Genomic DNA, 72,089 nt, shown 5'->3' on the forward strand with positions numbered 1-72,089 from the left:
TAACTATTAACTTTGCCGTCGTAACAAGACAGAAGTTTTTCAAATTCCAACAAGCTATTTTATGTGTAGGTATAGCTTACAGTATGGTTTTAGTTACGGCTTTTAAACTTTAAATACATGAAATAAGGTTATATAAGGAGGAGGATATAAGGAGTTTAAACAAAATGTGTCGAAAAAGAAGCCGCCCACAGGGCGCTCGCGTTTGATAACTGCCGCCACCGCGCTGGCTGGCCGCTTCTGTCATATCATTGTTGCACCATGATGGTCCAAGACGATGCTTTTAGCTGTCTCAGGGAGCGCCGCGACGCCCGTGTGCATTGCACACCCTGCACTATAGGTTAATTTGCCCCTGAGATTGAGGATATGAAAACCGAATCGAAGATCTTGAAGGTTCTATCTGAACAAGAACTATCCCGACTGTTTCGAAGACTGGTAAAACTGTTCGCAAAAGTACGTTTTATCGAACGGGGATTACTTTGAAGGCGATGAAATAGGACGTGATGCGATGAATAAACGGAAATTAGTATAAATAAGAATGACAAAAAATTGTAGAATGTAAGAAGAGGAATGATAGATCTTAAAAGGAATTATAGAAAATCATAAAAATAAAAATGGAGGAATAAATGCCCTGTCCCAAAACAAGATAGGAGTACGAGAGGGCCCCCATATCTTTTTTTTTAATGGCCCCCGCTATTGGGGGCCTCTCGTACCCCTATCTTTGGTGTGACAGGGACTTTATTGGCAATTTAATTTTTTCACATAATTTTTTATTTTCTCTCTCTTCTTTCATACTTTACTTTCTCTTTCGGTCTATTATCTATCTTTCATGCTACATTTCTGCTTTCTTTACCTTTTGCTCTGTTCATCTATCATTCTTTCCCTTTTTCTTTTTACATTTTTATAGGCCCCCATATTGGGGGCCATAAAAGGTGATGAAATTGATTTTCAAGAATAAATATATTTACATTTTATAAACAAATTCATTTCACAGTGATACCATCGGTGATATATGCTGATTTTATACCTCGATAATAGGTGACTTTTAAATACATTTAAGGTACATGCGGTAATTCTTTGCGGTTGTGTCATGCCTAGTACCTGCATTTGTATGGTTTGAAGCTAATCGATCTATGTCCGCAGTGGAAACACTGCTCTAGTAAAATTTACTGCTTGAATTACCTTATTTTCAGTAGACAACATTCACTGTATTACATGATACGTTTAATTTATCATTTCGGTCAACATTTCAGACGTAAGAGGCCCCCGCAATATAGGCCTGCGCCATGGTTGTCATGGCTGGAAGCCTTCATCGTCCACTCAATTCGAAGGTCAGCAATAGGAAGTGGTTTCGTGTTGCTGCGGTACACCGAGGATGTTGGGATGCACACCTTACTCCCGGGATGTGTTTTCGCAGAGTATTGGGGGATCCCACATAAACCTGTTCTTTTCCCAGGCAGGATATCTCATGTCTATACTGAATATTACTCAGCCCCGTTGCAAAGAAAAAGCCTCCGTTATAGATTTAATTCAAAGTGCCAAACATGTTACTTTCTAACTTACAGATATGTTTATGTGAAGGCTTTATGGAAAAGAGAAATGCGAATATGTTTCACTTAATTATAAGTGACTTATGTGATTATATATTGTAATAAATATATCCAAATCACTGTTATTTCTTTTCAACGTATGTTTCGTACGATTAATAGAGAGAGTAGTTTTATATTTTTTATTGCAATTTTTTTACTTTTACCTTCACTTTGGAACTTCTATTTAAAATGATGGGCTATCTATTTTTTTCTGATGATGTTTTCGCTGTTAAACCATGAGGCTTTTATAGCTTCATCGAACTGAGTTCATGGTTCGTGGACTTAATTTTGTTGGACTGGACTCAGACAGTTTAAGATTCCAGACGTCTGACGGCTCCCGGAGGAGCCTCGGCCCGGGCTTCATAGTCCTACTGTACCAGATTGGGAGGCTGATGTGCTGTTAAATTGCTTCTATGGATGCTCCATGGAGTGACTAAACTCAAGGGCCCCCTGGGGACCCCCGTAGGGACCTGGGCTAGGTCTGTCTTATCGATAACATGGACATTACATATATAACTGTATATGTATGTTATATATATATATATATACAGATTATGTAAAACTGTTCACCTCTGTAAATCACGTGCAAATAAGGTACCTAAATTACTACAACGGCTTCCTTAGCACTTCCGGTACTTGCAATTCCTCGAATGTTGCCATATAAATCGGCAATCGAAGCAGGAAATCGTTTATTGCAATCGATAGGAGCACAACGGCCGCAATTACTGGAAACCCCATTATAAATTGAACTGTTGTTCTGTTTATACAACATATTTATTTCTGTTACATTTATAGAAATTACATATGTATATAAATATATATATATATATATATGTAAAAATAGAGTAGTGGTATCCCAGTGATAGAAGACTAAATATTTAATGGAATCAGGCGTTACCTTGCGGGAGTCCATCCTAAGTAAAACAAAGTGAAGAGGTGAAACACGTGTTGAGTGAATTAACGGTGGCAGTTGTGTAATTCGCATTGTTTGCCGCATACGCATTTATCAGCGGGCTGGCGGGCGTTGCACTTTGTTGCACGACTACCACTGCATGTGCGGAAGTGGCTAAATATTGGTCCTTTTCTTACATAGAAAACTGACTTGCGATTGTAGGACGCGGTGTCTATGCCTACAATCTTATATAATTCATACTTCGTGCAAGGAATATATAGGATTGCCAATTCACATACAAGTTTCCAAAGGATGGACACCAGCGCCCTCTGAGTACCATGATCCCACACTGCGATGGTCAACCCACCTGACCAGCGTGATGAATATAGTATATCCCACTAAATAATATATATCTTTGGTGAAGACCTGCGCCTTGCAGTAAGCTTAATGTTGATTGTATTGTATTGTGTGTAAGAAGTTTCTGCTGTTAGCCTTAAGGCTTTTACAGCTTCGTTTTCTATTTTCGCTTTCTATTTGTTACTATACTTATTATTTTTCTACAGAGTAGGAGGAACTCTTCTTTGGTGTTTTTATTCTCTTATCAGGGAGGCTATTGATTCCTCCATGATTTTCACACCAGACCGGCTCTCGAAGTCGAACCGGAGCTGCTACTATCTCGCGGACACTACCTGTGTGACTTCCTCGTCTCCCCGCCGAGTACTGATGCGGATTCGGAAGCTCGAATCCGTGTTCACGGACCCCTCCGTTCTATCAGCTCGTTTCCGATGAAGCTGTAAAGCCGCAAGGCTAACAGCAAAAACTTCACATGAGACCATAGACAATAGTTGCGTGTCTGAAGCGACAGTATGTGGGGTGCATCGCTCGCAACTGATGGCCGTTGGAGCCGTCACAGCTCATGTCCCAGGAGTAGCTGGTTGAGACTATTTCAAATCAAAAGCTGTTTCAATGTCTAAAGTCGTAAGTCTGATGTTTCCTCTTACGTGCGATCACGTTTTTTCTACCCGGGTCGACATACCATAGGACTTTCAAAACTCACCGACTTAAACAAACTGCGGAAACTCATCAAGACATCTTTCCATCTCACACAACTACTAAGCGGGCACGGGTACTGCAAGCAGTACCTGCACCGTTTTAAAATAATCGATAATGAGACTGGCCCATGTGACGACTCCACAGTACAGACTTTACATCATTCACTCAGACACTGCTCCCGATTCAAAAAGACGTGACCACGTGACCTTATGTGAAAACCTTGATATACCTCCGTTCAACTTACCGGACCTTCTCAAGAAAAAATCTACAGCAGAATCTTTTGATAAGTTGGCCCGGCACATTGTCCTAAATCTCAAGGCATTTAACGGCCTGTAGCGCTTGGGCGGCGACTTGAAATAAAATAATGTAGCAACTAATATATAATTGAGTAAAACTTCCACATAGTATTGTTAATATGTGTAAATTTTAGCTGTATTTACCCATAAGAGAAAATTTTGTAAGAAAAATTGTAAATATTTATAAAACGCTGTCGTGCCTCGCAGCTGGGAGAAGAAAGATCCGTATCAAATAGCGGCAACCATCTCCCAACTGTCTGCGTTTAGTTTAAGCGAAAAACAAAATATTGTAAATAAAACACTAGCGATACAAATTAGAATTAATAAAAAATAGTATATTCTTTTTAATAATGTTATATATATTTGTACAATTATTTATACAGTAACTTTTAATTTATTTTTAACATATATACAGTACCCGACGATAAATATTGCATATCGACCTTTAGAAAGAGACAATCGACTAATTTCGGCTTCGTAGAGCGTTATATCTGTCGCACAAAATACAAACAGTCCGGTATCTATTAGGAGCTGTTACAACAAGTATCATTTGCTTCTTTCATCAGTTGGTGGGGTGTTATTTATGAAGGAGTGACTAATCCATACTTTGTGATGAAGGTATAAAAACATCGGCACAGGTATATCAAGATACAATTCTTGAGAAGGTAGTCAAGTCTTTTAATAACACTGTGTTCAATAACCAAGAATGGTCCTTTCAGCAAGACTTGGAGTCGGGTCATAAAGGTAGATCCACCTAATCTTGGTAAAAAAACATTCGTGTCGGACATCATCAGAGCTGGAGTCTGACTATCATCTAGTCCTGATCTTAATCCACTGGATTATGATTTATGATCAGTTTTAGACAGTAAAGCTTGCTTTAAACACCATCATAATTTGGAGTCTCTAAAACAATCAATAGGATTGACAGTGACGAATTTACCCATAGTGTGCGTGCTATTGTTAACTGGCACCAAAGTTTAAATGTCTGTATTGTAGCCAATGGTGGCAAATTCAAATAAGCTTTATATATTTATATATTTTTTAACATGTTACGTATAATATTTTTAGCAGGTAACAAGTTTAGACATAATAAATATAGTAAAAGATTTAAAAAGAATAATAAATAGAGAGATACAGGTATCATAGATAATAAAAATAAGGAACGTAGAATTTAAAAATTGAAGGCCTCATTTTTTTTAATTGTGCAACATCTCTTGTAATACCGATGGCCTGGTTGGAATGGTTCTCAGGTGTCGACCACGAGACGCGGCCACTGGTAGACGCGGTGTGGACAGGCTCCACTTTAGATGGGTGCAAGACATAATGTCGCTGGAAGCCTCTATCATCATTGTGATATTTAGGTTAGGTTAGAGGTGAGATTATGGTGCTCCCCTACCAAAAACGTGGCCTACGGAGTCGCGGGAGTTTAGGGTGGGGGCCCTAAACTCCCACTAGCTTCGGCGACTCTGAGGCGGACGATGGTTCGACGTAGTCTCTAACCATCGTGATAGCACCACGAGGATTTCGGGGGTAGCGTATACACGCACACCCCGGGACGGGCTATCTAAAATAGCACGGCGCGAGGGAAGACCGCGTGGCGATCCCTGACCGGGAGATACCGCGGTCCCCCTTTTAGCGCAGAGGGCGACTACCGGGGAGGGTTTTAGCGGGTAAGAATCCCACATACCCATGTCCTCCCCCCAGAGGCAGGGCATCTTGAATACCGGAAGATTCCCCCACCGAAACCAAAAAAAAAAAGGTCAGAGGTGAGATGTAAGGCTTACGACGATAAAAGTCACCGAAATTCACAGTCAAATATGATGATATGAATATGTCGTAATATCAGTGTAGTATTTTATTTATAATCTTATTAAAATAAATTTTAATACACTATGCCGATGTCAGATATGTAGAATAATCCCTTATTAAACTGATTATCTTGAGCTCTGTTTTTCAAACTGTTTTAATTCATGGCTTATATCAACGCTGGAGTATATCTCACATTATATCGTGGGATGTTCACTGTTGGACATAAACCTCGGCTGTATATTTCTAATAAGATCTATAGAAAGATTGCATCCTATGTTTACATTTCCAAGGTACCAAAAACATTAGCTCTCTGCAGCTATTTTTGCTGCGTGGCCTTCCTGTTGTCGACCTGACAATACCCTGGGCCAGTTCGGTTACCTATGTTCCTCTACGAATTTCCATATTTGATTCATATTTGAGCTTGTGAATAAGGCTCCAATTTAAATATCACGTTTAATTGCCTTATGTCATCACTGGAAACACATTGATCTTATACCTTCATATATAGGAATTGGACGAGATCTTTCATGTTTTGATAAACATGGGCCAACCGATTTTACTTATATCTATATGTAATATAATAGTGAAACACGAAATGTATTGCTAACTACGAATTTTTTTTCTTGTTTTGTTATAAAAAAGATTAGCAGAATAGCATAAAGAATTGTTAGCTTTTCCAATAGTAACCACAGAGGAAATAAAAACACACACAAAAAAATATATAAAGAAGTAATCAAACAAAAGATATAAATCGTTCTTCACTATTTATATACGAGGGTTCTAAACACATACGGAAAGAGACCACACAATACTCCCGCGGGTTTTTTTTTTTGTGATCACTTTTACAAGCATATTTTTATAAGAATTTTATTCAATAAGCTTTTCAAACTTATCTCACAGCCTACCAAACATCATGTAAAATCCTGATATATATAGGTTAACTTTCACTGATGACATCCATCTTTAAACTTGACAATAAGGCGGGAAAACAATCAACGAGTGTTGCCATCTATATAAACTCATTTTCTATTTTATTATTGTATATATAAATAAAAATTAATATATATTTTTCATCATCACGCCATAATTTGAGAACGACTTCACTTTTTTGTTATGTTTTCATATATTTTTCGCGTAATTTTTTATAAAAAATTTTATTATACTTTTGATTTTTGACAGACGCCATATATATTTTCGTTAAAAAATTGCGTCGGTAAATATTTAACGATGACTATATTATCATATTTATTTGACATTCAATAAATAAATAATCACCCTTAATTACTAGTTAAATTATTCATATAAGTGTAAAAAAAAAACAATCGGAAATAAATATTTATAACCTAAAAATACATGTTAAAAATATCCACAAAACTTTTTATATAATATTTACTATATATTATCATGTAAATAAAATTGCAATATCTTTCGTATAACATAGCGTTTCGAAATTAAGTTAAAAATAAAATATTCCACGGAATAATATTAGGCATTACATTCGTAAAACCATTCGGCGTCTAAGCGTACGTAAAAAAAAATATAAGCCGTAGTGATGTACCACTTACGTAAACTAATTAGATCAATTATCGACACGCTTTAATTATTTAGCACATTAATCTAGTTTAAATATATTTTTCAAGTAATAATTAATTAAAATAAAATATCATACCATTAATAATCCTCGTTCACACTACAGTAACATCGATACACTAATTTTTTCATGTCTTACAATGTAGTGTTTGCTTAGCATATTTCGTACATTAAACCATCACAATTTACAAATAAAATCGATTGTTTACCGCAAATCACACATACAAACACTCAATTCACATGATATAACACAATCTAACAGTTGTTTTAACTTACTAAATGTTATTTTAAACAATATTTAACTAAAATTTCACGCACCATACATCTCCGCATCCTAGAAGAAATCCTACTGATTATTTCATGGCGATATATAGACATGGTTATATAAAATTATATATATTTACAACATCCAAGCCATATCAAACTCTTTTGTCATGGTATAAGGTTTAAATTACAATAAACGTAATGTTGTGGGTGTAAACTTTCTTCGTATTCAACCCCCAATGCAAAAGGGATGTCCTTTGACTAAAATAGCTTTTACGTAATAACTGTACACAGTAGCTCTGCTAATAGCTATATAGTTACTCATACTCGGTTTTTAATTTATTGAATACATATACAGGGTGATTGGTAATCGATATAAAGTCATAGAGGGGTGAATTTATAACATTTTTTTCCAAAAACTTTAAAGCGTCTAGACCTATTTACAATCAAGGTTTATAAAGTGATCATTTATCGTTCTGAAATAATTAAAATTAATTTTGTTTCCTATTGGATTATGACAAGCCAATAATATGAGGCAGTATAAAGTCTGCATGGCTAGAAAGTAAATGATAATTAATTTTAACATGTATAAATTTAATTTTTGAACACACCTACAACCAATCGAACTGTATAAAACGTAATTTCTAATGCCAATTATTACCTATATTATTTATCAGTCATATTCTCTCTCTCTCTATAAATCTATATATATACTACATATATATATATATATATATATATATATATATGTGTGTGTGTGTATATATATATAAATAGATTTATATATCTATTTATATATATACATGTATACATAGATGTAGAAAAAGTTTGAAGTTTTGTGACTTGCGCAAAAGTGAGTTTTGAAATAACGAATTCGTCTTTATTCCAAATAAGCTATATAGCTGTAACGTTAAAGCTATTTCAGTAAACGCTATTAAAGTCGCATCACTAACACGTACAGTGTTGCCGTGCAATAAAACTGGTATTTAATTAAATTGAAGTAATTGTTTTTGTCTCGTATATTTATGTAGTTGTATGAGATGGGAGGTTAAATATAATGGGGTTAATATCAAGTCATTCCTGATGAGGGTTGGATTGACCGCATGCAAATGAGAAAGGGTTGAAGTGGCTTCATTAGAACGCCGCTGTGTGTAATAGCGATTTATAAAATAAACAATAGCTTTCCCCGCTTCGTCGAGAATTTGACAAAAGTTGAATTAATTTAGTATTTATGGGTTATGAAAATTAAAATTTATTTGACTTATACGCGAAATCTTTGTTAATACACACATCAGAATGTTTTATATAAAAAATTATGGTGTTTGAAAAATAAATCATGTACGATATCATATATGATCTCTATAGTTTGAAAGACAGTGATTTTTATCCAAATTCTCTAGTGGTCTCTTATCATTAGATCTTTTAATTACATTAATAATTGTTGAAACCAAAATACGTGTAAATGCCTACTCAACTAAAGATATTTGGAAGTTTTGAAGGCAGGTTCAAAAATAGAAATAATAATCGTGGAACGAAATCATCAACCTAGTCTTGCAGAGAACCAGGGGCGGCTCTAGCTCGTGTAGCGCCCGTGTGCTATGAAACCCCGGCGCCCCCTAAACCCCCCCCCCCTGCGGCTATAACTATTAACTTTGCCGTCGTAGCAAGAAAGTTTTTTATATTCCAACAAGCTATTTTATAAGTAGGTATAGCTTACAGTATGGTGTTAGATACGGCCTTTATTCTTATGACGGCAGAATAACACTCGTTGTTTTTATGCCTGTAGCACATCTCTGTTGCGAAACTAAGCGGCGAACCGCGATGGTTCATTTTTCGTCTTGTGTTTTAAGTTTTATGGACAGCGAAATGTATCGAATTTCTGTTCCTCCGTCTCAGGGGTGTGTATTGCACACCCTGCGCTATAGGTTAAACCGCCCCTGCATGTGACAGCTATATTTGAAGTCTATTCTCTTTAAACAACAGTTTTAGTTGACATGCGAATTTGAAATCGAAGTCGGGTCATGTATAACAGGGGTGGCCAACAATTTAATTCTAGATCAGAGTTCCCCAAACTTTTTTGTGTCGTAGACCCCTTGCCATGTTTTTCCGTGTTGGGTAGATCCCCTACTTGTCTGATATTGATTTCCTGTAAATTTATTTGTCCCACATTCGTATTTACAGAGTGACGAATTGAACAAGTCAGTGCAAGGTAGCGAAGCTCTGAGACTCTCAGGTTTTTACAAGTTCAAAATGAATGACCACAAAGCGAATACCAACATCCTACAACTTACACAATTTTATAAACATATATAAAATTTTTTACTTCATAGGTACTTTTATAAATAATGTAAATGTTTTGATATTATAAGATTGTATGATATAAGTAAATAGGTACTATCAGTGTATGCGTTGAGATCCACTATCGTGGACCCCCATTTTCATTGCATGGACCCCCAAATTTTTTTCGCTGACGTAGACCCCTTGCAGGTTGTCAAAGACCCGTAGGGGTCAACATAAACCACTTTGGGAATCACTGGTCTAGATAAAAACTTTGCTGAAGTTGCTTCCGCCATTTTCTCCAGCACTAAATATTTCCGAAGCGACATTAATGTTAACAGGTAGACACAGTGTTGGTACAGCTTCACTAGTTAAACCAACGATATAAATAAAGTCATCTTTGATGGTAGGCCTATGCTATAAGTCGTGTTTAGGCCCAAGTGAAAAACCTTCTATGTAAGAAAATGACCAATATTTAGCCACTTCCGCACATGCAGTGGTAGTCGTGCAACAAAGTGCACCGCCCGCCAGCCCGCCGATAAATGACACAACAGTGACTCTGTGTTTGGCACTAATCGGTGTAACATAACTCCTGAAGATGCCCCGTGGAGGGGTGAAGCACGTGTTGAGTGATTTAACGGTGGCAGTTGTGTAATTCGCAATGTTTGCCGCATACGCATTTATCAGCGGGCTGGCGGGCGGTGCACTTTGTTGTTGTAGACCGCGGAGGACTCCCGGTCAGGGATCGCCACGCTGTATTCGCGCCGTGCTATTTTAGATAGCCCGTCCCGGGTCCCATGTACCACACCTTTTTTAACTTTACTCTTTCAAAGATTGCTATATTTTTTATAGCGTTCAGCAATATTCCAGTAAGTAACATATACATAAATTAAATTATGTAAAATAAAATAAAAATAAATATTGTAAAACCTGTTGAATGAGGTGATGGATGAAAACCATCGAAAAAGAGGGAAATGGAATGAAAGGGTAAGACAGATGCAATGTAGGAAGTAAGTAAAAGAATAAAAGATCTTAAGACGTATGGTAGAAGAGCGCGAAAATAATATAATAGATGTGAAAAAATTAATTAAAAGAAAAATAGAAGTCCCTGTCCCAAACTAGTTGGGGATACGAAGAGGCCGCCAATAGCAGGGGCCATAAAAATATTCCAGGAAAGTCTGGCGACTTTCCTCTTCTTCCATCTACGAAGAGATATTTCTCTTCTCTATTCTCTCTTGCAGCCGAAACTGGATACGCTCAGCGCCTAATACGGGACTTCACAGGTTAAGGGTGGCAGGGCGAAGAGGGTTTCTATATTAAGACCTTTTACCCCAAACACCAAGATCTGCCTAAGAAGCGTTGAATCAGACCGATTTTCTCTTGAAGTAAGTACTGTAAATTATTGTACAGTACCCGGCGATAAATATTGCTCATCGACCTTTGGAAAGAGACAATCGACTAATTTCGGTTTCGATTAACGATTAATATAATAAATAAATAAGAATAGACAGCTTATGAGCTATACATTCGCCTATTTAAAGATTTTATATCTATAACTAACAAAACGTCATTATTTATTTGACAGTTTAACCAAAAGATGGAGCTTAACTCAAAATTCAATGTCTCATGACTTTTATGACACACAAAAATGATAAAATATTATAATTTCTACGATTAATATTATTTCTAATATTAAAATCCAACACCAACAGTAATTTAGATTATTTTATGATTACAACTTTAACAAAACATAGTTTTTTTGTGTAAATTAAGAATGTTCGTGTTATTTTTGTGATAAAAATATAATAAAAATATTAATGTTATAGAAGAAAATAAATCAATTAACTGAATACTAAAAAAAACTCTTTGTCCTGTATCAATAAAAACTATTGTCTTTTATGTTTTTCAAAATAGACGAGAAAAAAATCAAACGTCAAACCATATAACCAATAAAGTTAAGAGTTACGTATTGTTATTTTTACAATTTAAATATATTTAAGTAATCTGTTTAAAACTATTATAATAATTTAGTCTCTAACGGGCACTTTAAAGAAATATTTAATATATATAGAATGAATATTGCACGTAAAATTTGCACAATACCATACCGAAACATCAACAAAAGTTTTCACAGAAAATTTAGAGTATCTTCATCTAAGAATGAATCTTCCTCTCACACCCAGCCTCAGGTCCAGGAGGATAAGTTTGATTTTGAAGATATAAGAGTTTTAGAGCGAGTAGAGCGTCGAAAAGCGCAAATTCCGCCATTCATGAAAAATGTGTTCGTATCTATTTTCGACCGGAATTTACTGGAATATCCCGAGATATTAAATAAAGAGGAGTCAGAAGCGTTAGATAATAGAGTCGCTGCACTTGATCGAGTATTTTCTGATCCGAATAAAACAACAGAAGACAAAAAAAATGTCTTAAAATATACAAACATGTATGCGGCACCCGTTGCTCTTACACACAACGGTTTAGCTATTAACCATACAGAAAGCATCCGATATTTAGAGACTATTGGTACAGATTTGCACCTCGGACAGGAGATAAGTGATCATTGGGTCAGTTTAAATGCATTAAAAATTGGGTTATCGGAAGACCTATATCAAAAGGTGATTGGTGACTTAATAACAGGCAATAACACTCTATCATTGTGTATAAGAGAGAAGCTATCTGAAAGAATTACTCAAGCAGATTTCAGAACTTCAGCAGAAATTGATGAAAAAGGTATAGTGTTGCATTCATTCCTTATATTTGTAGCTTAAAATTATAAATAGCTTAAGTTTTAGTAGTACTTGAGGACCAAGATCACCAGTTTATCACAAAAGAAGTCGGTCTAAAGCGGCAGAAGTGACAACATAGTTAAGGTTGCAGGAAGTCACTACATGTGGGCAGTGTAAAGGTCATCTTGGCAAACTTTAAGGGAGCCCTATGCCTTGCAGAGAGTGTCAATCAGCTGAAAAGAAGTAGTACTTATTTAAACAATAGATCTGAATCATTTATTCAGATTGGCTCTAGCATGCCTGTTCAATCTTTATACTCTTTATTGTTCATCACTTATACAGGATGATTGGTTAAATACATTTATTCATCAGTTTAAAGCTACTTTAAAACTTTCACACCTATTTGCAATCACCCTGTAGGAATCACTCTGAAATATGTTATATTAATTTACTTTCTCTGTAACAATGGAAGGGTAACTTCTGTCAGTACAAAGTCAGCTCAGAAGGAGTGTAAACAATAATTGTTTTTAAATCTTTGCTCTCAACATGTTTCCGCACATTTCAAACTGAAACTGGAGATGTCTCATAACACTCATTATGACTTTACTACTTCCAATGTAAAATAATTCACACATAGACACACAAAACATTTATATTTATGTATTTAATGTATCTTTACATCTTTACGAATACAATTTCTTGAACATTATGGACAATTTATTATACAATTGCCGAGATGTATGCCCCAATTTTGTAACAAGTATCACAAGTCACAATTAAATATAAAGTATATATATTTCTATAGAGCAAATTTTCAGATTTCAAAAATAATAGTGGACTGTCAAGTTTGAACTGAAGCAATATCACTTAGTGCCTGGAGGCTAAAGTCCACAATTTTTGTGTTACCAGTGATGATGTCAGTCAAACTTGATCGCACATTTCTTATGAGCAAATCAGTTGCTTAACAAGTAGATTTGGACAAACCCAAGGACATAGCCTTGCAGATTATCAAGTAGAAATATCAGTGGGTAGGCTTCACAGTGTGCAACAGAGATGTCTGCTAGTGTTGTAAGGTTCTGGAGTAAATACCACAGATCAGCAAGTACAGATGACTTTATTAAGGTTATCAGATGCTGGATTCTGTTCATTTTTAGAAGTTATGTGCAACAGTGGACATCTCGCTGAGATAGGTTGTACTACTGTATGTAGCTTCATAAAGTTTTTTTTATAGTTTTAATATTGGTATTAAAAAAATTTCTTCCTTTTCTTTTTTATTATTAAAACTATGGCCCGTCATTTTCAGGTATATGGAGAATAAACGGTGAGAAAATATGTCTCAATGCTACCGGCTATTATCTGGTGCTATGCGTTGTGGACACCAACAGAATGAAGATGTTCCTGGTGCATCCCAATGCTGGCGGTGTTAGTCATGATGGTACATATATATCATTTACGAAAACACCAGGTATGGATCAAACTTTTTTTGTTATATTAACTTAACATAGTTTAGAGCAGGGGTGATCAACCTTTTTGATCAACCGGCCAATTTTAATTTTAATTAATTTTTTGTATATAATTATGTAACTTTAGATATGTACAAATTTTAAGGTAAAATAAAAAAAACGATATAAGGAAGAAAAAACGAATATACTTGAAAATTTTAATGAGAAATTTGGAACCGTTTTTTCGATACAAGCATATATATAATACACGTACAGCTTTCTAATATGATTATTATTAATTAGCATGTTTTGGTTCAGCACCATTTTATTAAAATTAATTTTATACCAGACTACCTATGTGACATTTTGTCAGTCATTGTATTTCGTGCGACAGAGATGTACGACCTACGAACTACGATGAACGCTCTACGAAGCCGAAATTAGCCCATTGTCTCTTTCCAAAGGTCGATGTGCAATATTTATCGCCTGGTACTGTATTTATAAGTTTGTGTAAATGTATAATAGAGATATTTAGAATTTTCTAATATTCTAAGGTACACCACTCGAAATGGCTTCGGAAGACAATCTGGCAAAGACCTTGGGTGTGTCAAGACTTCATACAGCAGTACTGTGCAGGTCAAGTCTGTTGAAGGCCTTACGAACCGTTATTGAGTTCATACTACCAAAGACATTTTCAGGTAAATTATTTTTTAACCAAGGGTGGTCAAGCTACTTGACCCTAGTTCGAGCCATTGTTCGAAATTTGAAAATTTTCGAGAAAATTCTCTAATACGCATTTAAAACACTCAAACGAATGTTTTTTTTACAAAAATTTCATTTGTTGAAATTATTTTAAAGTACAAAACATGTGAATTAAAGTTAGATATATGCACACGTATATGGCAGCACTCCTAATGATACTTAAGACGCCGGTTAGTTAATTACGATCGTTGTTTGTATTTCGCTAATGTTGTGGTGCAATAATAATTATTATTCACGACAGTAATTTGTTTCGATTTTCCAGCAGATGACATGGGTTATATAAATTTAAATATTGAAATAATTCGACAATCGATCGGAGACAAAAATAATCTTTCAAAGAGTCATTGTGTCTGTATGTTCGTGTGCGTGTGTGTGTCTATATATATAAAGTATAATAATAACAAAAATAATAATTCATTTTACGCATTTTATTACTATATTATCATTATGTTATTTATTATTTTGAGAATCCATTGATTTTATGATTACGTTATTCTTCTTTTGATTTTTTTACGATTTTAACTATGTCGTCGGTCTACCTGGGGGGGGGGGCTACACAAACCGCGTCTACCTGCTCGTGATCGCGTCTCGAAAACGATCATCAGTTTATGTTTCCTTGTATCATCCTGTATAACACGGAATAGTGTTTAATTATTAAATATCTTACCAGGTAAACCTTTATCGCAAGTAACGTCAATACGCGATGTGGTTGGTGAAGCAATAGTCCATCTGTACGCGTCTGAGAGTGCAGAGTATTTCACAGCTGGACTTCTCGACGGTTATATGGATCCAGATGTAGAGCTGGAGATGGCAATGTGCAGGTGGGAGTTTCTTCTATTTTAATATTGATATTATGATATAAAGTCAAAAAAATAGAGGATGAATTTTTATCTGTGCAGTAAAGGTATCGATAGGGGGGGAGGGGGGAGCATAGATTGTCCGACCACAGGGTAGACAGGCGACTATGTTAAAATTGGAACATTGAACGCAGATCTCTTTCAACCGATCCCATTGAAAAACTTCCTCACACCTCGCCAACAATACTCCATCTCTTGCAAAGACTCAAAGACCTGCTTTGAGTCAGGATTTTCCTACTCAAATCCCCTCATAGAAAGCTCATCAAGCTACTCTCCCCGCATAAACGAAGAATAAAACGAGTCCCAAAGACTTCCATGTCACTACCATTACAATGTTCCCACAAAAACATCACACACGCTGCAGACACAATACACCAAGCGCTACTCCCATGACATCAACAGCCCACACACTAGCACGATCTATATTAGTGGGCGCACTCCCACCCCCCCAAAATCCCGAACAGTATGGACCATCCGTAGGTGGATCAGGATCCTCGCTTAGATTGTCGACTGGTTCATGCTATCTCCCAAGTTGCATACACGAAAATTAAAAAAAATGTACCTAGCCACCTAAGAGTAAAAAGATGATGAAAGGAAGGCGTTGAAAGCAAGAAGGAATGAAAGAACAAAATGAAAGATATCGTGATGGAAATAAGGTAAGAATGAAAGAAACTGAGAAGAATGACAGTGAGTGAAGAATAAAGATGAAAGATCTGAAAAACTTAATTGTAAACGAAAACCCTGATCCCAACTAATTAGGGGTACGAGAGGCCTCCAATAGCGGGGGCCATTAAAAAAAAGCCGCATACACAATGCACTGGACACCTCTACATGGGTAGAGCTGGTACCTTCATGTAAACTTCATCTTACTACTGGAATGCCAGTAAATTTTTTTTAGAAGTTCAAGGACTCTTACGTTCCGTGAACCTAGTATCGATGAAGCTATAAAAGCACCCAGGCTAACTGCAATTCCTATGGGAGAGGCCTTCATCAAGCAGTATTTATGTACATATTGATTTCTTGATGACTTAGGTTGTAAAACCTGGTCTCCTACCAGGGACCTCATTGCCAAGGTCACAGTCACTAAACTATCCATATAATACTCGGGACTGAAATCCAGGAATGAGGAGATTAAAACGAAAGTAACCGGCATAGCGGATTGACGAATTGAGGTGGCAGTTGGTGGGTCAAATGGCGCGCAGAACATTTAGCCACAGGAGTCTCGAGGTCCTGGACTGGAAGTCAAGTCGAGGTTCGACCATCTTGGCCCTTCAGTGTAGTCACTCCATGGACCGCTTTAGCGATCTATGAGCTATGGTCTTCGAGGCTCCAGGCTCCTCTTCAGGAGCCCTCGATCTTTTTAACCTTAAAAAAGATCTAGGTGCCCTTATCTGCTACTAATCCGCAGAATAAATGCCATTTGGACAGTGTCAGTGCGGTCCAAAATAAATAAATTTTTTATAGAAATTACATCGCACAACGAGGACTCGAAACATTGTTGAAGTTGATCGCGATACCAAATATCGAGATGAAGAGGGAGACGGGAGAGCTGCTGAACAGCATGAGGTCTCTCACGTTGAGGGGCGAGACAGTTGACAGCGTCAACATGTTCATAGGTATGTTGTATTTACATTTTCCATAGGTACAGATGTTTACAATATTATCCCTTAACGAGGGTCATCATCAGGTCAGGTCAGATCCTCACAAGTCATAAGCCTTCTCCAGAGATGATAATCACCTGTTTTATCTCCTCATTAAAGAACTTCCAACAACATCAACTACGTTGTCGGTCCACCACCTCATGTGGGATTCCAGAACTTTTCCGGCCCAAATTCTTCGAGGTACATCATTGACCAATGTGCGGGTCTAATCATCTGTGATGATATTTCGCAGCGAAGCACCTAGCATAGGAGATATAGAAGAAAAAATAGACAAGTTGGTCGAGTCTTTCTCGAGTGTTTTGTGTTTATTTATTTACACATTTTTGTACATCATAAACAATGAATAGTGGAAAAAAGGGGGAAAAAAACATTCCATATGGTACAAGAGGCAATCTTATCGCTCGAGGCGATTTCTGCCATACAACCTTTGGATGGAAATGAGAGATTTGAAGGAGTGGGCAGTTTAGGCTGTAGGTACTTACAAATTCATAAATTACAATATAAATAAAAAATATACCTATATAAATATATATACATATACAAGAATTACGAATCAAGAATGGAAGGATACCTGGCTGAAAGTCCAGAAAATTGGCAAAAATTGACCAAGAAGAAAATAGAAGATGAAACGTCGACATAAGTGCCATTAAGGCGCAACCAATTGTTCCCTTTGCGCTTAAATCGGATATCCGTCCTATCTGTGATGATTCATGACCATGGCCCTCTTGAAACATGGACCAAGTGGCAGTGACCACTGGTATTTCAAGGTTTTTGAAAGGATTCCATCTACCAACAAGCGCAGACTATCGATTTACATGGTTTTATTGGAAATCTAAGGGGTAGGTGAACCAGTGAAGATGATGATCTGATATGATGATATATTTTCAGCTTTAAACGGAATACATCACGCCGGCAAGGTGATGGCGACGGAAATTAAACAGATAAGGAATCCACTCTTTAATCCCGTGTTCATAATGAAGAAGATACTCGCTGACCGGCATCAGGTGAGATATTGTAAACACAAACCTAACATCTTCTTACAAGTTCATAAATACAGTAATACCCCGCTTTACGCGACCCCGTTATACGCGGTTTCACTATAACGCGAATTGCAAATTTCGCGCTCAAATGCCTCGAATTACGCGAAAGAGTGCGTATAAATATAATGTAGTCATCAACTTCTCTATGGTGTCTTGACCATCTGTCAAACAATTAAAAACAGTGTTGGGTGTTATGAACGTATTTTACAGGAACTTAAACAAAACGTTACCCAAAAGACAATAGATGTATTTTTCCGTAAAAAATAAGAGTATGTATTGCATAAAGTGTTCCTAGAATTAAAGTGATTGATAAAAATGATTTGTATTTTTTTGTAATAATTTTTGACTATGTTTAATCATAAACCTCGTTATACGCGAATTTCAGTTAACGCGATTTTTTTTGGAACGTATCCCTCGCGTAAAGCGGGGTATTACTGTATAGTACTACTGTTTAAAAAAGTAAGGTGGAATTGTCAGTTAAAACTCCTGGGCATTAGGAAGGCCGATATTTTTGTTCCTGGATCTGTAGGACTGTCCACATTTGCCAAGCGCCTGTTTGTCGAAAGTTGGGATATCATCTTGAAGGATGTTTTGTGTCTCAAAGGCGTCAAGTTTCGGTTTCTTTTTTCTTTTTTTTATGACCCCCGCTATTGGGGGCCTCTCGTACCCCTATTTATGGTGGGATAGGGACTTTATTAGCATTTAATTTATTCACTTAATTATTTTATATTCATTCTCTTCTCTTTCATTCTTCACTTAATCTTTCATTCTGCTCTTTTATACCACAATTCTGCTTTCTTTCTCTTTTGCTCTGTTTAATCATTCTTTCATCCTCTTTTCATTTTACATTTTCTTAATTTCTAGTTTTGTTGTATCACATTTTTATCTTTATCTTTATCACAGTTTAATATTATTTATTTTTACATATCTTTTTTGTTTCAAGTTTCTATTTCATACGTACATTGGTTCTTTGCGACTTTTTTTGCCAAAAACTTGACTCATATACTTCCACAGCGCCGGCTTATATCTAAAGGTAAAGTTAAGTAAATTACTTTGTGAGGAAATCTATTTCGTTGTCAAGTTTTTTTAAAAAATGTTTATTTTATTTTATTTATTTATTTAATATTCTTTATTGTACACGATAAGATACATAATATACAGAAAAGTACAATGGGCGGTCTTATCACACAAGGCAATCTCTTACAGACAACCATAGTAAGGAAAAGATAATAGTACTTATAAAGGGTAGTTCACGTGTACAAAAAAAATACATATTCACAAACAAATGAACATAAACATACATAGACATACATACTTAAACATACATACATACGTATGTAACATATATACTTTGTATTGCTGCATGTAAACACATCTTTATTTTAACGCCCGCTACTATCATATGTCTTGTTCCTTAGATGTAATTGAGTTGTATTTTAAACGATGTGTGTTATACAGGAGAAAGATCAGCCGAAGCTGAACTTATATTTGGCTGAACACCTTCATCCGTCGCTGAGGATGCCAGCTGAACAATTGGAATACTGTGTGATGAGGATGAAATATGGCAGCGAAACGGTGATGGCTCGCCACGGTATGGAGGTCGTCAGCGCTCTCACGTGAGTCCCTTTCAGTTTAAACCCTTTTAAAGTATTAATGGTCAATAATGATCAGCTGTGTGATTTTTTTCGTACATTCGCCTGTCGTGTCTCAGGGACAATTTTTAAAATTATTTGTACCCTTTAAAATTTCATTTCCTCGCTCTTTTTTCGTCCTAAATTACTCTTTTCTCCCCCCCCCCCACACCTGATCTTTCATTCCTCTACCATTCTTACATCACTTCTTTTTCCTTCTACTAAGTTCAGTTAAACATACATAACTACGTGACTGAGCGTGTACGTACGTTTGTGACTGTTTGTATCTGGGCTCGTACATGTGTTTGTGGGTCTGTGTATTTTTGTGCGTGACTTGACGTGTATGTGTGTCTGTGCGTGTCTGTTTGTGCTGAAGTACGTATATGTGTTTGTGCATTACTGCGAATGTCTGTGAGTCTTAGCGCGTACTGGTGTTTGTGTGTGTTTGTATGTGACTGAGTGTATATGTGGGCCTGTGCGTATCCGATTGTGCCGAAGTGCGTGTATGTCTTTGTGCATTTCTGAGGATGGCTGTGTGTCTTAGCGCGTATAAGTGTCTATATGTGTTTGTGCCTGTGCGCATTTCTGGGCATATATGTGTTTCTGTGTCTGAGTTTGTGTATGTGCTAGTGCATTACTGCGTCAGTGTGTGTTCATGCTTTTATAAGTGTGTAAGCGTGTCTGTGCGTATCAGTCTGAGTTACTATCAAATTGTGGGGCTCTTTTAGTATTCTTCCCTTGATGATAAGATATCCTAATAATTATTTTTTTAAATTGGAATATGAATTAATAATAATTTTTTTAGAGAACTGAACAGGCTGTCGGATGCGGCGACGGAGATCTTGATGATGACGTCAGTGTTGGCCAGAGCTTCAAGGTAATTATTGAAAAATAAATTGTGTTAAGTTAAAGGCTTTCACCTAATTATAAGTGATACGATCTGTCCATGACAATATAATATGATATAATGCAAAACATATCTTATTAGTTGGTGATACTGAGATAAAGATGCGTTTATACGGAGATAAAATTTCTCTGCATCTGTGACTCGCACGGGGCATATGTATTTTTAAACGGTTTTATTTAGTTCGACCCGTACGGAATTTATTTGGATCAAAATTAGAAATTGAAATAAGCACCTTCCCGTTATCAGATTGATCTGAAATTACACACATTTAATTTAGATGACAATACAATATAATAAAATCAATAACATTATAAATCTAAGATGGGCGCCGATACAAAATGGCGGATTACGTATTTTTCCTTAACCCCCTCAATATGGGTATCAAATGAAAGGGCTACACTAGTAAAACACGATGATTATTTCAAAATTTAAAATTAAAGATGGACGCCGTTCCAATATGGCGGACTAGGGACATATTTTTCCACAACCACCACAATATGGGTATCAAAAAACCGTTTAACTTAAAAGTTTTTTAAATGTATTTTATATAATAATATTTGCTTTTCATAATATATTTTTTTACTTAATTAATGGAAATTTTACTGTCAATTAACTTTATTCACAATTGAAGAGGTAAGTAAATAAAATATATTTCATTGTGACCACTTTATTTATTGGATAAATGATTTAATTAATAAAAACAGATTATAAAATTGTTTCTATATATTGCCCACTGCGTGTAAGTATTATATTACTTGATTATATCTTAATAAGTCCTTTTTTTTCGTTTTTATTACCGTCAAATTTTTTACGAGAATCAATCTACATTTTGTTTACAATCAAATTTTTTCGTTTTTTTTTGATTCCAATAATACCTTTTCCACTTGAGATGTTAGAAATTCAAACCGACTTGATTTTCGAGTATTAGCAAAATACCATATAGAAAATATATATTTTTACATGATTTTTTTTATATTCACATATATAGGTAAGTATAAAATATGTACGAAACTGAAATATCTTTCCAAGCTTCATTGGCAAGTCAGTCGACAAGCCATAAATGAGGAGATACGTAGAGAAATGAAAGTAACTGATACAACCTTTCTGATGTGCAAGTTCAAGTGGCAGGGAAAGCCTGTAAAGCCTTCTGGGACTTTAAGGTTCTAAACTGAAAATCACGAACCTGCAAACAATGCGAACGATGTCCACTAATTACGTGGACAAACTGTCCACCAGTGGTCATCCTGCAGCTGAAATGATGATACATTTTCTTTTCATTTAGGGCATACTGCATAGGCCTAAGAAACGCAGAGGTGGAAATGAAACTAGCTGCATGCTTCGTAGAAAGCTCCAAGGATAGAGTGAAGAAGTTGATCAAGGAAGTTGATGATGGTGAATATCTCAACCTGGACCACTTCAAGGCCAAATTCGGACAGAAGGCGCTAGAAAACAATGCTGTCGTGGCGGAGAAGCCTACGGCGAGGGTTTTCTGGTGAAATTTATACACGTCAACGTATGGAAACCAAATCTGTCAAGATAAAGGTATATATATAAAACATAAACTTACAATATTTTATTTACATCTATATGTACTATACTGATATAAATGTTGCCAATAAAAAATAATTTCAAATGTGCATTTTTTTGTATTTTTAATCTGTGCGTTAATTTTTGTACGTTCCACAAATATATTTGTAATTGGCAACACTGCGGATGTGATTTTGTTGACATATGTGTATTTAGTTGTTAAATAAATGTTATAACTATATATTTGTATATTAATTTTTACTTGTTTTTTGTTATAACAATGTCCCGGTGATAATTGATTTGAATTGGTTTCTGTAGCTCTTGCATAGATAATAATATTGTCTTTGTACATGCCAGGGGTTACCAACCTGCGGGTCCAGCCACATGCGGTTCTTTGAAATATTGTCAGTGGCTCTCAATATTACGGTGTGAAGATGGGTGATGAGTGGCTGTGATGATTTGTCATTCCAGCCATCAGGGCTGCCAAACTTTACTAATTTTCAAATAATTAAATATTGATATAAATATATTTACCCAAACTGAGTAGCAATAAAGAGAACTAACAAATATATAATTTAAAATAAACTGTAACATATAAAATAGTTTCAGCATATAAACGCCCACTGAAAGGCACCACCCCCCGTCACAAATCGCCACGGTTGAAAGGTGGGTTTGCGATTGATGATGTTATGGTAAGTAAAGGAAGCTGTCCAAATTCTGAAAACTTCGCAGTAGCAATCCTATGCATAAAGTGTGAATTATGTTACATTACATCGAGAATTGAACACGCGATCAGCGATCGTAAATCTCAGTCATTAACCACTGCTCAATAGATAATTATTTATCAAATTTTTAATTGTTTTATATTGTTTACACTAGTTTGTTTACAATAAAAAAGTGATTTCTGTGAGAATATATTAAACCTAATTTTTTGCATAGTTGTATTTAAATGCGGTTCGTTTTGACTTGACGCGAGCAACATGTAACTAAAATTGGGCGCCAGGCAACCCTACCATTTTGCAGGATACGCCACAGTTACTAGTGTGACCGGAAAGTAACACTCTGTGTTGATGTGAGTGAAGATGCCCCGTGGAGGAGTGAAACACGTGTTGAGTGATTTGGCGGTGGCGGTTGTGTGATTCGCATTGTTTGCCGCATACGCATTTATCAGCGGGCTGGCGGGCGATGCACTTTGTTGCACGACTACCACTGCATGTGCGGAAATGGCTAAATATTGGTCCTTTTCTTACTTAGGATGGACTTCCGCGAGGTAACGCCTGATTCCATTAAATAGGAAAGTAATGTCGTTTCTGTCGACTTATTTTACAGAAAAACAGATTGATTTGTTACCGCTCCGGCATTGATTTTGTATACTCGACGGCAAAAGGTTGTTGATAACGAAGGTGCATATATTGTTGATTAGAAATAAAAACTTGTTAAAAATGCAGTCGTATGAATTTAACTTAAGAATGCGACATTACTTTCCGGTCACCCTAATGTTTGAATAATAGTTAAGAATAACACGATGGCAAGCTGTTCAAAATTAGGAAATACAGAAACACAAATTTTATGTATATATATAATGATTTATTTATTAGAGTACATATTACACGCATATAGTGATTTTAAATATACAAAACGTCGGTAAAATAGTACTGTCTATGAAGCTTGTTTACTAGCGCCATCTAGTAGATTTTTAGAGAAAATATGGTAAAATATTTCTACAGTACCCGACGATAAATATTCTACACCGACTTTTGGAAAGAGACAATCGGCTAATTTCGTAGAGCGTTATCTCTGTCGCACGAAATACAACGACTGACAAAACGTCACATAGGTAGTGTGGGACAGAGATAGTGCTCTACGAAGCCGACTAGCCAATTGTCTCTTTCTAAAGGTCGATGTCGAATATTTTTCGCCGAGTACTGTACGGTATTTAGTCATACAATACTTACCCACTGCAATGCTCTGTGATCTTGAAGTTTATTATCAGGACCAACGTAAATTACCACGTATCGGATCCTTATATCATCACCACTGAATTCGAATTATCATCATTACGCAAAGTGATTACTTATAAGTGTAAAAGCTATAAAGAAGTGAATGTAAATTTTATTTGCTGTCAATAACGACGTCGACCAGGGGTGGCCAAACTCCTAGATAGTTCGAGCCATTGTTCGAAATTTGAAATTTTTCAAGCTTATACGCATTTAAAAAACGCAAACGTATGTTTTTTTTACATTCATATTAAACGGTTTTATTTAGTTCGACCCGTACGGAATTTATTTGTTTATTTATTTGGGTCAAAATAAGAAATTGAAATTTAAGCACCATCCCGTTGTCAGATTGATCTGAAATTTGGTACACACATTTAATTCAGATGACAATACAATATAATAAAATCAATAACATTATAAATCTAAGATGGCCGCCGATACAAAAAAACGGATTACATATTTTTTCTAAACCCTCTCAATTTGGATATCAAATGAAAGGGCTACACTAGTAAAACACGATGATTATGTCAAAATTTAAAATTCAAGATGGACGCCGTTCCAATATGGCGGACTAGGTACATATTTTTCCACAACCACCACAATATGGGTATCAAATAAAACCGTTTAACTTAAAAGTTTTTTTACCGATTTTTATTCATAGAAATTATATGATAAAAGTACAAAATATGTGCATTGAAGTTAGATATATGCACACGTATATGACAGCACTCCTAACAATACTTAAGACGCCGGTTAGTTAATTACGATCGGTGTTTGTATTTCGCTAATGTTGTGGTGTAATAATAATAATTGTTCACACCAGTGATTTGTTTCGATTTCCCAGCAGCTGACGTGGGTTATATAAATTTAAATATTGAAATAATTCGACAATCAATCGGAGACAAAAATAATCGATGAAAAAGGCGAATGTGGCTCGCGAACCACAGTTTGACCACCCCTGGTATATACTATATATTAAAATTAGTTATTGAAAATTCCATTGCATTCAAAATACAGTTCCAGTGTGATCTCTATATACATGTTGATTGAAAACAGGTTTAAGATTTAAAGTTTTTTGCTCACAAATGAGCTACCGTACCTCTATTTTTGGGACAGGCACTTTTATTTTCTTTTAATAAGTTTGTCATATAATACTTTTATTTCATTCATCTTATGCTCTTTCGTACTTTTCCTTCCTTTCTACGTTTTTTCTACCTTTTCCTTTTATTTGATCCTTTCATTCCTCACCTCGTTCCTCAATTTTTTTTACATATTTCGTTCTATTTACATTTCTCTCTATTTTACTTTTTTTGCTATTTTAATATTTAAATTTACTTTTGAATTTCAACTTTTGTTTATATTTGTTACTTCTGCCGGTATTAACATGCATAATTGAAGGAATGTTTATATACAAACATCCTATATACTAATATTAATTTTGAAGTCATTATGTATATAAACGTGTGATTATTATTAATATTATTAATAAATATCATTATAAAATATAAATAAACATATAATTACGGTCTAAAATCGTTTTTAGGGTAAACACTGATAAAAGATACGCCACCCTTTCCAGCTGCAGGCTTAAAAGTGTCTCCAATAGTAACATTTCTACCGATATCTTTAACTTTATCTCTCTTCCTCAATATGGCAACACCGTGTGCCATTTTACTGGCCATCTGTTTAGGTGAAGCTTCGTTCTTGTGTTTAGCTGCTTCTATAGTCGCCTCTATCGCATGAATTTTATTTTTCTCCTTCCGCTTATAGTAAAATACTTCCCAAGCTAGCGTCACCATCGCTAAGCCCAATCCGAATAGCGTTGCTATGAATACACCACCTGTGGGACAATATTAGTAAAATTAAACCTTGAGGAAACTAATTTTTATGGTCCACGTCTTTGGGGACATAGACATTTATACTATCTTCTTATATCTTTCTCAATATTTCTCATTCGTTCTATTTTCAATCACATTATCATTCGTTCGTATATATTCCTTTCATACATCGCCTCTTTTACTTTACAATGCCTCTTGGACTGCTAACATCTCTTTTCCATCACAATGTTTCCTAAATTACTTCATTACAATTTATTATTTTGTTTCTTTATACACTAATACCACGCTTTGTGTCGTTTCGTTTTGCGTTTTTGTCGAAGTTGCGTCGCTGCTTAATTAGTACTAATTTTCACTGTGCGTCGTTAGATTTTCGAGGTTGCGTTGTTTTGGTTAGTCTTTAAATTTTTTTTGAAATAATCTTTTTTTTCTAAAATAAAGGTAAAGCCTGGTAGGGGCCTGTACTAACGTTCCCTTATTACCTTTTTAGTATTCCTATAAACTTCTTGCTTTCTTCTTTGTTCACCAATGAGATGATGTTCCCTACTTCTATACTTTTTGTACAACCAAAACATGTATTCAAACCATAAGGCAGTAGAGTTGCTTATTTGAAAAGTCAATGAGCGGAGCACATAGCTTGTGTAATTTAGGCTATATATATATATATATATATATATATATATATATATATATATATATATATATATACATACATACATATGTGTGTGTGTGTATGTATGTAAATCTGTATTATTAAACTTTATAAAAACATGTGTTGTCGTGAAGTTTCTTACTGTTTCTTCTCCAAAACTATAATACCTTGCGAAGCATTGTGTAGATAAAAAAAAACAAATAGATAATAATTTAACGTTCAATAGGAGTACTGTTAAGGGTTTAAATGTTGAATAAATGAATTTTATCTTTATCTATGATTATAGTAATTATATATAAAGAATTTAAAGGTCACTAACCAAGACTCTCCAGCGTGATGCCTTCGGATTCGTCAGCATCCGGACACGAAAGCCTTGCTGTTTCGTTCCAATACCTAAAGGAAAATGTCACCATTTTTAATCTGTAATTTCACTGTTTATTTGACGAGATGGAGGCAGTATCGTCAGTTTGCCGTATACGTTCACAGCGGCACTTAATATCTTCACCACCCCCACTTCACCGAACTTTCACTAAGGCGCGGTACAGCGGTTTTGGTAGCACTTCACTGAATCCAAGGAAAAGTTTAAAAAACTTACGAAAGGCTGTTGAAAGAGATGATCACTGTCCGGTCGTGAACTATGCCTTCTTGTGTATAATACACCCTGTTATTCTCCGTAATGACCCGTATTTTAAGGGGCATGCGGGTCACGCAAGCCCCGTGGCATGTGTCTGTGATATTATAGTACACCTTGTCCAATAATCAAACACTTTAGAAACGTTTGCAGATATAATTACAAAACATTAAAATCAATTACTTTTTACTATTTGGTCATGCAGAATTTGTACTACCAGAAGTAATAGACCTGTCGTATTTCAAAAGGATCTCTTCATACAGGGTTATTGGAAAAATGTGCATGAAAAATCAGCTACCACTGCACCTGTGTCACTCACCACAACACTCGATTTTAGGGGAGCAGCCGCCTTCCTAACCGCGAACAGCATGGGAGAACCGAGGTTGGATCCGGATCCATCCTTATCTCGCCTGTGGTCCACGCTGCCGTACCAAGTCACACACAACATCAACACCACACAGCTCTACTCGGGTAGAGCGGTTTACTACGTGCGAACGACATCGTACAACTGGAACGCGTCTGTCCAGTTTCTGTTTTATTTTCAAGTTCACGGACCCTTCCGCTCCGTGAACTCAGTTCCGATGAAGCTGTAAAAGCCTTTGGGCTGACGGCATCAAATTCAACCGAGAATAAGTAGGTGCAATATATACAAGGGTGTTGGAATTAGTCAGCAAATGTACTGTATATTCACCTATTTAAAGTTTTTTCTACCGACCAATCACCCTGTGTTTACCAAAAATCATGAAGCATCGACTACAAATGGAGTACTAACGACATTCGTATGTATAAATATATATATATATATATATATTTATATATATATATAAAATTTGCATGTCACAATGTTAGTCACCGTACTCCTCCGAAACGGCTTGACCGATTTTTACCAAATTTTACATGCGTATTCAGTAGGTCTGAGAATCAGCTACTATCTATTTTCCATACCCCTAAGTGGTAAGTGGTGGTCCACCACAAATTTTTTTTTTTATACAATATTTTGTTTTTATTTTTTACACAACAACTAAATTAAATACATACAACCCTAAATTTTCACACCTCTACGATCAACCCTTATTTTTTATTTGTTTATTAAAAACTTTATTTTTTTTTGCAAAGCAACGTTTACGGGTTCAGCTAGTATATATATATATATATATATATATATATATATATATATAAATAGAATAAATAAATAGAAAATAGTTAAAAAAAAGGATAAAATAGAACCAAAGTGATACATAAGACTGTGATAGAGAATAATTATAGGATAATTAATAATAATGTAAAATAAATATGTACAATAAAAAAAATGTAAAATGAAAAATGTAATAACAAAAGAGGAAAGAATGAAAGATTGAACAGAGCAAAAGAGACAGATAGAAGAACTGTAGTATGAAAGATAGATAATAGACCGAAGGAGACAATAAAGTACGAAAAAAAAAAGAGAAAGAAAATAAAAAACTATGTGAAAAAATAAATTGCAAATAAAGTCCCTGTCCCACCATAAATAGGGGTACGAGAGGCCCCCAATAGCGGGGGCCATTAAAAAAAAAGTATATATATATATATATAATTAGATTCAGGAAGAAGCCTTACTTAGCAGTCAGCTGCTCCAGGAACCTCTCTTTCTGCAATTGCAGTAATGCTCTCGACAGTTGCTCTTGCAAGCGGGATCCCTGCTGAACGGCAAGTGCATACGGCTGTTCAGCAAATACCTCCCCCACCTCCGTCAGATTGCAGTTTTGGGTCACCGCGTACCTAAATATTATTATATACAGTATGATTGGATACATAGCTATAAACATAGATCATATTTAAAAATCAGTGGTTACAGAAACATTATTATTTAAAAAAAATTTATACATTTTTGTATGACGGTGAACTGAACCCTTAATAGCCTGATTTACGAAAGTGATTTTTTTAAATATTACTGTGTTTGCTTGAGGGTCTACATGAAGGGAAAATTAGATTTTTTTTTAATTTCCTTGGAAAGTATATTATACAACAGTAAAATTCGTACAGCCAACCTATAAAAAAAACTAATAGTAATGTGAACATTCGGTTTAAAAGATTGGTACTAAAATTGAATTGGGTTAATGACGAAGGCATTCTCTGCCAGTTAACAGTCATGCAGTGAAGATAAAAATTAATAAAAGGTAGGTGAAACTAGTTGATATCATGACTAAAAAAAAAAGTTAAAATCAAATTAAAAATAAAAATAATAACTAAAATTTCAAATGCCCTATATAAATATACTAATGGCTTTTACATAATATAAATATACCACTAACATATATATTTAAATATACTATTTATATAAATATAATAAATAATGAAATCCAGCTATCGCGAGTTTTCGTATATTATTTAATATTAAACTATATATAAATGTAAGATACATAGGAGAAAGTACACTAAGAAGTACACCTATCCCCCGATTTACACGGTACTTGTTTTACACGTTTTCGCTTTTACACGGTTTTCCAAAAAAGTTTTTTTTTTGTTTTTATCGCACTCTACTAAATGCTACTGTGATTGAACACGTGTGCTGTGTACACATTTCACGGGGAATCCCGAGCTTATGTGCTGCCTTGTTGCACACGCACACTGTGTCTGTATTTCTTCGCATAAAATTAAAGTTTTATCTACGGAAAATTGTATTTGACACAGTTTCAGAAAGATTTAATTTTCCATATTCGTAAATTACAAGTGATAAAGGATAATAAAACACCTTTCGTTTTATTTTTTGTTCTTCTCTTTAATAAATTTTTGTTAAATACAATACTTGTAAATAAATAAAAAACAGTGTTTTCTCAATATATTAAATATTTTAACTTGCCAATGCATTTTATTTTTATTTCTGTGTACACATAAAATCACAACTGTTAAATAGCAAAATTATGCATTTTCTGCAAGCTTTTCGATTTACACGGTTTTGACTTGAAAATTTTTAAACACGTTTTTCTCAGGAACGTATCTACCGTGTAAATCGGGGGATAAGTGTATATATTCGCTTACAGACGATATAATTGTCGATAAAATATATAATTTTATATTGTTTTAAATACATTTTATCATCCGAACAAACTGTTGACACAACTTGCGGTCATTAAATATTGTAATACGTACTATTTTGAAAAAAGAATTTTTAAAATTTTTGAACACTCACTTGATCTCGGCGGAATCGTGAATGAAGGCGAAATCTGCTTCCGTATGCTCGTTCACCTGCCGGAAACCGGTCTCCGCATCAGGTACTGGACCTAAAATAAACACAGCCTCCTCCATAGTATAGATATTCTATATAAAGCCTTAAATTCACTTTGTATATATATACGAGGGTGGATTGAAAAGTACTCGGCCTAACACAGATCCATTCAATTCTAAAAATCAAATCTACCCACATTATTTAGTTCAGTTCAGACTAGTTCATTGTGTGAAGTTCGAAACGTGTGCGATAATTAGTTGTGATTTTATAAATTTATTAACAAAGTAATCGGACATAATTTCCGCGAATGGAGCAAATCGAGCAGCGTGCCGTCATTAAGTACCTCCATAAGAAGGGGCTATCATCAAAAGCCATCCATGATGACATGGTCAGTACATTAGGCGATTGTGCTCTGTCATATTCATCCGTCAAAAAATGGATAGCAGAATTTAAGCGTGGTAGAGAGAGTGTGAAAGATGAACCCCGCTCTGGAAGGCCTTCGACGTCAACTACTGTCGAAAATATTAAAAAAGTACTTGATTTAATAATCGTATATACATATATGTTTATGTGTATATATTTATACAGGTGTTTGTATGTATGTACACTATACACCATAAACTGCCATCTTCTATACTTGACTCATCTCCATCCAAGGGTTTTTTTTTTATATGGTCCCCGCTATTGGGACCTCTCGTTCCCCTATCTCGCGTGGGACAGGGACTTTTTATTTCTAATAATTTATTCATATAATTATTTATTATTATCATTCTCCTCTTTCATGTATCATATTATCTGTCGTACTGTTTCATTCGTTCTACAATTTTCCCAGTCTTTCTCTTTCATTCCATTAGCCATACATCCATCCTCAACCACTACATTCTAGGTTTCCTTACATCCAAGGGTTATCTGATGGAGATAATCTCGAGCGATAAGAACGCCTCTTGTACCTCTATATAAATTGTTTATATTATTATTATATCTATGGTGTACAATAGTGTAAATAAATAAAATAATAATCGTACATTCCTGGACTTTTAGATTAGCAATTGGTCGACAATATATATAGGCAAAAGTATAAGGAAATAAATTAAAATAAAATATACTGTATTTTAGGTAAAAAAACTAGTAAACATAAAAGGGTCTGTGACAATTAATGTAAAAAACTTTGATCTAGAAATGTAAATGAAGGTAGGAGATGCAATAAATATCTACAAGCGAAGAATGACAGATCGTGTGAAACGTAAAAGGAATGAATAAGAGACAATGTGAAGTTTAAAAGAGAACGTAGAAGAAAAATGTAAAAAACTCATTTTACCCGCATTCGATACGTACCTTCCTCCAAAGGCAAGGAGAAATAGTATGACCCTAAAAGCGGAGGTCAATAAAAAACATAAATAGTTTCAAATGTGGACTCTACAAAATTTACCTGATGCGTTGATTGCGAGAAGGATATGACCATACTGCTCCTGGATCGGATAGTCCCAGACGCGGTACTGCGCTTGATCGGATGTCGCATTAAGTGTGATCTCTTTCCACATTCTGAAAAGAAGAATATTGAAGACCTCTCTGGATTGTTATATATTGACCACTTCAAGATATCTGTGGGGGGATATACCTTTATTGTCACTGTTTGCAATCGCAGTTTGTACCATACCGTACTGAGCAGAGAATGCTGCTGCCTATCCTCTGGAAACTTGTAAATGAGCAGTGGCAATCTTATATAATTGATTTATTTATTTAATATTCTTTATTGTACACGTTAGGATACATTTAATAAGTATCACAATAATATACAAAAGAGTACAAAGAACGGTCTTATCGCTCAAGGTAATCTCATACAGACAACCATAGTATGGAAAAGGTAAAAGTACTAATAATGGGTAGTTTACGTGTACAAAAAGTGCATATTTACAAACGAACGAACATAATATACATAAGTAAGAAAAGGACCAATATATAGCCACTTCCGCACATGCAGTCGTAGTCGTGCAATAAAGTGTATCGCCCGCCAGCCCGCCTGTTAGTTAGTTATATTCTTTATTTAATTTTCCAAATCTATTTCCTCCCCTTCAAAGTAATCCCCGTTCGACAAAACGCACTTTCGGCATCGCTTTTTCCAGCCCTTGAAACAGTCAGAACAGGTAAGAAAAGGACTAATATATAGCCACTTCCGCACATGCAGTCGTAGTCGTGCAATAAAGTGCACCGCCTGCCAGCCCGCCGGTTAGTGACAAGCAATCTGTTTGGCAATAACCCCTGAAGATGTCCCATGGAGGGGTGAAACACGTGTTGAGTGAATTAACGGTGGTAGTTGTGAAATTCGCATTGTTTGCCGCATGCGCATTTATCAGCGGACTGGCGGGCGGTGCAATTTATTGCACGACTACGACTGCATGTGTGGAAGTAGCTATATATTGGAATATCTTACTTAGGATGGACTTCCGCAAAATAACGCCTAATTTCATTAAATATAAACATACATAGATATACATATTTAAACATACATAAATTAATGTCAAACCCGAGACTTATGATCGCAAGTCTCAATCCTCTACCACTGGTCTACCACTGTTTTGTGTATCTCCGTATGATAATAAAGCCTTTATTTCATATTACCAAATTACATTTCAGATGTAGTTAGTATATTTAAATTCTTCTTTTCAGCTGATAAATGCTCAATGACACATAGGCTTCCATGGTCAGTCATGGGCTGCTCGTATCCACCGACTTGCTATGACAATAACTATGTCGTCGACCCAGATAGTGGCAGGTCTGCCCACGCCGCGTCTGCGGGCTCAAATTCGCCACTCGAAAACATTTCCACCCCAACAGCTATCTCACTTGCACTTCAAAATCTCAACGTTAAATAGTCTGTGCAAATATAAATCCTTAAGTTGTTTGGACATGTCACCTATAATGAGGACTCAATGGAATGTGATCGAGGAAGGGGTTCTCATGGATGCTCTCCAATAAAATGAAGACCTCAATCTGAAACTAGAAACTCAACAATTGAATATTCTCACTTCTTTAACACGTTCACTGCGGGCCCAATTTTGAAGAACTTTCAGCTGGTGCGGCTGAGGTCGAATCAGCCTCAAGCTGAACTTCCTAGTAGTGCGGTTGAGGCCTTTTCTGCCTCATGTTGCAATCATTTTTTTTACAATATTGAGTCAATGCTTCGCAGACATAAAGAAAGCTATATTTGTCTTTGTCATACCTCATACGGTTGAGTGTAAACAGCCGGCGCACTAGAGAGAAAACACGAGTTTTACGCGCCGCACTAGCGCAAAGTCTACCATGAGGCTGAATCGGCCTCAAGCCGCAGTGAACGTGTTAAACACCGAGCTACATGGCTACGCATAGCGACAGTACAAGAGTATACAACTGTATGAAAGCCTTATTAGTGTACCTCATAACGTACCTGTAAAGTGTGTCCTCAGCGAACTTCATGTTGATGAAGTACTGGTGAACGGTAGATCCTTCCACCACAGTGTAGTTGATACGGGACTGACTCGCCAACTGTTTTAATGATGACACAGGTGTCTGTATGACAGAAAAATGGTAATTATCGATTTATGGATTTTTAAATATTTTTCACAGCATTGCTCAGATGTTCATCTTCAAACATTGCAGTCTCTTTCTCGAATTTGGACTTTCCAAGCTGGACGGTCTCATCTACAATTCCGAGCGTAGCACCTCCAACAAATACCTGAGCAGGCGCGACATTGATATTAGACATCGCTTTCGTCTTATCCATGTTTATTTTAAAGCCTACTTGCCCGAAGGCTCTATTGTGATCATCGAACATTGTACCCAGGTCCTCCAACATCTTACATAGGTATTACAAATCATTGTTTTACTATAGTGTTTAAGAATTTTGTGAATGTGACAAAAGAAATCGATTAAGTTTTTTTATACGTATGCGTATGTATATATATATTATTTATGTATATATATAACATATGTATATGCAAGTAAGTGTAAATGATTAAAAATCAAGGTGACCATCTAATTTGATGAATCTCTGTGTATACTTCTAAGGAGTTGTATGGTTATCATTTTTTTAATGAATTGAAATCACTTCACCGCTTATACAGCGTTCCCTCCAAAATCATCAACATGTCAACCATAAAAAGTCCACTGTTGAACAAAATCCTCGTTTTTAATCAATATGAACTTACAAATGCCATTTAAATGTCATGATACACGTTTTAGTTTTTCAAAATGGCGTCGGTCGAAAATGCGCGCCAAACGTCAACTGTCAACTGTCAGTTTTGACACCGCAATGTCGTAGTCATATAAACACGTACTTTATTCATAAAGTAACATTAATACATTTTTAATTAAACTAATTTTTGTTTCATTATTTCAACCGAATAAAATCCAATGCTTTACAAAAGTCTCTATCATATATTTTCAATAACATTTGTTATAAACTGCCTGCATCTTTTTCCAACTACTTTAACAAGGTAATATGTCTACCTTATTTGTGAACGTCCTAGACACTATCCAGTTCACGTTATAATCCAGGACCTTAAGGTCGCAGTGACCTTCTTAAAGAATCTTGGTTAAATTCTAGAAATACCTGCATCCTCTCCACGGTGAGGAACGCCGCTAAATTTGCAGTGAATGTCGCCAACATTAGAACGACAAATAGCCAATAAGCCGCCACCAGCGTTCTTCCAGACAAAGCCTTGGGTGCCTCTCCTCCTCCTTGTGGCGTAAAGGAAGTCAGGGCGAACCAGAAGCTCTCCTTCAACGTGAACTCCCTGGACAAAAGACACGATTAGACTCCCGTGTGTCTTTTTTACTAATCCGAAGGCAAATAAGATATAACCATGTACATCTAATAAGAACTGTTATCCTAAATGTCAGGATAATGGTATAAATAATTATACACCAATACCTCGCTTTGCGTTGTTTCGTTTTGTGTTTTTTCGAAGTTGCGTCGCTGCTTAATTAGTACTAATTTTCGTTGTGCGCTGTTAGATTTTCGAGGTTGCGTTTTTTTGGGTTCGAATCTTTAATTTAAAAAAAAAAAAAATTTTTCTAAAAGAAGGCAACACTTTTGTTTCTAATTACCGCCATACCATCAAAACTCGGGGATTCCCTTTGTAACTAAAATCAACGCAATTTGAATACCGTTTCATTTTCACTTTATTTTGCAAATTTTAAGAGTTCAGTTTCAATTACGAAGTGTGTTGTGCTTTTTTTAAAAGAAAATAATAAATATATATAAATTTTTACGTGTTGTTTCTGGTTACAAAAAAGGGTAAATATTATTCCAATTTATTTATTGGCAGAGTTATATTATTTTTGTTCTTTAAATGTTTACTTTGTTCAATTTTCTTTTTAAAAAGTCGTATTTTCGTAGCCCTGGAACCTATCTTCGATCTTTGCATGGTTTGCTATAGAAAATCTTAATTCACTTTGCGTCATGTTTTTTTAAAAACGTAACCACGACGCAAAGTGAGGTATTGGTGTATAACGTAATTGTTATTTTGTTATAATTTTCTCTAGGATTCAGAAAATTAGTAACTTTTTTTTGGCAACAGGTTACAGTATAGAGGGTGTTTTTTATTATTATCATTAACGTTATTTTTGTTTTTCATATCAACATAATTTACATTACAAATGTTACTTAATGGTCTTAGTAAAATTAACTTTTTTCTTTTATTTGAATCCTGCAAGTCATAGGCCACCCCCAAAAATATCTGTCAGGGTAAACACCATAATCGCCAGGGCAGGCAGGTTGGCGATTGCAGTGTAATATTATCGTACGCAGAGAATACTGCTACCAACAAATAATGCACAAAGTATTAATTATATTTAATTGTATCCATAGAAACGAACCCGCGATTTACTATCGCAAGTCTGTCCTCTGCCTGGACTCCCAATTTCTGTACTAATGTATGAAGCACTTTGTAAACGTGACCACAAAAAAAAACCAGTATCGGTTCATGGTTTCTTCTTAGAGAAGAACGTATTAGAAACTATAGATTTAAACAGTAAGGGTTCTGGAAATTTCCTCATGATATTTTTATTTTATTTTTACTTACAAACTAGTTACATTTTAACAGGCAGATACATCAAGGGGTTTCAAGTTTCTCTTTTAGCATTATTTACATTGTAAGGACGTGAAAAAGGATCATAATCCTACATAGAAGAAAGTTGTTCAATAAACTCTATGGCACATACAGGATGAGCAACAATAAGTAAGAAAAGGATCAATATTTAGCCACTTCCGCACATGCAGTGGTAGTCGTGCAACAAAGTGCACCGCCCGTCAGCCCGCTGATAAATGCGTATGCGGCAAACAATGCGAATCACACAACCGCCACCGCCAAATTACTCAACAAGTGTTTCACACCTCCACGGGGCATCCTAAGGAGTTATTTTATTATTAACACTATGTTTATTAACACATAACATATAACATTATATTTATAAACACAGAGTGTTTGGCACTAATCGGTGTAACATCGAAACTACCACTGCATGTGCGGAAGTGGCTAAATATTGGTCCTTTTCTTACTTAGGATGGACTTCCGCGAGGTAACGCCTGATTCCATTAAATATGAGCAATAATACACATACATATATACATGTGCATGCACACGAATATGCATAGATGTTAATAAAAATTAAAAAATTGGTAATTAAAATATGTGATACCTGCATGGATAAGGGTAAGCTTCTGGATTATTCCTTGCGGAGTACGGCGAGTACTTCTCCAGGAGCCAGATCATCACGCCTGTCAGCACCAGCGCCGCCACGATGCTCAACCACACCTCGGTTCGGAGTACCGTCATGAACTTAAACAGGGATGTCTTGCGAATGGGCTTACGTATCGCTGTATGGAACGAAATAAAGCATAGATAAAATACATATACATATATATATAAATATATATATATATATATATATATATATATAACCTTTGTACTGACTCATCGCGATATCTCATGAACCATAAGGCTTTCAGGCTTGAAATTAGGTAGCAATATTCCTCACGCGACGTAGAGTGTCGTTAAGAATTTACGTTAGGTTTAGTAGGTAATTTTGATTAAATTTTATATTTATTTATTTATTAAATAAAGTACATATTTTCGAACTGTCTCTTATTGGTGTTAAATCTCAATATTTTTTTGGCATTTTAAAAATATTTGAAACTACAACCACAAAAGGCAGTCCGGGCCACGAGTGAGCGGGACAGTTAGTATATGTATATATATATATATATATATTATTTAGATCACTAGTATTCCACTTTCCGCGACTTCCATTATGACATTGGTTCCTCTATTACAGGACTTCTTAAACATTTTTCATTCATGTCTATGTGAAAATGTAATTAAAGCCAGCTGTCGATTCGAATAATTCTATGGTCAGGGGCGGCTCTAGCTCGTATAGCGCCCGTGTGCAATGAAACCCTGGCGCCCCCTAGACCTAACCCCCCGCAGCTATAACTATTAACTTAGCCGTCGTAACAAGAAAGTTTTTTCATATTCCAACGAGTTATTTTATGAGTAGTATATAGCATACAGTATGGTATTAGTTACGGCCTTTCTTCTTATGACGGCAGAATAACACTGATTGTTTTTATGCCTGTAGCACATCTCTGTTGCGAAACTAAGCGGCGAACCGCGATAGTTCATGTTTCGTCTTGTGTTTTAAGTTTTATGGACAGCGAAATAGAAGCGAAATGTGTCGAATTTCTGTTTCGCTGCCCGTAGAACTTATAAAAAGAAAAGAGATGACAACAATGCAAATTGTTACCAACTTACCAATCATAATACCAGTCTGTTCGTAGTACGGGGGAACGAAGTCTATCACCTCCTCTCTTTCTGCCGTCATAACGAGAGCTGCGACAGCTATATCCGTTTCCTTAAAAATAAAAACGTTAGAATATTCTGTCAAATACATACTCAAATAATTTCATTATAAGAAATTAAAAATGTTGTTTACACCGTGATCATATATCACGGTGTAAACAACCTTTTTCTAATTATAATATACATTTACTTTTTCGCATTTCACATTCGAAATTTATTAAATAACTATGTAGCTGTCAGTTTGACTTTTACATATATTCCTATCCTTTTCCTACTCACGCCGAGTGAACAAGCTTTACTGTGAAATGGCAACACTGACGCTTATGTTAAAAACTGTGACAAAACTTTCTTCCGCCTACCATTATTGTTTCGACCTTGTTACTAACTGCATCTCCGCCGCGTGTGTGTTTACTGTGCAACAGACAATTAAAGCTACAACGAGGATCAAGATCCGCGCCGCTCTCAGGACTCTGAGGACCAGAATAAATACAGTAATACCCCGCTTTACGCGAGGGATACGTTCCAAAAAAAATCGCGTTAATTGAAATTCGCGTATAACGAGGTTTATGATTAAACATAGTCAAAAATTATTACACAAAAATACAAATCATTTTAATCAATCACATTAATTCTAGGAACACTTTATGCAACACATACTCTTATTTTTTAAGGAAAAATACATCTATTGTCTTTTGGGTAACGTTTTGTTTACGTTCTTGTAAAATACGTTCATAACACCCAACACTGTTTTTAATTGTTTGACAGATGGTCAAGACACCATAGAGAACTTGATGACTACATTATATTTATATGCACTCTTTCGCGTAATTCGAGGCATTTGAGCGCGAAACTTGCGATTCGCGTTATAGTGAAACCGCGTATAACGGTGTCGCGTAAAGCGGGGTATTACTGTACTCATATGGTCAGTTTCTTGGCCCTTGGCTTCCTATCTTACTGTTATTTTTCCTGTTGTAACAAACACTGCATAATATTTCATACCGCGTAATATGCACAACCGCCTCACAAATACAGTCAGAAAAATATTGACCCGCAATAGATCAAATAAAGAACGCGTGGTGTTTTCAAATTTAATATATATACAAAGTCTGCAAGGACATTTAGTAAACAATGATAAATTATATTATATCCATTGATTTTTGATTTAACATTTACTCTTAATCATCTTGCAGTATACTCACCCCTCTCATAAGGTCTCCAACCAAACCATCCCATGATCCGTTTGGGTGTTTTTGTCCAAACCCACCAGTTTTTGGGGTCACTATCTCATAATCAAATTCCATGATCTGGAAACATATCAAGTACAGAGTGTCCGATGCCAGATTTATATTTTTAAACTTATATAGAAAATGTAATATTTAATATATTGATTTATTTAGAAACTAAACGATAGAATAAAATTGCGGATTTTAATTTTTAAACAGTTTTATTTAGTTCGACTCGTACGGAATTTATTTAGGTCAAAATTAGAAATTGAAATTTAAGCACCTTCCCGTTGTCAGATTGATCTGAAATTTGGTACACACATTTAATTTAGATGACAATACAATATGATAAAATCTATAACATTATAAATGTAAGATGGCCGCCGATACAAAATGGCGGATTACATATTCTTCCTTAACCCCCTCAATATGGGTATCAAATGAAAGGGTTACACTAGTAAAACACGATGATTATGTCAAAATTTAAAATTCAAGATGGACGCCGTTCCAATATGGCGGACTAGGTACATATATTACCACAACCACCACAATATGGGTATCAAATAAAACCGTTTAAAAAACCGTTTAACTTAAAAGTTTTTTTACCGATATTTATTTAAGATTATATTATCTAAATATATATAAATGAATTGTAAATACTGTTGAAAATAGAGAGCTGAAAATCTATGTTTCCATTGCTACAATTGAAATTTCTAGAATGTTCTAGAACGATTAAAAAGAATAAAACGGGCCTATAAACGATATAAAAATCGTACGGATATTCTAAATAGCTTAGAATAGCATAGAAAAGAAGAAAACTGCTGTAGAACGAGTTACGCAGTGTTATAATAAGAAGTTGAGTAACGGTAATATATTAAAAGTAAAAAAAAATCAATTTTCTTTATTATTCTACGAGATTATTAATTATTTTATGAAGCTAATCTAATATACACACAAATACACATATAATATATGCTACTGTTATCAAAAATTAAGATCAAATTGTTTTAAAACTCCCGGGCATTAGTAAGGCGGGTATTTTTTTCCTAGGTTGGTAGAACTGTCTACAATATTTGCCAAGCATCTGTTTGTCATAAGTTGGAATATCATTTGGCTCAACCAAAACCATTTTGAATGATATTTTGTGTCTGAAATATTTCGTCTCGATTGGTCGATGTCATACTGCATTGGTTTTTTCGAACTTCGATATTTTCGAGATAGACTCGACACATGACTTCTTGCGTCTTCTGGCTATACAACAAACTCAGAAGACCAATGACACAATTGAGGATATAAAAACCTAATCGAAAATCTTGAAGGCTATCTCAGAAAAGCCTATTCTGACTATCTAATAGATTCAGGCGTTACTTTGCGAAAGTCCATCCTAAGTAAGAAAAGGACTAATATATAGCTACTTTCGCTATGTAGCAGTAGTCGTGCAATAAAGTGCACCGCCCGCCAGCCCGCTTATAAATGCGCATACGGCAAATAATGCGAGTTACACAACTAACACCGTTAAATCATTCAACGTGTTTCACCCCTCCACGGGGCATCCTCAGGAGTAATGTTACACCGATTAGTGTCAAACACCGAGTCACTCGAGATTCGTCTATATTAGTCCTTTTCTTACCTATTCTGACTGTTTCAAGGACTGGAAAAAGCGGTGCCAAAATTGCGTTTTATCGGATGGGGATTACTGTAAAGGTGATGAAATTGATTTGGAAAATTAAATAAATAATTTACATTTTTGATCACAGTATTATGTATGTATATATATTATACACCTATCCCCCGATTTACACGGTACTTGTTTTACACGTTTTCGCTTTTACACAGTTTTCGAAATAATTTTTTTTTTTGTTTTTATCGCACTCTACTAAATGCTACTGTGATTGAACACGCGTGCTGTGTACACATTTCACGGGGAATCCTGAGCATATGTGCTAAATTGGCTCAATATGCAGAAGTTTACTTACAAAAAATTCGAAGCGATTGTTAATAACCGATTTTATTACCATCTCTCATAATGTAAATATTTCTGCTTCAAACATAGAATCGGCACAAATATCTTCGAGTGATAAAAGTGAATTCGAACCTTCGGTTCCGAAAAAAGGAATGGAAGTAATTTCTAGCAGTGATAAAGAATTATAAAACACCTTTGGTTTTACTTTTTGTTCATCTCTTTAATGTATATTGTAATTAAATAAAAAAACAATGTCTCCGTAATATATTAAATATTTTAACTTGTCAATGCATTTTATTTTTATTTCTGTGTACACCTAAAAATATTGAGAAAAATCACAACTATTAAACAGCAAAATTATGCGTTTTATGCAAGCTTTTCGATTTACACCGTTTTGACTCGAAAATTTTCAATTTTCGATTTACACGTTTTTCTCAGGAACGTATCTACCGTGTAAATCGGGGGATAGGTGTATATACATATATGTAAACAAATTTCGGACATTAAAATTGATAAAGATATTTACCTGTGATAATTTTTCAATAAGATCAATGCAATAGCCGTGGTATAATGGTTCTCCTTCATCATCGATCATAAGTTCTCCATTTTCAGGATCATGTCGCTGCATGGTCCAGGGTATACTCTGAGGAGAAGAACTAACTTAACTTGATAAGTCTTTAGGTGATCCTTTTGTTTAGACGATAGAAATATAGGCTTCATATAAGCTCTGCCACAGTGATAGCTACATATTAGTATAAATAAAGAGTACTATCTCGAACTTACTAGAACCTTTTCCGTAATATAAATAAGTGTATTCCCCATGTCGACAGTTCAGTGTTGTTTTTCAAGTTATAAGATTAAGATCTACGATCAGTGGTACAAAGTGACTATTTGGTAAGTTATTTGGACAGCGATTTCTTGAGCGATTTGGAAGCGAAGTTTAGACTAAACGTAATACTTTGTGTTAGAGTAGGGTGACCATCTGATTTGTGAATAAAGGACTCCTTGTGAACCAGTGGTGTTTCATTTAGAGTCAGAACCCATAGTGTAATAATTAAATTTCAGTGAATTAGACAAAACTATAATTTACCTATGTTAAAGTTAAATTTATTTAATAATTCTTATTAAATAAAAATGACATTTTGCAACTCTTTGAATTGGCTCGTTTAGTTCTTCGAAAGTTTATGGATGGTTACTTCCAACTAGTATTACTGAATTTCAGAGATAGAAGGATATCTCCAGACCTCCCACTGGACGTCCAGCGACTGACATAATGATAATGAATGTTATTCACCATGAGTAGAGCTTTAATTACAATGTATATCTTACAGGGGCAGTTCCTATCCTGTAGAAATTCTTCAGCGGTTCCAGCACAACATTCGGTAGGAGTTTGTAGTCTTCGGCAGCAGACCAGTTGGCTACGATCTCAAGACCGGCATCAGGCTTGTAGATGGAGAGTAAGAAACGAGATCGTAGCAGAAGACTGGATCTGCGTTTGAAATATTTCAATGACATAATTTGACAGACGAAATGTAGAACGCAACGGAAATTAATGAAAGATCTTGAGATGCATGGAAGAAGAGCGCAAAAATAAAATAAAAAGTAAAATAATTAATGAAAATCAAATTAAAAGTCCCTGACACATAAATCAGTTAGAGATACGAGAGACCCCTAATAGCGGTGGCCATTTAAAAAAAAAAGGAGGCTGTAATAATATGGAGTCTCATTTCACCTTTTTAAACCACGCACGCTTCAATAATTTTATTTTTCAATTGATTACTGATATTGAAAGGTTTTTTATTACAGATCAACCCTATCAATCCCCACACATCACATTTCAGAGAAGTCAGATCAGAAGATCTGGATTATTATAATTTAACATGCCTATTTTGTCCAATACTAAAATTTACACAAAAAATTTTTGTATAGACTAATTATATTCTGATTTAGCATCTTTAATCGTTTAGTTAACCCTTTCACGACCACGGGGACGCCGGTGTCCCAAGCAAAAATCATGGATTATTTAAATATTTACGTAACCATTGTAAATTATTTTTTTGTTTTAATATTTCGGAAAGTACCTTTTTATTATTTTTTTCTGGCAATATAGGATAACTAACACCGTTTGTTGTTTATCGTCATCGGAACGTTAGAGTTCTTTTGGCGCGAATGATCTGCTGTTTGGAATAAATAATTGATACTGTAAAAGTGCTTTTCAAGTTTTTACAGTGTCAAATTATCATTACCTGGTAAGTAAATTGTTATTCTAAATATTCAGTAGTAATGTATTTATGTTTTATTCTGTGATAAATCGTTATAAAGATTATGGGACACGGATGTCCCTGTCGGCGTAAAGGGATACTTTTTATACGGAATTTCTTAACTTTTGGCCTGGTGATATACCAAAATGCTATCATTTTCTTACTCATATTTTTCTCAGAATATGTTTCGTAAGGGACGTGGAGTTTTTGAACTTCGAAAAAATAAAATTCTTCAAATTTTTGTGGGCGACAATAGCGATGAGGAAGATGACTTAGTGCTTGATGACGAAGACCAAAGACTTCTAGTAGAGGATGATGACCAAGAGATATTTGATGTCGAGGTTGAAGAGACGACGACTCTTCAACGGCAAGAATCACCTGAACCTTCAACGTCTCAAAAAAACAATCCAGCTAATCAGTAACCAATCATCTAACAACAGGAATTGTTTCGCCGAGTACCACAAATAACTTGCCCTATTATATTTATATTATTCATAAACAAGTAAAAAAAAGTACACTAAGTAACAAATGTACATTATTTACAACAAAACAGACTTACCAACAAGTAAACCAAAATTTAGAGTTTAAGTAGAAAGTAACCCTTAGCGACCATAGGGACATATTTGTCCCATAAATTTCCAAAAAAAATGTAAAACTTTTTTGAATTTTTAGTATAAATTATGTTTTTAGGATGCCTATTAATTCATTACATCTAGCTAAATTAATTAAATAAGGTACCGTAACCTTATGGTCCTGAAAGGGTTAAGGATAAGCGAGTGATAAGTCCGCTATACCCTGGCCTGCTGGTGTGGCTGCCACCTTGGAGCATGCAGGCATGCTCGGTTCTATATCGAGTTGCCTCCCTAGTGAGTTACTTTTTTTTAAGGCGCAGAAGATTCGCCGTTCGCCCTGCACTCTCAGTTCAGGTGCATCTCGAGTTGGTGCAGCAGTTCCCAGGACAACGAGGGCGTTAGGTGATTCGGACTGACCAGGGTTCTGCTTTAAACTAGTATTCCGCCATTAACACAGCAGATGATTTCTTGGCATTTTATAGGTAATGCTATTCTCACCAAGATCGTACCCTGACTCCCCCTTACCCTTACAAGACCGCTCGAGATGACGAGGTACTTTAGACGCCCTTTGCAGATCTTAGGGACATAGGAATAAATAAACTCTATCCACTCTTCTACATAACACCCTGTATAAAACTAATTTTGGCTGATATGACTTCCACATTTAAAGCTTTTCTCCCTAATTTTCAATCACTCCTTGTAGACATGTGTTTACCTCTGATCATTCCAGTAGAACAAACTGTCTTCGTTCGAAGTGTCAGCGACGATCATTTCACGGAATATCCGACCAGCTTCACTTCGATCATTAACAGAGTCATCACACCGAATCGGTGATGGTGAAGACATTGATGGATTCTTCTTGAAAGCATCCACTATTAACTTGAACAGTTTGTTCAGGATATATTGCTTCCTCTGGAATTAAAGAAATGTTTCTGAACTTGGAAATTTATAGTACATATTTTTAGATGACCTTTTAGGTTAAACTTAGGTGTGACAGTATGGGCCTAGGTATCTCCGTGAGGATTTTTAATCTCAGTCCCATTTGAATTGGAGTCTCTAAATTCTGGAAGAAACTCTGGACAAACGGTTATAAAACCTCTGTCGGCATCAACAAGGTTAAGTTAAACACATAATAAAAAGGATAGTTATACTTGAAACTCTTCAGGGCAAGTGCAACCAGGTTCCAGGTCTTGCAGCTTGCAGCACTCCGTAGGGTCTACGTGGAGAATCACAGTTGGCAGTATCAGGTGACCCAGGTTAAAGCTGGACGCCGTGTAGTCGGTGATGACGAGGTTCCAGCGGTAATTGCGTCGTACCAGCTTCTCCGTGACCGCCTTAAATCATTATTAACATTTTTTAATACACTTTTTGTAAAATTTCATAATTTAAAAGTCGTTAAGGAGTCGAGGTTGAAGTGGCATTGGGTGGAGCATATCTCGTGAAACCTATTTCCGAACCGAAATGTTCCCAAGTGGCACCCCCCTTGATGGATCGATGACATAATTAAAGTCACAGGAGATCGTAAAAAGAGCAAAGCAAGACTTATATTGCAATGGGCATCTATCTTCTATAAAGAAGAAGGAGAAGTCATGTACATTAGAAGTAGAAAGAGATCCTATATCTTAATTAAACACTGTTGCATACGAAAATCTATTACTGGATATATGTATTGACACAGTCACATGACTTTTCTTATGGTGATGAAATACGGATCCGTCACCCGGAGAGCAATAGGGATATAGCCGTCTCGGAGTTTCACTGAAGAACTACTATCATTTCTCTCGAAGAATTGGAAGTCGGAAGTGGCAAGAAGTATCACTCGTGCAACCGGGGGATGACCACGAGCTGGTATACACGACGTGAATAGGAACCTTCTAGGTGGAACTACGACATAGTTGCGTAGTTCCACCTAGAAGGTCGGAAGTCTTTTCAGGGGACCCAGAGGTACCATCATGGTTGGATCTTTGGGCCTATACCTTCCAGTGAGCGTCCATCGGCTAAAAACAACATCTTTTATATTATATGTCGTATGCAAGTCCAAACAGTCTTAATATCTATGGGGTGTAAGTAAACTGTAAATAAATAAAATTATAAAGCTAATGTGCAATAAATGTAAAATAAAAAGAATGTAAATAAACAGAAATAAAATGCTAATGTATAACGAGAGAGGAATGGAAGGAAATAAAATCATAGAGCGAAAGAGAATGAAAGAAGAAATGTGGAATGAATACCGAATGGAAGATCATAAGATGCATAAATGAAGGGAAAGAAAATAAAAAATGTTGTGAAAAATTAAATAATGTTGAATAGTCCCTGTCCCACACAAGATAGGGGGTACGAGAGGCTCCCAATAACGGGGGCCATAAAAAAAATATCAATGGGAAATGCCTATATCAATTGGACATTCTACATTTGAAACCACGATCATATTAATAAGTGACCTCACCCGTTTATAAGTGTCCTCCACGAAACCACCGTCACCGACGATTACAAAGAAGTTGGGCTCTGGTCTCATGGTCTTCAGTGCATCAGCCGAGTCTTTGGTCAGGGCCGCATGCACCCACACACGGACGTTGGATCTACCCAGCAGTTCATATAGAGTCCGGTCTACATCTGGAAAGAGAATCTATGATTAAACAAACGAAATTGGCTTTGGCTATAATAGCAATATATCAGCAATGAGGTTGTACGTATAATGGTAGTGAATCAAAAAAAATCCTGTTGGTAATATAAGCTCAATGGAGAGATTCATTCTAGAAATATCTCCACGTGATAGAATGTTAAAATGAGGAATTGAAATAGTAGTGAACAGGCCACATATGGCACCAAATCGATGGTTGCTGGTGCTTGTAAGTTCTAGAATTAAAACCACGGATTAGCAAGGCGAGGATGTCCACAAGTTGGAAAGACGACATTTGAAGATCATCAGAAATCTCTGGATGTAAACCGCTTTCAACCGAACATATTTTTTTAATTTTATATGGCCCTCCTTTTTAAGGATCATTTGCTTCCTCTGGGATGTGACGCAAGAACGTTACAACTCAGGTAAACTATTTCTTAATTTATTTTTTTTATTTCACTTTTTCGTTTCATCATTCACGAATTCTATCTTTCTTCACATTCAAATCATCTTTTGTGCATCACCTTCCTTCCCTCATCTTCGTTCCTAAACCACAGCTTGCTACATTAATACAGTTTTGACTCGATTTTTCAATCAACAATCATATTGGAAATTTATAGGCAAGACCAGTGTTTAGTAAACTTACTAACATACTAACGAAGTTATATATATATAGTATAGTTGACTAATCTAATACCGATCTAATACCGGTGATGACGTACGGATCTGAGAAGTGGTAGTAAGAAGATCAGTCATCATCAGATTATGCGTAGAGGTTCGTAGCAAGATCACATCAGAAGTTAAGGTCCCAAAAAGTTGCTGAAGACCTAAGCTTTGCAGTGGGTGTCTATCTGTTATGATGAAGATTAACCACCCACCACTTTCAGTCTCCAAGAGAAACGCAGCGTCCGTCGCATTCCTGGACTCGAAGTAGCCATCCAAAGCGCCTACCAGCTGCTGGGAGTCCAGTACTGTCCGGAGAATGGGCAAACCAGTGGCCTCGGCTATCTGTTCCGCCATTTCCCAAGGATGCCAGGACAGATCCACTATGATTGAGGCCCCTCTAGCCAGAGCTGAGCATACTGAAACAATCCAAGTTCTAGAAACTTCAAGAATAATTCGTAATGTTATTGAAAAACTGCAGTAAAAACACCATTTCTTATTTAATATATTTATAGCAAAGGTGGTGTTTTTAAAAGAACTATGTAATACAAGTAATAGAACACAGTTACGTACAAAAATGTCATACACAGCATGTCTCATAAATCGACGTCAAGCCAAAATCGGTAGGTATAGCTTACAGTATGGCATTAGTTACGGCCTTTCTTGTTATGACGGCAGAATAACACTCATTGTTTTTATGCCTGTAGCACATCTCTGTTGCGAAACTAAGCGGCGAACCGCGACAGATTCCAAGACGATGCTCTTAGCTGTCTGAGGGGTTTGGCGTGCATATCGCGCGCCACTCAAACACGCGTTGCCTAGCAACGAGCTCTTACCCACGTTACCGTCGATCGCATCGCGGCGGCGGCGGCAGTGAAACGGATAAATGACAGATGGCGCCACAGTAGACGCAACAAAAGTTTGCATCGCGCTGTTGAGAGTCTCCGCGCTCATTATAAGTGCGAGCGGTGGTGCGGTCAACATTAACAAGAAGCTACAAAAGAACAAGAAGCTACAGAAGATCAAGAAGCTACGACCACTCCTACAGGGACACGGCGGCGCCCGTGTGCATTGCACACCCTGCACTATAGGTTAAGCCGCCCCTGTCTATTACATAACTGATTATAATTATATAATAATTTAAATAATACAGAGATAATGATAAAGACGAACGTTTCCTGTAACACTCTTCCTCGTTCTCCCTGTCCAACTGCACGATGTCCTCGCTGAAAGCTGTACCGGGAGCAGCTTCTTCCGCCTTCTTCATGGCGCTACCGATCTTCTCCGGCAGATCAATGTCGTGAACTTCAATTATGAAAACTGAAATAAAACTATTCATCAGGAAAATTGCTTATTACAAATATGTTCGGAAAACTACGTAACCTTTTCTCGTACAAAACGCCGCAAAGTTTTAAGACTAAGGTTAAAGACAGATGTGTGTTGCCGATGATGATATACGTATCCGAGGCGTGATAGCGAAGGGCCTCGTAAGGATTAAGGAAGCCTATACCTTGCAGGGGCAATCTAACAGCTGAACGCCACCACCTCATATTCCAAACATTTTTCAATCTACCCAAAGACTGTTTGTAAGAAATCATACGCCATAAAACCGCTAATCGGTTTTCTGTGTTGTTCTTGTAGAAATTCCTGTTCAGGTTTTGTTTTTTTTTTCATCACCTGTACAATAGTGTTGATAAATAAATAAGATAATATAACATTGTTTCTATCACAGGTGTCGTTGGCAAGCTCGCTGTACCTCAAAAGGCATGGAGAGGATTATGCTTGAGATTTATCAGGAATATGAAGGTCCGTAGACAAAGGAATATAATCACTATAGCTCCGGGAATTGGTAAGTTACAACAGCAGTGGGCAGACCATAAAACACCATTACCCACTGAGGACTTATGACGTCCAAGAACAACATGGTTTAGTCACAAGTTTATTAGTGACGTGATAAAGCAAAACAAAATCGAATAAGACAGAGACATAAATGATATATAAATAATTATAAAATAGTTTTATATTAAATAATGTTAAATAGAAATAATTAAAGAAAATAATTAAAAACAATAATAAAGACTGAATAATAAATAAATGCTGTGAGAATGAGAGAAAATGTGATAGACGAGAGAAGGAAGAAAGAGGTACATTGTGAAAGATAAGAGAGAGATGGTGACATATCGCTGTCCAAAAAATTAGATAGGGTAACGAAAAACCAATAACAGGAGCCTTAGAAAAACAACTAGGTGGACAAACGACATTCTTATTACTCCGAATACCCACGTTTAAAGATAGCGCAGTATACTAGCGCCATATGTCAACGCAGTAGGAAGTTTCATTGTTATGAGACACTGTATATGTATATATATATATATATATATATATATATATATTTATATATATATATATACATATACATTTCATTGTTACGAGACACTGTATATATATACTATATACTACCGTCCAATAGTTTGAAAGCATATCTGTTATTGTACAAAACGAAACAACACCTGCTATAGGCGGTAAAAATGTGTAATAAATGTTATCTTTGCAGCTTTTTACTATTGCTTACATATCTAATGTTTTCAGGCGTTACTTTGCGGAAGTCCATCATAAGTAAGAAAAGGACTAATGTATAGCTTCTTCCGCTATGTAGCAGTAGCCGTGCAATGAAGTGCACCGCCCGCCAGGCCGCAGATAAATGCGCGTGCGGCAAACAATGCGAATTACACAAATACCACCGTTAAATCACTCAACACGTGTTTCACCTCTCCACAGAGTATCCTCAGGAGTAATGTTACACCGATTAGTGCCAAACTCACTCGGTGCATTTTATTGCACGACTACTGCTACATAGCGGAAGTAGCTACACATTAGTCCTTTTCTTATTGCTTACATATTAACAAAGGGATCGTCGGCTCTCATTAAACATGTTTCACTAATTTCTTATATTTCTACGAAACAGGTGATTTATGACTTGGGACTGTGGTTGTATTCTTTTGTTGCATGAAGTGTTACTGTCGGTGTTATTTTTTATATTTAACTTTTTTGGGTCCTTTTTAGTCGCACTTGGGCTCACAGACACTTCCGCTCCATGAACTCAGTACCGATGACGCTGTAAAAGCCTCTGGGCTAACAGCATTAATATCAACCGAAAAAAGTAATTATTAAATAAGGTTTTATTGCTTTACAAGGGATCCTTAAATTCAAAGCTAAGAGCGTTCCAAACGCACAAGAGCAATTCATACCCAAACTCTATCTAATATATAAAATTCTCGTGTCACGGTGTTCGAACTTGAACTCCTCCGAAACGGCTTGGCCGATTTTTACCAAATTTTACATGCGTATTCAGTATGTCTGAGAATCGGCTACAATCTATTTTCCATACCCCTAAGTGATAAGGGTGGTCCACCCCTAAATTTTATTTTTAATTTTTTAGACAATTTTTTTGGTTTTTATGTTATTATGATACAGCATACAAAAATACATACAAACCTAAATTTTCACCCCTCTACGATCAACCCTTATCTTACATTTCTTAATTAAAAACTTTAATTTTTTTTTGCAAAACAACGGTTGAGGGATCAGCTAGTTATGATATAAAAAATCCTTCACATTTTCACAGAATTTTTAATAAGTTTTTATTAAAAAATTCACAGTTGCTAACTAAAGAGTTACCAACAATATGAAACCTAAAGAAAGACACAACTTTGACAGAAAATTAAAAAAAAATGGTTTTAGTATAGTTATAAAATATATTAAAGAAAGTTCTAGAAATTGTGATTAAAAAATCGTAAAATACTTACTAAATCTCATACTGAGCTCGGATACAGCACAGCCCAGGTTAATGAGAAGAATGAGCAAATAACCACGCCACGCCATTTTATTATTTATAATCTATCGCACGAACGACACGTCTTGCACTCCCTAACTTTGCTTATCAAAATTGCGGAAATATATTCCTGCAATAAATACGGAATAAACAGTGCTAACAGAACGTGAAATATTATTCTAACTTTTTCTAACATAACAATTGATTTTAATTTAAAAAACGAACTTTTATAATCTGTTGGAAATATTTTTAATTTATCTGCACTACGCATATATTATTTTTAATTTATAACTAAAAACATATAAATACAAAAGTAATATGATTTTTTAATTAAATAAATAGAATCAATAATTTTACTCTAATTTTATTTATTTTTTATAATAGAAATTATAAGTATTAGTAGTAGTTAATAAATTTTTAGAATTAAGAAGTAAATCAAATAATTTTATAGTCTATGAAAAATGGCGCGAAAATGAACTGATGTCATGAATAGTTTTAATAAAATGGCGGGCGTCTGGCGAAAAACAAGAGTTTAACTCTGGTCTTTATTAATTCATTGCATTAAAAATGAACGAGGGTTATGACAGATATCGGTGATTACTTACCATCATGTCGTAAATCTCATGTACAGTCGCGAGGAAAATGTTATGATATTTTTGAGAATCTTTCCGTATCTGATGCTCCTGAGGCAGTTTTAAGTTTATTTATTGTACAGAGTTCTAGGCCATGCGCTGTCAGCGCCATTTGGAACCCAGTGAAGTTTATGACCTCCAGCAAACAGCGTTTATAAATGATAAATAATACAATCTCGTTAACATATAGGTAAAATATCGAAATATCTGGAACCAACTAAGAGATTTAAAGTTAAAGTTTAAAAAATTAGTTCTTTTCAGGAACAGACTTATATAACAGCGATAGGATTATTTAAAATTTGGTTGCATAGGGAGAATCTCCATTGAGGTCGAAAGTTTCTCCACTGGCGACATAAGCTGATAGATACCTATGAGGCCTATGTCTTTTTTATGACCTCTGTTTTAGAGGACCTTACGTTACCTCCTGCCTTATATGGGACAGGGACATTAAATTAAGTTTTTACATTTTTATTCAACATTCTCTTTCTTTCTTTACATTACAATCCAGAGAGAAATATAAAAATGAATGTACTTTCATATATATATTCTTCTTTTCAGAATGTGGAAGGAGATCACACTTAATGCGACATCCGACCAAGCGCAGTACCGCGTCTGGGAATATCTGATCCAGGAGCAGTATGGCCATATCCTTCTCGCAATCAACTCATCAGGTAAATTTTGTAGAGTCCACATTTGAACCTATTTGTGTTTTTAATGACCTCCGCTTTTGGGTTCCTCCTATTTCTTCTTACCTTTGGAGAAAGGGACGTATCGAATGCGGGTAAAATGAGTGTTTACATTTTTCTACGTTCTCTTTTGTACTAAACATTATCTCTTATTCATTCCTTTTACGTTTCACACGATCTGTCATTCTTCGCTTGCAGATCTTCCTTGCGTCTCCTTCCTTCATTTACATTCCTAGGTCACAGTTTTTTACGTTAATTATCACAGAGTATTATTTAATTTATTTACATTTCTCTTATTATTACTTTGTCACTATTTTTTCTAAAAGTTTTACCCTCAATACTTTTTCCTTATGCCTAAAGTATATATTATCTCATTTCTTGACTTTTGTCAGTCTTACCCTTTTTGTATTTCTAAGTCTGGTTGACCTTGCAGTAGAATTCTATCAGATAAAAAAAGAAAAAGGAAAAATTTGGTCGATGAAGGTGTGAAAGCGCAGGAGTGCCTTCATTAGAATCCATGTCAGGTGGGCGTGCTGGTGGGAGATTATGTAAATTAATTTTCAAATTTACATAACCTAAAAATTAATCTTGCGTGTGATTCAAAAATATTGCTGTATTTTATTTATAAACACTTTTATTTACACAATGAGATAATAATAAAGTAGGAAGTCAGAATGATTGATAAGATTTTAAGCGATTCGTCCCTGACGCGGAGCCCAGATGGCCCTTCAATCAAAACTGTCTCTGTGTATAGTAATGTATGTATTTATGTATGTACACCCTAAACTGCCCTCTCCTTCATGTCTCTCATCTCCATCCAAAAGCTGACTGGTAGAGATCGCCTCGAGCGATAACATCGCCTCTTGTACCATATGAATTGTTTTTTTTTGTCTATAATGTAGAAAAAAGCGTAAATAAATAAATAAAAAGAATTTTGAAACAACGAGTGGAATTTATTTAAATTTCACTTTAAGAATGGGCAGGAGCCGCTCTTTGTTTATTTGAATAAAGTGATCTGATATATGTCACATTGATTTATTTTTTCTATTCTTAATTTTTAACAATATAATAGTTTTTGGAACAGCTACTTTTTATATTTAATAAATGTAACACAAAATATGATTATAAATTGTAATTTAATAAACAGTTTCGTGCGCGATTGTACTGTTATACAATATTAACAAGGGGCGTCACAAAGCACTCCTTGTTATGATTTCTAAAGACAACAGTAGTGGGAACGCTAGCAATCGGTGCCATCACGCGACGGTCACCAGCTACCATCTCACGAACAAATTACCATCTATACGTAAACCTAATACAGAGTAAAAAAACGAAAGTGAAATGAAGTTGTAAATTAAAGTCTTTTAATTCTATATCTTCTTTTACAGTACCCGGCGGTAAATATTAAGTAAGTAGTTACAATCGGCAAAATTCTTCGTAGAGCATTATCTCTGTCCCACACTACCTATGTGACGTTTTGTCAGTCGTGTGACAGAGATAACGCTCTACGAAGCCGAAATTAGCCGATTGTCTCTTTCCAAATGTCGATATGCAATATTTATCGCCAGGTATTGTACATTTTAAAATTCAAAAGATTGTAGTGTGGTAACCACAAGCTTCTAGACGCGTGAGTTGACCCCCTTTTGGTAGACCGACGACGTAGTCTAGAAAAAACCTGGATTCGGGCAGAGCCTATATTATGTATTGTTTCGGTAGAAGTTAATGCTGTTAGCCTTGCGGCTTTTACAGCTTCGTCGGAAAGAGTTCACGGAACGGAGAGGTCTGTGAACTTAAAGGGAGCCTATGCTTTGCAGCGGGTATATATAGGCTGAAATGGTGATGCACATCGACCTTCGGAAAGAGACAATCGGCTAAATTCTTCGTAGAGCGTTATCTCTGTCTCTGTGTGCCAGAGATAACGCTCTACGAACCCGAAATTAGCCAATTGTCTCTTTCCAAATGTCGTTATGCAACCACAAGCTTCTAGACGCGTGGTTTGGCCCCCACTTGGTAGAATGACGACATAGTCTAAAAAATATCTGGATTCGGGCAGAGCCTATGCTTTGCAGCGGGCATATATAGGCTGAAATAACGATAAAGGATGAAGGCACGATATAACTTCGGCGCTAATAGATGGCGGTAATAGATTGTTCAGCGCTCTTTGATGCGGGTCACTATCCAAAAAGGCAGTGCTCGGTTGTGTTGTCAATCAATTAAAAATAAATAAAAGTGAATCGGACAAATATATATAGGGTGATTGGTTTTAAGTGTAAAAGCTTTAAAGACGTGAATGTATACACTACCGACCAATAGTTTAGAAAGCCACGAGGTAAAATCAAATAAAACGAAATTTAACAAAACGTAGTTTAGACCAAAAAGAAAATTAACAATTAGCGGGAAACATAATCAAATTTTAGCGCCATCAAAGTGACCATCTTTTGCTTAAACGATTTCAGCACAGACTTTAGGCATCCTATTAATTAACTTCTTTAAATAATCTTCATCTAACTTGTTCCATTCACTCTCTAATAACTGCCATAAATGTTCAGAGCTAGTAGAAGAGGAATTTTTCACTCTCCTGTCGAGTTCATCACAGACAAGTTTTTTTGTAGACAAATCACGCAAGGATGGCCCTTTCATGATTTTTAAAACCAGAAAAGGTTCTGTTTTTTTATTTTAAAAAAAGTTTGGGCATAGTTTGGACAAATGCTTAGGATCATTGCCTTGTTTAAATGTGAATTCAGGACCAATCACATATAGTCCAAAGAATACGGCCGTGTCTCGAAGAATCTTCAAATAACCTTCTTTGTTTTGTTTTCCAGTTATCCTCGCAAAATTTCTGGGTTTATTGTTCCTGAACATCCCCAAACCATCACACTACCACCACCATGTTTCACTGTTGGCACAGTACACGCTTCGAAAGCTCTTTCTTCTATTTATCGGCGTACAAACATAACAGGTTGTCAAATATCTCCCTTCCGCTTTTTTGCTCTTTATTCAATGCTTTATAAAAAGTGTTACTTAAGTGGTTTAAAATGGTTTGGTGACTAACTCCCATCTCCTGGGCGATGTCACGAGATGCCACATGCCGGTCTAACTCGATGTAGTCCATGATTTGATCGGTATTTGTCGTCACAGGTCTTCCGCCGGCTGGCTTATCCATGGTGTCGTTTTCGCCGGCTCTGAATCGTCGAAACCATTCCTCCGCGGTTCGAAGTGATAGAGTACCATCCCCCAAAACACCATTAATCTCACGGAACGTTTCTCTAGTGGATTTGCCTTTAACGAAGGAAAACTTTAAAATAGCGCGAATTTCGGCGTTAGTGAACTCCATGTTTACACGTCTATAACTGTTGAACGCAATATCCAAACAAATCATGCATAGCGTCGTTTTGTAGTTTATGTCAAGACCTTTCAAATCATGTATAGTATTGCCAGATACGAGCTCTGTAGCGCTTTGTACATAGCCGCGAAATTCAAAAGACAAAAAGGCGGAAGGGAGATATTTGACAACCTATTATGTCTATTGGATCCGAAAAACTGTAATTTCGATTCATCACTCCATAGAACATTTTCCCATTGATCTATAGTCCAATTTTTATGTGTCTGCCCGTTCTAGTGTATTTGTCTTGTGTCGAATTCGAATTTTAAAAATGATCTTTTTTACTTATCATTACGTAATTTATTATTTCAGATATCATAGAATTTAGAAAGAAATCGAAAAATATTCATTGCTATGAAAATAGAGCAGTAGTGAACTATTTCTTAATAGAGAGCAGAGCACACATTTTTTCTGTAAAATGACAGTAGAACTACTGTTTGCTTGTATATATATATATATATATATATTTATATATATGTCTGTATGTTGTCGTTTTGGCCCATAGACGCCCACTAAAAGGTATAGGACCCCCCAACGTATCTATAGGGGATATGCCATAATCGCCACGCTTGGCAGGTGGGTTGGTGATTGCAGTGTTATATTATGGTACGCAGAGAAACACTGCACATCCTCTGGAAACTTATTTGTGTGCAGTGGCAGTCCTATATGATTAATGGACAGTGTGAATTATATAACATCGTATCCCGGGCGTCAACCCCGCGACCTACGATCGCAAGCTTCAGTACTTACCGCCGTACTATCACTAATGTATGTATTAACTGTTATATGTCTACAGAACTGTATCATATGGCTCCACTAAAGATCGGTCTTGAACTGCCCGCATCCAGCGAATTACCGAGATGTCTTCGGTCTACCTAGTGGGGGGCATACCCACGCTTCGTCTACCTGCTCGTGGTCACCACTTGAGAATCTTTTAGCCCCAACGACCACTGCCACTTCGACTTACGTGGGTGACTTTGGTTCTGTTAGTTATAGCCGTAACACGAAGACACAATGTGTTAACATTCGAGACCAAATTCCGGTTAGGTAGAAAGATAGAGATGGCAAACATCTCCTCCATTACGATAGAAAAAGAAAGCAGAAAAACCTTCCTCAACTTCTGCAGAACAGTAGCCAAAACTGTAATAAATAGGAACAGATGGTAAAATAAACAGTGCAATATGTAATACTAATAATGAAAATAAGAGAAAAAAGAGAACTGTGACATATATAAATTGTATAAGTAAACTAAACTGTAGTAATTGAGGATGGACGAAAGAATATTAGAGCGGAAGAGAGAAATAGATTGAATTATGGAATGAAGAACAGAATGATAGAGTTTGTGAAGAATAGAAGAATTGTATGAAAATAACAAAAAGAGAGGAAATAAATTAATAAAGTAAATCCCTGTTTCCTACAAAAAAGGGGGTGGAACGAAAGGTCTCCAACAGCCGTCCACAAAAAAAAATAATAAAAAATGTGTTAACAATCAAAGAATAATTTTTATCAACTGCTCTACCACATATATTGTATTTAGAGGGATATTAATGTAAGTTAAGAGGTGTTAAATGAAACCACTTATATTTAATATAATAACTATTTATGTAAGTATATAAACATTAAATTGATAAGAAAAAAAAATAATTCATTTACCTAACTTACAAAAATGAAGGAAAAATAATTAATTAATTATTTAATTAATAATAATATACCTTAAAAAACAACATACAACCACACTACACAGTTTTTTTTATTCATTAATGATAAAATTATAAACTTTTTTTTAATTATTTCTCGAAAACTGCTTTTAAAAAAAAACACACAGGACGCCACGCCCCACGCCGGGGAATCCCGTGATATTTTTAATCTACTTCTTAAATCTATTCTTTCTTCTTTAAATGTTGCTTACTATTTTACAAACTTTTGGGTCCGTTTAGTGTAAATTTTACTAAAAAAAATCGATATATTAAAACTCTTTTCATATTGACGACAAAAAACGTCGATTCATGAACGCATACGCTACGAAAAAAAAATTCATATTATTTACATTTAAATTTTTCAATAAAAAAAAAATTTTTTTCTTCAGAGATTCCGAATATTTCCAATACAATTTCATCACCAGACCGTCGCACTAAAGGAACCCAAATTTGCGATGATGCGGGTCGCGTTATCTTAAGCCTACCATCTCCAAATCTCACTAAATAATATACTAATATTTATACAGATTTTTTTTCCCTTACACCCCGAGAAAAAAATAATAAATCACTATATCTACGTTAATGAAGTTATCCAGAGTGAGAAATTAAAACATTTACGAATTTACATCCGTATAAAAACATTCAATCTTTACTTCAATATAAACAGTGACATTCCAATTCGTTTTACATGTCATGATACACGTTTTAGTTTCACAAAATGGCGTCGGTCGAAAATGCGCGCCAAACGTCAACTGTCATTTCTGACACCGCAATGTCAAATCAACATCTATATACAAAAAGTAAAGTAAGGTATTTTAAGTGAAATAGGAAACCCAACTGTCTCAGTGGCCTGACAATTCTCATTTACCACATATGTTAGCGATAACAAAGTAAGGATGCGTTTACATTTAACAATCTTTGCGTGTTTACTTAGTCTACTCAATTTATGTGAAAATCATACAACCAATAATAAACGCCACTAATTATATCAATAAAAACATTCTTACTTCATTACTTATGTAAAAATTCAGCAAAATATTAAAACGGTGCATCTTTAAAAAAATAACATGCATGTAAACGCACCTTTACATTTCTTTACAATAGTACACGCCGACTAACAATCTGTCCCTTTCACTACCATACATATATGCGATTGTATTATCCGTCCGAATAATATAATACGGTTGTATATTTAACAAAAACATGCATTATATGTTGATTTGACAGCGACATATATATGTTGTGAAATTGGGCGCCAAGGTTCCGGTTCCGTAATTCATGACGTCATTTTACCTGTTTCCGCAACCACATGACAATACCAACCGATTGTAAATATTTATAAAAAACACACTGATCGATCAATATCATACGAGTCGTGTCCCTCCAGAATTATCATACATGTACCAATCCTTTATTTGTATATACAAATGTATTTAATAATATAAAAAAAATTGTATCGACAATAAATACTGGATGTAAAACTGATTATATCATTTATATATCGATATAAAGGCAATTTATAATCAACAAAAAAAAATCCATTTTCAAAAAAAAAACCTACAAGACGCCGTGAAAGCCTTTCCTACTGTTCGAATGAAAAAATAATCTAGGAACATTAAAACTTAAAACATAATATACACTAAATAATTTAAATCTTGGAAGATTTTGTATTAATATAGGGAAAATTCAAATTGATTCAATATACCATAGACAGGTGTCAAATATTTCAATGCATAACTACCCAAAGAAGGGTTGGCTTAGTATGGAATACGCTTATGAAAAATTATTATTAGCTAATTAGACAATTTATACCCTCTTGTGCGAGTGAATATGGAAATAATGGAATAAGGTATATATGTTATGAAATTCTTGATGCATTTCATTCATACCCAAAAGTTGAACTAAACGGTTTGACAGCTAATTTTTGGTGAAAGTCGCCAAGATTTGGAACGACCTGCCTGGGTTCATTTTTCCTGATGTGTTGAACTCTGGAGCCATCAAAAGTAGAGTGAACAGGCTTCTTTTGGACGGGCGTGTATCACCTTCGTCTTTATCTACACTTTACATCAGGTGAGACGGAAGACAAACGCCTATTCCATCATATTATTTAAAAAAAATCAACTATACATTCACATACAAAATCTAAATGTTTCAAAAGCAAAAATTTATCAATAGAGCTTATTGTTGTATTAAAAATTGCATAACATACAAACATACCTAGGATTAGCATCACACTGATTTTCAAGTGACAGTTAAAATTTCATTGAAATAAAAAAAAAATTGTAAGATTTACATTAAAAGAATAAATATACGATTTCTTATCAGGTTCTTCTCCATAGAAATAACTTTCGGAAACTGACATTAATGTGGAGAAAAATGTATCCGATTCTATATACTTATATATATTTATATATACATAATATCAGTGTCTTGAAGATTCGAATTTTAGCAAAGTATTTGTATGAATAAATATTTCAATATTTTCAGAGGTTTTATGGTATATATAGCTCATTTATCAACTAAACCTCCAAAGTTATTACACTTTGCAACCACCCTGTATATTTTTCTATTAGAATATGACAGTACAATAAGTTTAGAAAGTACAAAGTGCAGGGACAGATGGTAAAAAAAAAATCAATTTTTTTATATAGCAAAAAGAATTTTGGAAACGTTTTTTCTTACTTTTATGATTTATTATTACGGAGTAGAGTAAAGAGAGAGATTGGGTGGAAAGTGTAGGAGATCGAGTGAATAAACAAGAATCATTTAGAAAACTTTTTTCTCATTTGTTATAAATTATTATAGATTTGAAGATAGAGATAGAAAGAGCTATACATTCACCTCTTTATAGCTTTTAGACTTATAACCAATCGTCCTGTATAGAAGCCTTTTCCATAGTTTCTTAGCATATAATTTCTTCAGGCAAATATGCATTCAAATATTCGATTTTCGATCATAAATATATCTAACATGATATTAGAAAAAAAAACCTAACACATTAAAAGTGCATACCGCATCGAACTTACAGTAAATATATTGAAATATAATTTATTTCGCAATTAATTAAAAGAATTCACAAATTTCATTATTACAATTTATCGTCAATAAATAATCTGTATGATTTAAAAGAAATAAAAATCGCTAGGAGCAATAAAACCTTTTTTTGACATAAGCGACAGATGTCAAATGTAAAACTCTTGCGTCCGGAAATCGAATGACATTATCCCTCGTAGTTCAGAAACGGTGCAACGTCAACTTAATAAAAATAAAATATTTATTACATGCAGGGATTTTTTGCGGTGACATATTGTCATAATGTTGCCATGAATACTAAAAAACGAATGAATCAAGAAATTTAAAAAAATTATTTCGTAAACATAACATAAAACTTTTGGATGTTTTTGATGGGTCAAAATTATTGAATTTTATTTGAAATATTTACTTCGATTTTCTCTTCACAACACAGTGTGAGGAAAGTATAAAAAAATTATGCACTTGCTACAAAAAAAGAATGAAGTGACTAAAAATACAAATTATATAAATACATGTACGGTTATAAAAAAAAAGAATTTCGCGACCTCGCGAAAGGCATTTTTAAAATTCGAATTTCATTCTCGGTACGTTTAAAATCTAAAACCAACAAGACATACGTGAAACATACATACAGTACCTGGTGATAAATATTGCACATCGACCTTTGGAAAGAGACGATCGGCTAATTTCGACTTCGTAGAGCATTATCTCTATCCCACACTACCTATGTGACGTTATGTCAATCGTTGTATTTCGTGCGACAGAGATAACGCTTTACGAAGCCGAAATTAGCCGATTGTCTCTTTCCAAAAGTCGATGTGCAATATTTATCGCCGAGTATTGTAAATCAGATTCGAAACTATTTAGTATCGGTAAGTGAAAATTACAGTGGGTTATCCTCAACGAGATAAGAATGCGTTTACATGCAAAAATTATTTCATCGCCATTTAATCCGTAACACACCACATGTCCACTTGTGGGCGGACAGTGGTTGTTTTATTTACCGTACATCCTATCGTCGTTCTTACATTGATTACAATTTTACTTGACACTTCTGATTTTTTTATAACACAAATTATAATACATGAAAATAAGCAGACTAGGAACACAGTTTAACAACCTAGAGGATAAATTGTCACTTTAAAAAAAATAGTTACATGTAAACGCATCTTTGCAATTGTCGCTCGATAATTTCATGTCCCTTTCACTTGTTTATGTGCGGTTGAGATAGCGATATATACCGTCGTTCGAACATTGTATAGTGATGTGCATTTGATAATTTTATATCGATGAATACATGTCAAAAAAAAATTTATTAAAATAAGAATAAACTGAAAACGAGGGATAGGACATGATTAACACAGTTTTTGTTTACATGTCGTATGCGGACCAACCCAAAAAATATTTGAAACAGTTGAGATCATAGAATACTATGGAAGAATGTGATCCGGCTTCTGTTCTTGGGTTGGCGGTGTGGGTCAACTCATTGCATGAAGTAGTCCGGGTGATCAGGGTCCTTTTCGAAACGCTTCGCCTCCTCCTGCATACTCTCCTTTATCTTCAGGATCGCGGCGGACTCCGTCTGGTCGCTCTGGTCACCTCCCGGCCCCCCGAAACCTTGGAAAGAGAAGTTAAAAATCTTGGAGTGGATATTAGTGGTTCAGTACATATTGTGATTGCATCGGTCACTTGGAAAATATAGAAACTAACCTTATATATGTCATAAAGGAAAATCAATTCAGTGCTTACAAAACTATATATGTATATAGGGGAGGCTGACATTGTCCAGCGTATTGGCAAGTTCAACTTGAAGGTTCTGGTGTGGAAGCCACGGCATACAGTTGCATATCCACCAAGATGGACTACCGACACTAGGTTCAGGATTCCAGGTTGTTAAGACGCAGAAAGCAGAAGGCTTTCAATCGATCTTTTTGGACTTCTATTGGGAAGGCCTATCTCCAGCAGTGGACTAGACAGTACTAGAGACATTAGATATATAGCAAAATATCACTATAGTTCGTTTGCGTTAAGAAAACTGATTCATTATTTTCATTGTACTAAAATAAACAAGCGAGTCATTTTTTTTAAATCACTAAAAAACACGACCGTACTCTCTGAAAGGTCTTACTTCAACTGGTCAATCTGAACAGGGCTTTCTATAACTTGCAATAATATTCATTATCCAGTCTAGCTACGCCCCGTAATTAACCAAAACGGTCCAAAATTGAAATTCCACTACTGAAGGCAAATTTTTTAACGCCTTCGTACAATTATTTGACTAACTGCATTATAACGCGAGAGAACTATTAATGATTTTGATATAATTGGTCACGATGACACAAATATTTTACGGCGAATTTTCTGATAAATATTAATTCACAAATAAAGTTCAGTGAACATAACGTTTGCGTTAAAATTTGATTGATTTCATTCTTAACGCGGGGGAACTATAGCTATGATAATTGTTAAAATGGCATTGCCAAGTTATGTGACAATTGTTAGTCACTATTTTAATGCGAAAAAACTATACATATAGAGATAAAAAATATTGCCGTGCTGGTAGCAATGGTTACCGTTTGAAAAGAAAATGTACCACCAGGACAGTCACTACGTGGTAACTTCGTTTGAATTTCAAGTTAAAAGATCTTAAAAATCAGAGTCTTTGTAATCTTTGATGACCAGAAGTTGGATTTTCTGGCTACATGAATATAGCTACATATCTATATCATCTGTGACTGACCCAAGGTTTGTTCAAATTCTTCGCTGTATCAACACGAAATAAAAATAAATCACATTAAATAGGGCAAAAGGTGTACTAATGTGGTATTGTAAATGGCGATCTCTACCAGACCATAAACATATTTTTTTTACATATATTTAGACCACCATTAGTATTTATTTATATGAATAAACATGACAGAAGAATTTTGGAAGTCTCTGGATGCTGGTAATGCTAGACCAGTCAACGAGGAGATATTTGGGTGAAGCCTATGCCTTAGGGTGTAAATATTGAAGGGTAAAAATATCAATCAATTATTTAAAATCAAACATTAGTGGTGTCCCATAAATCAACGTCAAGTAACAGCAAATCAACGTAATTTGGTGATAAGAAAAAAAAAACTTTTTTTAATTAGCAAACATTTTTGTTTCATCTCTATAAAAATAATTATTATTTTCTTTAGTAATAAAATCATTAAACTATGTATTGACGTCTTTTGTTCAACAGAAATTTGCACATGGTGACATGAGGAAAAAATTTTTTTCAACTAAGATTTTTAGTCCCAACAATGGAAATAACATCACAGGTTGTTACAAAAACTTTTACTATTTTTAATGACAAAAATTTTAACATAACAAAATAGAATTTTTGTAAATATTTTCCAGGAGTTAAATTTTTTTTTTGGTTTCGGGGTTAAAACTGCCTCTGGGGAAGGAAAGAGTTATATGGGATTTCTACCCACTAAAACCTCCTCGGTGGTCACCCTCTGCGCTGTGAGGGATTTCAGTACCTCCATAAGGAACACCCACAGTCTATCGCAATGTTCCATTTTGGATAGCCCGTCCTGTGGTATGCGTTGTTCATACTACTCCTGAATCCATTGTGGTGCTACCACAATGGTCCAAAACCACGTTGACCCATTATCCACCTCAAAGCCACTAAAGCTGGTGACAATTTCGAGTCTTGGTGTTAACCTTACCTAACCAATTACCAGATTCCATCCCGACGTTGATTTATGGGACACACTATATATCCGAATTTCCAAAATGGCCCAACATCTCAATCACCTTCGGGTGATACGTCTTTATCATCATATCACCAGATTTTAAAATATCTAAAGTAGGTACTTACATACTATCCAAATATAAAACTGCTCACGCTTTTATTTGGTGGTATATATACCAACAATATAAATAACCTTACACTATAGAGATCGAATACTCGGATGCATCTGTAGTAACAGCTAAAAAGTATGGAAGCGGCTTCGATTATATAATTTAATAAGGTATACTTATTTCTTTCTACCCTCCCCTAGTATACCAGCTGGTATATATAAATCAATTTCGCCTATTTGTAATAGTTGCAAATTTATAATACAAAAGTTAATTCCATAGTAAGCTAACATATATCCGAATATCCGATCTTTGAAAAATTAAATAATTCTTATTAATTTTGCCATCCACGAAGACGCATCCTGCTACTTCATTATAAAGGAATCTTGTGGAGAAAGGTTTATCATATGGATTTGTTAGAATACGTAAAATAGGTAGGAATATAAACTTGACTTTGCTAATAGAAATTAAAGGTTACATAAGAGATCATAGCTGGTATATCATGCTCATATTCTAGTGGAAAAAAAGAAGGTTTTTTACAGGAAAATATTGTAATATTAGTGTTAGAAGAATATCTATTAAACTAGGTTCTTTCGAAGATGCTTACCAAAGCCTATTCGAAACAATAAATATGTATCTCATTGTTTCAGAATACATATGTCACTTATTTAAAAAAACAATAGCAGTTTCTCTAAAATATGACAGGCAAGGAACAAGGAAAAGAACCTAGAAACGGACTGAATCTTTCGTCGAGCAACTCTTAGAAGATTACCACCCAATCTTCTAGAAGGAATGTATAAAATGAGTAACAGTAAGATATGAAATTTAGAATATTAATAGCCGATCCACTAGATAGAACTCAAATATTATCTGGGAGTATGCGAGAGCTAAAAAGAGTAGAGCGTGAATTTTGGGAATTAGTAGAAAATTTTCTCGTCTGAAGAGGCACTAGAAGAGAACTCAAGTATTAACTGGGAGTATGTAAGAGATGAGAAAGAGTAGGTCGTGAATTTTAGAGAATTAATGTCCAATCCACTAAACTGGAGAGACACTAGAAAAGAACTTGGATACTAGATGGGAGTATGCAAAAGATGAGAAAGAGTAATTTGTGAATTAAAAAATAGTACCACATTTCAACTCAATATACGCATAGAACCAAAAAAATAGAATGCGAATTCAGAGAAATTAGTGCAAAATCTTCTAGAATCTTCTAGTGGCAGCGGTAGTTAAGCTTCTGAAGAAGAGTACGGCATAGAACTTCCACACAGAAGGTGGACAGGCTTAATGTCGTCGGAAGATGATCTGATAGGAAATCTATGAGAGCCAGCAGTGAAAGAGTACGACTGTAATAATAATGGTGATGAATCTTCTAAGCTAAAGAAGGTCTGGAAGACAATTAGAATATTATTTGAAGGTATGTAAGAAATGAAAATGAGTTGAACAGAAGAAGCAAAAACTAGGGGTGGGGGGAGGAGGAAATTGTGGGTAAGTAGAGGGAGCGTCTTCGTGGATGGCACTAGCTATACTTACTTAAGTTATAGTCACCCATCCCAGATCCTGAGTCCTCCCTCGGCGTGCCCGGACCACCGCCGCCAACGCCCCCCGGGGACGACTTCATGCCGTCAACACCACCTAACCCTGGCAACGGGAGCTCACAATACAATGCATGTTTCAACGCTTCTACACTACACACCAGACATCGCCATTTCAATACATCGCCTACTTTCATGATTGTCTACTATTATAAAAAAATTAATTAAATGTCCAAAAAAGAAAATATATATAGATAGCAATAACAGCTGAACATATCTACACCGTTGACCATAGACAAGTATTCAAATTTCATTTCCGGCCATAGACTATCATTATATACAGATTATAGATAACGACACTACTAAAATAATTTAAAAAGAAAAACTAAATCATTAATAACTAAATTATTCTACTATCTGTATATTCGAATAAAAAAGTTTTTTTTTAAATCGATAATTATCTTCTTTCTGCCAACATCACGAATCGATTTAAATCGATTATTAAATTTAATTATTAAAATTATAAAATTTATGTTTAATCTATGGTTGTTGCACGTAATGAGTGTTGCCAAAATCAAATAGTTGATTAAATCCAGGTCAACGGTTTATTAAAAAAAATAGTTTTTTTGTTACTTGCATTTTATTGAACTAATAGATAGTTTTATTTTTAATAAATATATACCGTAAACTCAACGGCAGCGCTTTTAAAAGTCGATGTATATTTCAAAATCTTTATTTATCTATAATAACAATTTATAATACACAAGATCATAAAAAAATGTTATTTCAAAGTAAAGATCTTTACATTTCAGAACAGATAAACAGTTGAAAAAAAACATATCTCTTTATGGTCCGACGTCATAGACTAATTGCTTCATTCTCCTTAAAACTACCGAGATTTTCTTCATTTCATTTCAAAATTATGGCTTCGATAAAATATATTTACATGGCATCAAATAGATTTATTTAAAAAACATATTTCATACATTATCTATATACAAACTTTTACGTATTTCAGAGCAAGTCATTTTGACATATGTCAAAAAAGTATAGATATTTAATGGTAGGAAAAATATAGAAAATGGTAGGAATTTTCTACCAAGTGATTAATAATAGTATTGCAAGGCTTTTGTGGGGGCACTCGGAACCTCGAATGAATATCGAATATTTCGCCATAAAAACTTGACAAAATTGAAAAAAAAAAAACGTTTTGGTAATTTTTTTAAAATCATTATACTAGGTCAAAATAATTGAATCTTATTTTATGCCCAAAAATATTATATTTTTAAACAACAAATAAAGAATTGAATTCGATTATTCCCCCAAAACACAGTGTCAGGGGTGAAAAGTGGCAAAAAAAATGATGGACTGGATGAATTCCATGGCTTTCGAAAATTAGCGCCCCCAAAAAAGTGACAGATCGGGTGTTTCATACTTTTTATAATAGAGATCGGATATATAAAAGTATATTTAGCTAAAGGTTGCTAAAGGTATCTTAAGCTAACAAATCATGGAGACGGCTTAAATTAATAATCTATATATATATATATATATATATATATATATATATATATATATATATATATATATATTTATATACATAAATATATATATTTATATATATAACATATATAAAAATGAATGAATCGCTATTTCGATTGCTCCCACAAGAATTTGAAATCGACTTTTTTGATTTCTTTTATGTTATTTTTAGTTTTCTAGTGTTACCGGAAGCACTGTACCGCGCCTAAGGAACGCGCAGTGAGGTGTGGGAGGGGTTGGAAGTAAGAGCACGAGTGGACCGACGGAACGGAGTGGCCTATACTCCCTCTCCCCTTTTTGCTACAACGGTAATAACTATTGAATCTTTGCTGACCCTTTGACAGTTCGCTTTTTAAATTTCTCACGTTTGACGTTCAGGGATCACTGACACATGTCAATTCATTTTTTTTATTTGAGTAATACAGGCCAACAACTTCTGGCAGTACAATCTGTCAGAACAACCGATGGACAAATGAAACTTATTTCAAAGTACCCGTAAGATAGTATAGTTGGTCTCATTCGCTTAGTCAGTGAAAGTCTTCTCCGCACAAAGCCAACACTTCATCCTTAGCTAAATATACTTCCTAATATCCGGCATCTGAATAATTATGGGACTAGATAAATATCGCTTCCAAATTCAAAAATAGGTACCTTAATGATATTTTTTCAAAATTTCTTTTATGCCAGATACATTTAGTTTCACCCTTGATAAGGAAAATCTTTCTAAATGTCACCTTTCTACTGTCCAATTCCAGTCCTGTTTTTATTATTATAATCAGCCGTTATCAGTGCTATGTATGTATTAATTTTTTTTTTATAATTTAAACGCAAATCCATAAAAATATAAATCCCTAATGATATTTCTTAAATATACGTACAATAATTGTATGTTAAAAGTGTACATATGTCAATTAAAAAAAAAAACAAATAATTTAAATTTAGAAGCACCGTTCAAAAAATTAACACCAAGACTAATTAAAAATTACGTATAGACACGATAGAATAATGTATAATCTGTGTGTCAGTTGTATATTTGATCGTTTTTAATCTGTGCCGAAGGTGTACAAGTGAGCCCCACCTTCGGCGGGCGGCTGCGGCAGGTGCTGTGATGGGGGCCCGTGCTCTGCCCCCAGGGGGAACTCCGCTCCCAGGGTACCGGCGCCAACCGGCTTCATCAGCGTGTACATGCTGTCACCGCCTGCCGTTATACCACGTCACTAATTCGTTCGCCATCTTGTTACAGTTTTTCCCGCCCAAAAGTGACATTTTACTTTTGACAGTTGTTTTTTTTTTTTTTTTTTTGCAAAATGTTTTAGAACATTTATTATTAAAACAAAAAATCTACACTTAAAGTGTTACGATTGCCTACTAACTTTTTAAATGTATGTAGGCAAAAATATTTTTTTTAAAGTCATATTTTCGACGCCTGTCATTAAAATTGATTGCAATTAGTCCTGTATTTTTTTTAATTGCCTTATTCATATTTGGTATTATTTTTCTTGTGGCAATCATTAATAAATAATATAAAAGTCTGTCAATGTCACTTGTATTAATTTACAATATTTTTAATCTATTTTAAAAAAGAATATCGAAGTGGGGATATTGCATTATATTTACGCAATAATTAATAATTTTTTTTATATTATTACACACCAATAGAATGATAATCAGGGGCCCCCACAATAAAGTTTTATGGCAACATTTTGACAAACATTGATTTAGAGCATTTTTATTGCTTAATAATATAGAATGCCATAATCAGAAGTCATAAAACCTATCAAAACCCTACAGTAACATAAAAATACCCCATAATTTTTTTAACTGTGTCTTTTTTTACGTAATTTTTAATTAGTCTTTGGTACATTGTGGTGCGGTCTTGACGTTTCACATTGTCTATGGAATCGTGATTAATTTAAAAAAACGCGCCGTAGGAAGTGCTGCCATCTAGCGGTATGATCCCGTTTTATGACTTCCGACATCGACTTCCCAACTAGAGACATATATATCACACAATTGACGTTTCACAATTATTAAAAATATTTTTAATCTGTTTTCGTTATAACGATTTAAACTCTATAATCTTTTGATAAATTAAAACAAAATATCACTATTTTACAAAATTAATTTATTACCAAAGGTAAAAAATTCACAATAATTTCTATGATAATATGGAGGCGGCTTCGATGTCTAACTAGTGCATTGTGGGAACTTTTTTTTCTACTTGCGTAATAGATTTAGTTATTCGCTGGGTTTTTTGTTAGGGTATTTCGAAAAAATATTGACACTTGGATTTTTGTTTCTTAAACACATTGGCAAGGTTTGTGGAGGGGGTACAAAAATATCTACTTGCATCTTTACAGAATAATGCGACCAAAATAGGCGTGAGATCAAGGTCGAGTTTTTTCAGTACAAAGCCCTTTCCATATTAAGCCAACACATAAACTTTAATTAAATGTGGATCCGTATACGATTTTTGTATATAACCTATTAAATACCGCATCAAATTGTTTATATTTACAGTACGAATATTAAATAAAAGCGATGAAGGAAATACTAATTTACGTAATTTGCAAATGGCGTCGTTGACACATGTCACGAGTGTAGAAAAAAAAATTGTCTTTGGACGTAAAAATTAAAAAAAAAATTAAACGTCACTCTGCTTCTAGTTGGTAAGTCGACTTAGAGCTAGAGATCTAAAGGACAGTGAAAAATAACAATGAATTATCAAAGACTATAGACAAAAAGCCTTAAACAAAAATGAATCAAGCGTATAGAAAAGAGCCTGTGATTTCCATACCTTCGCTAAGTTTAAGCTAGAAGTATCTCAGCGCAGTATATTGCCTATTGAGACAGTGTTGTCTGACATACAGGATGATTGGTTATAGATGTAAAAGCTTAAAATAAATACAGTAATACCCCGCTTTACGCGAGGGTTACGTTCCAAAAAAAATCGCGTTAACTGAAATTCGCCAATAACGAGGTGTATGATTAAAAACAGTCAAAAATTATTACAAAAAAATACAAATCATTTTAATCAATCACTTTAATTCTAGGAACACTTTATGCAATATATACTCTTATTTTTAACGGAAAAATACATCTATTGTCTTTTGGGTAACGTTTTGTTTACGTTCTTGTAAAATAAGTTCATAACACCCAACATTGTTTTTAATTGTTTGACTGATGGTCAAGACACCATAGAGAAGTTGATGACTACATTATATTTATACGCACTCTTTCGCGTAATTCGAGGCATTTGAGCGCGAAATTTGCAATTCGCGTTATAGTGAAACCGCGTATAACGGGGTCGCGTAAAGCGGGGTATTACTGTATAATATTTCCAATCATTCTGTATAAAATGTTCACTCTGAAGTATGTTACATTAATGGCAGTATAAACTTTGCACGGAGGTACAGTAAGCTATATTTAATATTAATATCATTTTTATTATTTCTTAAGCCAGCAATACATTCAACCTTTTAAAACTTTTACATCTAATCAAGGGTATTTGATCTAGAAGTCTATGTGGGAAGCCTATGTCCAGTGGTGGACGTTCCAATGATATGATGATGAACGTTCACCTTTTCTTGTGCCAATTTGGTCCAATAACCCTCAATGACTTACAACTAAAACTTAAGAATGGAATGTAGTCGCTCAATCTGGAACTGTAACAATACTCCGAATAGCCCCACAATCCAAAGGTTGAGCTTGAGATTTCTCTGAGAGATCTAATAAAGAATGAGGAGTTCCATAGACGAAAGATAATCAACACTACACAACGGAGTAGGTTGAAGTAACAGCGGACAGTTTACTTATATGGCAATAAATAAGTTCATAGGTAGATCTGTATAGTGAGTTGGAAATCGCTGGGCAGCACAAAGCCAGTCATTGTGAAGATCTTTGGGGGAGGCATGTGCCTTGCAATGCTCGTCTATCGGATGAGAAGAAGAAGAAGGAGTGATATGGTGGTGAACGTGCCAATGCATTGCAAGACCACCTCCCTGAATCTGTTACAGGGGTCGTCAGCCCCGATCTCCTCGATTTATAAGGCGATGGACCCGACACCCGCACGGTAAGCCTACAGAATGCTGTTAAGTGCCAAAAGGTTATGTTCTTTTCACTCCACACTCTCTCTCTCTGTT

General features: G+C 35.1%; 3 protein-coding genes across 6 annotated transcripts in view; 1 reads left to right on the forward strand and 2 right to left on the reverse strand.

Moving 5' to 3' along the window:
- Positions 1 to 11,727: 11,727 nt before the first annotated feature.
- Egm (Enigma) lies at positions 11,728 to 22,302 on the forward strand. Its single transcript, XM_068769970.1, has 9 exons — positions 11,728 to 12,497; positions 13,797 to 13,958; positions 14,490 to 14,633; positions 15,368 to 15,518; positions 17,019 to 17,170; positions 18,104 to 18,219; positions 19,714 to 19,871; positions 20,692 to 20,763; positions 22,076 to 22,302. The coding sequence occupies exons 1-9, from the start codon at positions 11,840 to 11,842 to the stop codon at positions 22,287 to 22,289; spliced, it is 1,827 nt and encodes a 608-aa protein (XP_068626071.1). The 5' UTR covers positions 11,728 to 11,839; the 3' UTR covers positions 22,290 to 22,302.
- A 3,535-nt stretch (positions 22,303 to 25,837) lies between these two features.
- Positions 25,838 to 51,662, reverse strand: Ir8a (Ionotropic receptor 8a). The gene is made up of 18 exons (XM_068769969.1): positions 51,587 to 51,662; positions 48,954 to 49,100; positions 47,996 to 48,199; positions 46,944 to 47,110; positions 45,649 to 45,831; positions 45,213 to 45,409; positions 42,994 to 43,153; positions 42,191 to 42,307; positions 39,678 to 39,782; positions 38,431 to 38,530; positions 37,319 to 37,496; positions 35,229 to 35,412; positions 34,065 to 34,186; positions 32,070 to 32,182; positions 30,605 to 30,695; positions 29,032 to 29,193; positions 27,124 to 27,197; positions 25,838 to 26,157 (listed from the first exon to the last, which is right to left on the reverse strand). The coding sequence occupies exons 1-18, from the start codon at positions 51,660 to 51,662 to the stop codon at positions 25,838 to 25,840; spliced, it is 2,700 nt and encodes an 899-aa protein (XP_068626070.1).
- A 10,470-nt stretch (positions 51,663 to 62,132) lies between these two features.
- Ssdp (Sequence-specific single-stranded DNA-binding protein) overlaps positions 62,133 to 72,089 on the reverse strand; it is a 19,802-nt gene continuing 9,845 nt past the window's right edge. The window contains exons 5-7 of one of the 4 annotated variants that reach the window (XM_068769799.1): positions 69,026 to 69,145; positions 66,404 to 66,511; positions 62,133 to 62,659 (exon numbers count right to left, since the gene is read on the reverse strand). In XM_068769799.1, the coding sequence (XP_068625900.1) occupies positions 62,526 to 62,659; positions 66,404 to 66,511; positions 69,026 to 69,145 (362 nt within the window). In that variant the 3' untranslated portion in view covers positions 62,133 to 62,525. Of the gene's footprint in view, positions 62,682 to 66,403; positions 66,512 to 69,025; positions 69,146 to 72,089 lie in introns of all 4 variants that reach the window. The other 3 variants (XM_068769801.1, XM_068769800.1, XM_068769802.1) reach the window with 3 other exon arrangements.

The sequence above is a fragment of the Battus philenor genome, unplaced genomic scaffold (assembly GCF_028537555.1).
Source record: "Battus philenor isolate CCGP_79_NKW_IND1 unplaced genomic scaffold, ilBatPhil1.0.hap1 SCAF_29, whole genome shotgun sequence".
Classification (NCBI taxonomy): domain Eukaryota; kingdom Metazoa; phylum Arthropoda; class Insecta; order Lepidoptera; family Papilionidae; genus Battus; species Battus philenor.

Bases quoted from the DNA above. Each gene is read 5' to 3' on its own strand.
- Egm (XM_068769970.1), top strand. From the start codon at position 11,840: ATGAATATTGCACGTAAAATTTGCACAATACCATACCGAAACATCAAC. The intron at 13,959-14,489 runs GTATGGATCAAA...TAATATTCTAAG, and splicing joins ATCATTTACGAAAACACCAG to GTACACCACTCGAAATGGCT. The intron at 14,634-15,367 runs GTAAATTATTTT...ATATCTTACCAG, and splicing joins ACTACCAAAGACATTTTCAG to GTAAACCTTTATCGCAAGTA.
- Ir8a (XM_068769969.1), bottom strand. From the start codon at position 51,662: ATGGCGTGGCGTGGTTATTTGCTCATTCTTCTCATTAACCTGGGCTGT. The intron at 34,187-35,228 runs GTATTTCTAGAA...TCTGTCATACAG, and splicing joins TCACCGTGGAGAGGATGCAG to ACACCTGTGTCATCATTAAA. The intron at 30,696-32,069 runs GTAAATTTTGTA...TGTTTATTTTAG, and splicing joins TCTCGCAATCAACGCATCAG to GTCCAGTACCTGATGCGGAG.